This window comes from Phaseolus vulgaris, chromosome 4, assembly GCF_000499845.2.
Source record: "Phaseolus vulgaris cultivar G19833 chromosome 4, P. vulgaris v2.0, whole genome shotgun sequence".
Taxonomy (NCBI): domain Eukaryota; kingdom Viridiplantae; phylum Streptophyta; class Magnoliopsida; order Fabales; family Fabaceae; genus Phaseolus; species Phaseolus vulgaris.
This window is the reverse complement of record NC_023756.2, coordinates 38,937,360-38,997,250: the sequence shown is the minus strand read 5'-3', so window position 1 is coordinate 38,997,250 and position 59,891 is coordinate 38,937,360. Positions and strand designations below refer to the sequence as shown.

Sequence of the window (59,891 nt, the reverse complement as noted above, 5' to 3'; positions counted from 1 at the left end):
GGGATCTTGCACAACTTCTCAGCACCAAGAACTCCTCAACAGAATGGTGTAGTGGAAAGAAAGAACAGATCTCTTGAAGAGTTAGCAAGAACCATGCTAAGTGAATCCTCCCTACCCAAGTATTTTTGGGTTGATGCTGTTAGCACTTCTTGCTATGTGATGAATAAAGTACTAATAAGGCTAATCTTGAAGAAAACTCCCTATGAACTCTTCAATGGAAGGAAGCCAAACATTAGTCACCTAAAAGTGTTTGGATGCAGCTGTTTTGTTCTGAATAATGGGAAAGAAAATTTGGGAAAGTTTGATGAAAAAGTTGACCATGACATCTTTATTGGCTATTCCTTAAATAGTCACGCCTATAAGGTCTACAACAAGAGGCTCATGATTGTAGAAGAATCTGTTCATGTGGTGTTTGATGAAGTTGATCACAAAAATATTCAATCCTCAAAGAACAACCCAGAAGAGGATGAGCAGAACATCATTTTGCAGAAGCTGGACTGCTGTCCAGAAAAACAACCGATTGAAATTCTGTAGCAGAGTGAGTTGCTTAAAGAGTGGAGAATACCAAGAGATGTCTCAGTGGAGAATATCATTGGGCAGATAAAGGAGGGTGTTTCTACACGTAGCTCTATCTCAAACTTCTGCAGGCACACTGCTTTTGTCTCTCAAGTGGAACCAAAGTCTATTGAAGAAGCTCTTAAAGATGAAAAATGGGTGGAGGCTATGCATGAAGAGCTGAATCTGTTTGCTAGGAATGATGTGTGGTTTCTGGTTCCTAAGACAGATGAGATGAACATCATTGGATCTAAATGGGTTTTCAGAAACAAGCTAGATGAAGCTGGAGTAATTACTAGAAACAAGGCAAGGCTAGTTCCCAAAGGCTACAATGAAGAGGAAGGAATTGACTATGGTGAATCATTTGCTCCTGTTGCAAGATTGGAAGCTGTGAGGTTGTTATTGGCTTTTGCTTGTATGAGTGGATTCAAACTCTTTCAAATGGATGTGAAGAGTGCTTTTCTTAATGGCTTTATCAATGAAGAAGTGTATGTTGAGCAACCACCAGGTTTTGAGGATCATCAACATCCCAATCATGTTTTTATGTTGAAAAAGGCTTTGTATGGGCTTAAGCAAGCTCCAAGGCAGTGGTATGAGAGGCTTAGCAACTTCCTTTTATCTCATGGTTATGAAAGATGAATGATTGACAAAACTCTTTTCATCAAGAAGTCAAATTCTGAAATTATCTTGGTTCAAATTTATGTTGAGGACATCATTTTTGGTGCTACCAAAGATAGTTTGTGTGAAGAATTTGTGGCTGCTATGCAAGGTGAGTTTGAGATGTCTATGATGGGGGAGCTTTCTTTCTTTCTTGGATTGCAGGTCAAGCAAACAAAGGATGGAGTTTTTCTATGCCAATCAAAATATTGCAAAGAAATTCTCAAGAAATTTGAAATGGAAAGTTGCAAGGAAGCTAGCACACCTATGCCTTCAAGTTGTTATATGGATGTAGATGTTGCTGGAAAAAGGGTAGATCAAACAAAATACAGAGGTTTAATTGGTTCCATACTCAATCTCATAGCAAGTAGACCGGATATCATGTTTGCCGTATGTCTTTGTGCAAGATATTAAGCAAATCCAAAGGAATCTCACTTCAAAGCTGGAAAGAGAATTCTTAAATATCTCAAAGGAACAACCAATGTTGGTCAATGGTATCCTTCTCACTCTCCTATACACTTAATTGGTTATTCAGATTCTGATTTTGCAGGGTGTAAGCTGGACAGAAAAAGCACAAGTGGCACTTGTTATCTTCTTGGATCAAGTCTCATTTCTTGGCATAGTAAGAAGCAAGCTTGTGTAGCTCTTTCTACTGCAAAGGCTGAATACTTTGTTGCTGGGAGCTACTGTGCACAAATACTTTGGCTTAAACAGCAACTTGCAGATTTTGGATTGATGATCAGCAAGGTTCCTTTGCTTTGTGACAACATAAGTGCTATAAATCTCACCAAAAATCAGATTCAGCACTCAAGAACTAAGCACATTGAGATTCATCATCACTTCTTAAGAAATGAATTAGGCATTCTTGACTCTCAAAATCTCTCTTAAATTGTTTTTTATACTTAAAGTCTATTTGTGAAGACAAATAGGGGGAGAATTGGTTGGGTTTTGTGTTGCCTGCTCTTTATAAAATGTTTCAAACTGTTAAATCTCTCTAATTTCTGAAATTGGAACTGTTTTTCTGCTTCTGCTGACAAAAACAACCGATTAAATCAAGGAAACAACCGGTTGTTTGTCTAATATAGCGTTTAGTAAATATGTTATCCTAACCTGTTGTTATAGATGTCTTGTATTGCATAAGTTTTGTTTTGCAGGTACTGCTTCAGATTCAAACAAAGTCCAACACAAGCAACCAGGGATTTGTCTTCATCAAATAGGGGGAGATTGTTGATCAAGAGTGATCAAGTGCTTTGAAGTATCCAAATCCAAGTGTTTGATGCCAGGCTGGAGTTGCTGTTGTGTTTGGGGTAGGATCTGGGTAGCTTAAAATTGTAATCCACTCGTTGTTGAATCTAAAGCTAATGTGTTTTAAAACCTTTTTGAATCTAAAGCTCAAGTGAAAAACAACATGTTTTGTCGAAACAACCGATTGTTTTACTCTTAGGTGTTTTTGAAAAGGTTGAAAACTGTTTTGGTTGGTTGACTTACTGTCAAACCAAAACATTCAATTGTTTCGTGGTTTCAATCGATTGTTTCTTTGAAAATCCTAACAAAATTCTATTTTGGTGGTTGAATGTGCTTTAAATGATTTCCAACTGAATACGCTCCTTCATTAAATGCTTTGACCAATATTTGAAAAGTATAAAAAGTTTGTTTATGTTTTAAAACAAATAAGTGAAACAGATTTGAGTTTTTCAGTTGTGAGAAAGATTGCTTTCAAGTTTTGAACATTCACATCAAGCTTTGGGTTTTCTCAAGAAAGAGTGGAATAAGATTGCATCTGTATTGATTTCAGATTATTCTGTAAATAAGTGTAATTCTTTTTGAATCTTCTGTAATTTTGGTGTTATTGCCAAGGAGTGTTGTGTGTTCTTGAGGTGGTCAAGATCAACATTCTTGGTGTGTTTTGTGTCAAAGTGAGTGTGTTTCTTGAAGGGTTCAAGGTCACTACTTTGGTGGTTTGTGTGTAATCTGTTTTGATTGCTTTGTGGATTACCCAGTGGCTTCTGGGGACTGGATGTAGCTCTTGGTTTAATAGTGAACCAGTATAAACCGTTGGTGTATCTCTTTTTGCCCTTAAACTCATTTAAATGCAGTTGTTATTACTTTACTGGTATAAACACCGATTGTTTCCCAGAAACAACCGATTGTTTTTCTGGTGCTTTGCTGTTTTGTGCTTAAATTCTTGGCTAACTGAAATTCTGATAAGGATTCACACAGAGGATTTTGTTCAAGCTAAAAAAGTTTTCAAAAACCCCTCTTAAACAATTCACCCCCCTCTCGTTTAAGGCCATATATTCTAACAGTTTATAATAATCACACCAGCCTCATCTAACTTATTCCTGAAGACCCATTTAGATCCAATGATGTTCATCTCATCTGTCTTGGGAACAAGAAACCACACATCATTCCCAGCAAACTGATTCAACTCTCCATGCATTGCATCCACGCATTTTTCATCTTTAAGAGCTTCTTTAATTGACTTTGGTTCAACTTGAGAGACAAAAGCAGTGTGTCTGCAGAAGTTTGAGATAGAACTACGTGTAGAAACACCCTCCTTTATCTGCCCAATGATGTTCTCCACTAACATATCTCTTGAAATTCTCCATTCTTTAGGCAACTCATCCTGCTGCAAAATTTCAACCGGTTATTTTGATGAATCAATCGGTTGTTTTTCTGGACAACAATCCAGCTTATGCATAATGATGTTTTATTCATCCTCTTCAGTGCTTTTCTTTAAGGGTTTTAAGACTTTGTGATCAACTTCATCAAACATCGCATGAACAGATTCTTCTATAATCATGAACCTTTTGTTGTAGACTCTATAAGCATGACTATTAGAGGAATAGCCAATGAAAATGCCATTGTTCGCTTTTTCATCAAACTTTCCCAGAATTTCTTTCCCATTATTTAGAACAAAACAGCTGCATCCAAACACTTTTAGGTTACTAATGTTTGACTTCCTTCCATTGAAAAGTTCATAGGGTGTTTTCTTCAAAATTGACCTTATTAGCACTCTATTCATGACATAGCAAGAAGTGCTAACAGCATCAGCCCAAAAATACTTGGGTAGGGAGGATTCACTTAGCATGGTTCTTGCTAACTCCTCAAGAGATCTGTTATTTCTCTCCACTACTCCATTCCGTTGAGGAGTTCTTGGTGCAGAAAAATTGTGCTAGATCCCCGTCTTCTCACAGAATTTGCTGAATTTCTCATTTTGAAATTCCCCTCCATGATCACTTATTATTGAACCAATGCTGCTGTTTCTTGTGTTCTGTAAACTTCTAGTAAGCTTTTTGAAGGCAGAGAAAGCTTCACTCTTTGATTCCGATAAGAGTGTCCATGTGTACCTAGAAAAATCATCCACAATAACAAGAGCATAATAGTTGCCACCAAGACTCATGGTTCTTGAAGGGCCAAACAAATTCATGTGAAGCAGCTCAAGGGGAAGATGAAACAACCTTTTTAAGTTTGAAAGAATTTTTAACTTGTTTCCCTTTTTGGCATGCTTCACATATGTGGTCCTTCTCAAACTTAAGTTTGGGCAACCCTATCACAAGTTCTTTTGAAATCAATTTGTTTAAGTGATTCATGTGAATGTGAGCTATTCTTCTATGCCATAACCAAGATTCACCATGTTTAGAAAGAAGACAATCAATGGAACAAGGAGAAGAGATATCTAAGAGATAGACATTGTTTATTCTTTTACCAATCAACATTACCTCCTTTAAATTGGGAAGACAAATTTCACAAGAGTTTGGCTTGAAGATGACTTGATAACCTTTGTCACACAGTTGGCTAATGCTAAGCAGGTTGTGCTTTAGTCCTTCCACATACAAGACATCATGAATTAGCAAGATACTCTTGTCTCCTATAAAGCCTCTTCCAAGAATCCTTCCTTTGTTTTTGTCTCCATATGTCACATGCCCTTCTTGTTTGAAGATGATGTTCACAAATTTAGATTTATCTCCAGTTATGTGTTTTGAACAACCACTATCCAGGTACCACAGATGCTTGTTTTCCATCAATTTTCCCTACAAAAGGCAAGTTCAAGTGCAAAGATTTGGTCCCCTTACAAATGTGGGTCCTCTTCATTTACATTCATCACTGGGAACTTCAGAATTTTTGGGAATCCATCTCATAATGCCTTTAGGAACATAATATTTCCTAATTTTACAGAACCTAAGTGAGTGTCCTATTTTCATGCAGTAAAAACATGTAACAACCGATTGTTTCGATTTTTCAATCGGTTGTTTTTCTGGCACTTTTGAAAAGGAGTTTGAAAACTTGTTTCGTGGATTAAAACCCAATCCAAATTTTCCAAAAACACTATTTTGAAATGCCAAGACACTCTCAAAGTTTGATTTACCTTTTGAAAGCTTATCCACAATTTTTACAAGGTAGTGAACCTTTTTTCAAGAGATTCACAATTTTCACAAACAAGAGAGTCGCACTTGCAAGAAGAGTTTTTGTAAAGCATTTAAAGATTTTCAAAATCTGTTTTTGAATTTTCCAATTCTTCTTCCAATGCCTTGACTCTGTTTTCAAGCCAGTTGTTCATTCCTTTCAAATGGTTGTTCAAGATAGCCAATCGATTAGCATCTTCATGAGTTTCTCTCTTGAAGGAATTGACTATAATTTTCAGCATTTAAGGAGGCACAAGAACTTACACTGCTTGAATCATCTTCCTTTTTAGCCATCAAACAGAGATTGGCTTTTTCAACTTTACTTGAAGAGGTGCTTGAAGGGTTTAGGGTTTAGGGTCTCTTGAAGGAATTGACTATAATTTTCTTGATTTTCCTTTCTTCTCATGTTTCTTGAAGTTCTTCTTTTCTTTGTTTAGACATTTAGCTTTAGTATGTCCCTGCTCACCACATTCAAGGTATGCATAATTGTTAGTTTTAACCTTGGTAGAGTTTTTGTTATCATACCTTTTGGATGAGTCCCTTTTGCTGATTCTTTTCTTTAAGAACTTTCTGAGTTTCTTAAACAGCAGGCTAAACAATTTCTCTTCATTCTCATTTGTCCCTTCATGAATGACTTCTAAAGTGTCCCACATTTCTTTAGCTGATTCACATTGCGAAATCCTGAAAAAAATCATTAGAGTTCACAGCAGATGTTATGATATTCTTGGCAATGCAATCCCCCTTTTCACTTTGTTCATCAGTCCATTGGGACCAAGGTGTTTTAGTAAAAGATCCATCCTTTTCAATTTTAGGAATGAAAGGGCCATTTTCAATTGCATCCCAAATTCCTTGATCAATAGATTCAACAAAGATTTTCATTCTAGCTTTCCAATACTTATAATTCAAACCGCAAAACAAAGGTGGTTTGTTAATTGAAGCACCCTCCTCAAAAGGTAGTTTTTCAACCATAGAAAAAAGATTTTAGGATCAAACTTGAATATTTTTCAAGTACCAAACTCTTGATGCCAATTGTTAGAATATATGGCTTTAAACGAGAGGGGGGATGAATTGTTTAAGAGAGGTTTTTGAAAACTTTTTCAGGTTTAACAAAATTCTTTGTGTGAATCCAGAACAGGAATCAAGGTTGCCAAGAATTTAAGCAATAAAACAGAAAAGCAAACGAAAAACAATCGATTGTTTCTTCGAAACAATCGGTTGTTTATATCAGCAAAGCTTAAAACAAAATTTAAATGAGTTCAGAGTAAGAGAGAGATACACCAACAGTTTATATTGGTTCACTCTTAAGCCAAGAGCTACATCCAGTCCCCAGAATACCACTGGGTAATCCACTAAGCAATCAAACCAGATTACAAAACACAAACCACCAAAGTAGTGACCTTGAACCCTTCAAGAAACACACTACCTTTGGCAAAACACACCAAGAGTATTGATCTTGACCACCTCAAGAACACACAACACTCCTTGGCAACACAACACCAGAAATACAGTAGGTTTAGAAAAGATTGCACTTGTTCACAGTACAAACTGAAATCAATACAATTGCAATCCTATTCCACTCTCTTTGAAAACCCAAAGCTTGAGGTGGATGTTCAAATCTTAGAATCAATCTTTTCACAACTGAAAAACTCAAAATTGTTTCTCTTCTTTTTGTTTAAAAACATAAACAAACCATTTATATTTTTGTTTAAAAGCAATTAATGAAGGAGCGTATTTAGTTGAAAAACATTTAAACCAGATTCAACATTCAAAACTGAATTCTGTTAGGATTTTCAAAGAAACAATCGGTTGAAACCACGAAGCAACCGATTCTTTGGCTTGACAGTTAAGTCAACCAAACTAAAATAGTTTTCAACCTTTTCAAAACTCCTAAGAGTAAAACAACCGGTTGATTCGGCAAAACAACAGGTTGTTTTTCACTTAGTTGGAAAAACACTTGATTTCAAAAAGGTTTTAAATCACATCAATTTTAGATTCAACAAAGGAGTGGATCACATTCTGTTCTACTCACATTCCACCCAGAAACAATAGCAACACCAACATTTCATCAAACATATTGGATTTGGATTCTTCAAAGCATTTGATCACTCTTGATCAACAATACGAACTTGTCTACCTTGATAAGAACATCTTCTACCACACCATAAGGTTGTTTCCCAGTTCTGTCAGCCAATTATAATTGCATCATGGTGGGTTTAACTTCTAAGTCACCTATTTGTTTTAACATGGTTAGTGATATCAAATTTATACTTGACCTTAAATCCAATAAGGCATTATTAACACAAGAATATTAAAACTCCTTGGATCCTTGAACTTCTTGCACAAGTCTTTTAGCTTCAAAAAATTGCTTCTAGCTTCCGACTCTATCTCCTTTTCTTCAAAGCAACACATCATCCTTCTAATTCCTTCAAAGAATATTTTTTTCTCCAGTCATCCTGCCAAATAATTTTTTTGGAAGCAATTTATCAAAAAAAGATCCTTTCTTTTCTTCTTTTATGGGCATAAAAGAATGGGATAATTCTTTTGAAACTCCACTCTCTACAACTTCATATTAATCTCCCTCTTTTCTATTTTCTCCTTTTTCTTCCTCAACATTCACCATCTCACCATCTCCTTCTTTTAATTTTTTTATCACTTTCGGTAGTGATTTTATTACAATGCTCCTTAGGGTTGGTTGTGGTGTTGGCTGAGAATTGGCCAATTGGTCCCTCTACAATTTGTGCAATTTGTTTGGTCATTTGTCCCATCTAGATCTCAATACTCCTAATCGTGGTCGTGCTATTTTTCTGCGATCTCACAATCTTTGATAAAGCATCTTCAACTTTACTCATTTTGTCAGGGATGGATGGATAATTAGATTGATGTTGCTGTTTGAAAGGCCCTTGCTTGTTGGATGAACTATAATCTTGTTTCCATCCAAAATTTTGATTTTGATTATTTTTCCAATTTGGAGAATAATTTTTGGAAAAATCACCTTGCCTTCTCTGATTTCCCATATAATTTACTTCAGCTTCAGGTGAGTTGGACTTATAAGAACAGTGACCATTAGGATGATTACCTCCACAAAAATCACACCTGATAGGTATATTCCGACTTTGGGATGAGTGAACCGCATGCAACTTTTCGGGTAGTTTGCCATCTATGCAGTCAGTTTCTCAATTTATTGTGTCAGTATCTTATTTTGACCCAACAATGCATCTGCAGTATTCAATTCCAATAATCCTCTCTTTTGATGACCTTGTCTATCATGCTGAGCTTGATAATCAGTTGTGGCCAAAGCATCAATAATTCTCATTGCTTGTTCTACATCAACAACCATCATTGTGCCAGCTGCTGCTGCATCTAGGAGCATCTTCGTATCAGACCTAAGACCATTAATAAATTTGCTTAGTTGAACAATTTCTTCAAACCCATGATTTGGGCATTTTCTCAACATCATCTTGAATCTCTCCCATGTCTCCCATAAAGATTCCTCTACTTCTTGTTTGAACATATAAATTTCAGACTTAGCTTTAATGTAACGAGAAATTGGAAAAAATCTCTGTAGAAATTTTTCCTCCACATCCTTCCATCTGGTTAGGCTCTGATTATGATGTGATTTAAGCCACTACTTCACTTTCCCTGCCAAAGAAAAGGGAAATAGACGCATATACACACTCTCCAAATCACCTGACTGAAAACCCATAGTTCCCACCAATTCATAAAAGGTAGCCAAATGTGTATGGGGATCCTCATGGTCCATCGCTGTGAATTGATTGGTACTAATGAGGGTGAGGCTGTGATTATTAAAAGATGGATAATTAAAAGTGTCAAACTTTGAACCTAACATATATGAATTTGATAGCAAAAGTTTATGCTGTTTGCTATAAACGATTTTGTGATTAATTTGATTTATTTTGGGCATGATTGGTTATGATTCATGATTTCAATATTATTTTGAGAAGTTATTTCATTCAATTGCAGATTTATTTTATCAACTATGTTGTAAAACTTTCAAATTTACGATAAAGTTTTAGAGACAAGGGAAAGACACACCCTTACTTTCTTCTTTTTCAAAGGAAGAGAACAACAATACAAACTATAACGATGAGATTAGTACACTTTGAATTTTGTATAAAATACAACTTTTGTTAAATAGGAATCTACACTAGATAAAACTTTGTTAATTTTGTTATGAATGTTAAATTAAGTACTTTGACATAAATTTGGGTGAAAATATATATATATATATATATATATATAACATATGTTTTTATAAGTTAGGCTAAATCAAATTATAATAATATGTTTTCTTTTATCTCTTAGGCTAAACAAAGTATTTTGCGTGGTGTGACCTTTAAAAAATTATCTTTTACATATTGTTGAATTTTTATCAAATGAATATATATTATAATCTACTTTTCTTTAATCTTTAAAAATAAATACTGAATCAATTTTATGGTAACAAAAATGAGACAATTGTTGAGTGAAAAAAAATTATTAGATAAATTCGATTTCATATTTTCTAAAAATAATTGCCAAATAATAAGAAATAGTGGTGTTATAGGTAAGATCAAATTATAGTATATAAGTGGAAGTAAACCTCAAATTATAAATTTATTTTGTGATAATGAATTAAACTTAAACTCACTTTTTCATGCGACATCAAAACATATCTTAACGGGATTTATTGGACCTATTGTATCACGTACTATCAGACCATCCACAAAATGTTCATATCTAAACATCTAGACGTAAGACTATAGTAACTTTTTTTTCCACTTAAACATTTATCTTTTCCAATTAAAATTAGTTATTAAACTATAATACAAAGAAAGCTTTTTATCAAAAAGTTGAGTCCCATCTAAGTTGAGAAACTTAAGTTACACGAGATTTTCAATCTTTGCAACATAAGGCTATTATAAGGGTACTAAAGCTAGTAACTATATCAAGGTTTCTAAACTTTTCCAACAATGCATGAATCACATGATTGTGGATTCATTATGATCTTCCAACTCAGATCATCGTGTTAGAGTAATACTTTAGCTCATGGGCATTAATTTTTAAGCAATTTTATCCATCTAATTTTTTGTTTTTATTTCTCATTTATTGAACAAGTATTTCAAACTTTTGTATAATTTAAACATAACAAGTATTTTATATATGAATGTTATCCAAAAAATTGCATATAATTTATATACTAACCCATTCATTAGTCACATTTTCCCAATTCATTAATAACAATCACCTGCATATCAATGTTATTCAAACAATTGCATATAATTTATAGATAAACTCATAACCATGAGAAAATGACGAGGAATAATGACCAACAACTGTCAATGACCCTTACAAGTTATAATAATATTAATAATAAATAAGTTTCAAATTAATTAAGGTACTAAATACACTTCTTTGCCTGGATTTTGAAATGTTTCTATTAAGTATGTTTGCTCTTCACTCACTTTATTTCCTACACTCTGAATGGCAACTGGGTCAAGAAATCCATAAATATAAGCATTCTACTTCTCGATGTAGAGGTGATGTAAATACCTTAAACATTGAAAAAATAATGTTAGAGTAAAATATGAATATATTAAACTATTTTAAAGGTTAATGAAAGTATACTTACAACAACCAAAGTTGTAGAACCGATATAGATAGTTGATCAGTACTAGTAACAATCTCACAAATATCCTTATGACATATAAAAAAAAGGGACACTACTGGTCCTACCTACAATATCAGGAGGCATGTTTAATTGGACAATTCTCTTTCCAATTGTCACTACCACTGCACCAAGTAGTTGGAGAGAAGACATTTGTGGTTGTGGAGGGTTGACAACTTTTGAATTTTTAGACTCATCCTAAATTTAAATAAAATTAGTATATAAATATAATTTGTGTGAAGATATTAAAAAAGATAAAAACAACCCTTACTACAATCGGCTTTGCCAAACTAGTTGGCCAAATGATAAAATTTCTCGGGGCCTGTCCTACTAGTTGAACCTCCTCAATGGGCACATGAACTCAAGCAGAAGAATCTCGAACATTTATAACCACCACTCGTATCATATCATCCTTAATCGTTCGATGATGGATATTCGATCCTAACTTATAGATTTTACTTAAGACCACATAAATATATAGGAATAAACAAAATATAATTGGAATAAAATTTACCTAAGGCCTCCAAATGTTGGGGAGGATCATCACCGTACAATTCATTGTTAATAGGGATATCAACACCACCATTACTTCACTATTTTGCATAGTTCTTTTTTCATCTTCAGATTTTGTATAAAATGAATAATTGTTTATATCATAGTCACTCCAACATATGACATCAAAGTTTGGCTCACATGCTAACCATTTCAATGTATCCGAAGTTGTGTTGACACTTTGAACCACTTCAAAAAACTCTTGTTATGCTCATTGATCACCCACTTCTAAGAAATTTGTGGATGATTTTTCTTCACAATATCTTTATGAGCAGTTAAGTAGGGTATCACTATGTGAGTGTTATTCAGTTTATAAAAATGTGCTTGAATAACTTCATCTCGGGTCAATGTCATCACTTTTTCACATCGAGTACCTTTTCCAGAAATTATTCCATGGTGACGAGATTTAGGTAACCCTACAACTTCAATTTCTAACAAGTATTTTGTATAAAACTCGATAGCTTTCTTTGCAATATATCTTTGAACAATTGATGCTTCAAGACGATATTGTTTCTTCACATACCCTTTTAATATTTTCATGTATCGCTCTATTGGGTACATCCATCATAAGAACACTAGACCACAAAGTCTAATTTCTCTTACTAAATGTACAATCAAGTGGACCATGATATCAAAAAAGGATGGAGGAAAGTACATCTCCAATTGACACAAAATAACTACAACCTCATTCTCTAACTGATCCAACTTTTCAAGGTTTATAAATTTACTACATATAACATTAAAAAAGAAGCATAATCTAGCTAATGCATATCTTACATTCTTTGGCAATATTCCTCGAATAGCCACAAGTAGGAAATGTTGCATCAAAACATGACAATCATGAGATTTTAACCCAAGTAATTTTAGATCTTTCATGGATACAAGTCTTTTCACATTGGAAGAGTAACCCTGTGGAACCTTCACACCCCTTAAAAACTCACACAAACTTTTCTTCTCTTGCTTAGAAAATGTGTGACATGCTGGAGGCAAGTATGTCAGGTTACCATGAGATTGTGGAGCTAATTGTTCTCTTATACCCATTTCAACCATGTCCAAACGAGCATTGACTCCATCTTTAGTCTTATTGTGAATATTAAGGAGTGTTCTGATAATACTATCACACACATTTCTCTCTACATGCATGACATTTATACAATGTCTCACATCAAGGACCCTCCAATATGGGAGATCAAAGAAGATTGATCTTTTCTTCCATATATTTCTTGTTGTGACTTTTTTCTACGTCTTTCCAGTCACAACTTGAATGTCTTTTACACGTTCACATACTTGTGACCCACTTAAAGTCGTCGAAACTAATTCATTCTCTTGACAATCGTTAAATGCTTTGTTTAATTTACGAAAGGGATGTTTCGAACTAAGAAATCTTCGATGTCCAAGGTACATGATTTTCCTTCCATGTTTTATTTGAGAGTGACATATGTCTTCTTCACATATAGGGCATGCTTTGTGGCCCTTGGTGTTGTACCCACTCAAATTACCATATGCTGGAAAGTCATTGATTGTAAGAAATAACATGGCATGCAACTTAAAAGAGTTACCTGTGAACCCATCAAAGACATTAACGCCTTCTTCCCATAACATTTTCAAATCTTCAACTAGTGGGCTTAAATAAACATCAATGTCGTTTCCTGATTGTCTTAGACCTGAGATTATCAAAGATAACATCGTGTATTTACGTTTCATGCATAACCACGATGACAAGTTATAGATCACTAACAACACAGGCCATGAACTATGTTTACTACTCAAATTATCATATGGATTCATTCCATCTGTAGCAAGTCCAAGCCTAATATTTCTTGGATCATTGCCGAAATTTGGAAACATTAAATCAATTTCTTTTCCATTGCAAACTATCTGCCGACTGCCTTAACATACCATCTTTTTTACGTCCATCTGCATGCCATCTAATCAATTTTGCATTAGTGAATAATCATTTCAACCTTGGAATTATAGGAAAATACCATAACACCTTTGCAGGAACACCCTTTCTAACATCATATTCAGAATCACCATCTTTTTTCTTGTATCGTGATACCCCTATTGTGGACATTGACATAAATTTTCAAACTCTTTCTTGTACAACACACAATCATTTGGGCATGCATGAATCTTTTTATACTTCATACCCATTGAACACAATATTTTCTTTGAATCATAATTACATGTTGGCATCGTGTTACCTTCAGGAAAAATGTCACTTAGTAACTCAAGCAATTTTGTGAAACTTTTATCAGTCCACCCATTTTTTGCCTTCACATTGAACAATCTTAATATTACCGACAATCGTGTGAACTTAATGCATCCTGGATACAAAGACGTTTTTGCATCATTGCACAAATTTTCGTACACATGTGCATGTTTGAAGACATCATCACCAATATCATGAATCATTTTCTCTAGCCGATCTTCCATCTCCAAATCCCCTTCTTCTTCTACTTATGTTCGAGACACATGAGCACTTAGCATGTCTATTAATTCCCCATGCCATATCCACTTTGTGTAACTCTTTAGGAATCCATCACATAAAACGTGCTCTCGTATTACTTCAATTGGTAGTCTTCGCTCATTTAAACAATTAACACATGGACAATAGAATATTCCATTATTATCTTGAACATTCCTCGAGGCAAATTCAATAAATTGTTCTACACCGCTCTCATATTCATCAGTTGTGCAATTATAATTTATCCAACTCTGCATATTCTCGTTATGTGTTCAATGATCACAAATGAATCCCAAAAACTAAATTTATTATTATATTGGTAGACTTAGAAAAGGAATTTCCAAGGAAATTATTAAATAAAAAATTAATAAAAATGTAACTAAACATATCTAAATTAGAAATGTGAACATGCAATTGGAAGAATCAAAGTAGTCAAATTCAAGTACACAAAATATTATCGCAAAACAGATAATTCACAAAATAGTTTAAACAAAAATGTATACACTTACTCCATTCCCAACAACTTCAAAAAAAAAAATCCAAAATTAAATAAACACAATAAAAAAAAAAACAAATATTTGTCATGTGAACTCTCCTCTCAGCAAATGAACTCCACCAATTTAAACTACCTAGCAACAATCCAAGGATGCTACTAATAATTCACTTACAAAATTTAATTAACTTAAAAAATTCTAATTAACATTTTTTTTCGCTCTTTTTCTCCTAATAAATAAACATCACATTACATTTCTTTTCTTTTTTTTTCGGTTCCTAATTTAAAACCTAATTTAAAGTATTACACACTGTCATTCTTCACTTTATTTTTCTTAAGAATATGTAAGAAAAAAAAGGAAAAAAAAATGTAACAACAATAAATTTATGAAATGTAAGAAATATAATTTATATCAACAAAAACTGCACCCATATTAATACTTCTTCCATTCCATTTTTTATGCCTATTAGAAGGGGAAAAAACTATTAAATAAGTAACCACTTCCACAGGTAAGATTTTATTATTAAAGAGGGATAATAGTATGAACCTGTGATGAGGGGATGTTTAATGGAACGCAAGTGCGAGACAATATAGTCAAACAGAGAGGAAAGCAATCAAAGTCACTAACCTGGATTAGTAAAGGTGTATAATGTCATGCGTATGCTAAATAAAGCTTTAGGTTATACAAAAGAGGGAGCCCCGTGACCCACGCAAAACTATCTTTATTAGAGAGACAGAGGAGAGACTAGATTAAACCTGAATGAGTAATAAATCCTTCGGGGCAGAACAAAACAGGAGACAAAGAAAATAAATACTCCTTGGATAATTGAAAACTTGCAAGGAAGTATTTCTCGCAAGTTATTAAAAGACTAACATAATAAGAATAAATAGGAGCTCATCAGCATCATTTGGTATAAATGATGAACCAGTCGAGGAGACAGTGAAACTAGAATCAGAAGCTGAGAAACCTTCAAAGAAAACTGGTATAACTGAACCAGTCAAGGAGACAATGAAACTAGAATAAGTAAATGAATGTATTTGAATAGTTTGATAAATCACTTAAAGGGTAATGTTTGCTGAGTATTGGTTATTTTGATTTAGAGATATTGGAATATGGTATTATAGATTTATGAAATAGCTATATTAGAGTAATTATCCAACTCTAGTAGAGAATTTGTTACTTTGGTTTAGTATATTTGATAACATAACAATATGATTGAAATTTTTGGATGAAAATGTGAAATAGATCATATTGTACAAATTGTTTTTTGCATATATCGCCTAAGCAAGAAGATTATCACTCAAGCGAGAATAGAATGAAAATATGAGGTGCTCTCGGGTCCATTTTCGCTCAAGCGAAAATTGGGGTATTGTCTAGGGATTCATCTAGAAAAAGATATCTTGACTCTCCTAATATAATGAAAAATATAGATGAAATTATTCAGATGGTGAGAGTTGAAGAAGGTCATCTGAATTGGTAATTTGTTTGAAGGATAACTAACTTGACCTATTATATGAGTTAACCCTGTTATACTAGAAAAGATGATATTGAGATTATTTATGTGCATAGTTGTGTGGATTTAACAGTGAGATAGTATGACAGGTGTAGATCTTTTAGTCTAAGTCAATGCACGAGTCTTTTGAAAGTAGAGTCAAGTGTCTAAGTATGTTAGTCAATGGAAGTCTGACCTGAGTAATATGAAAGATGAATTATGATAGACACTTGACGGATTTTGAGAAAATGTATGAAAGTTGATGACTTTATGTTAATTGAAATTGAATTTATATAGCAAATTTTTTTCCAGCTAGCTTACCTTGTTTTTGTTATGTTTTGCTTTTTTTATCTGTGATAATCGTGTATTTTACACAGGAGCAAATCAGACTGCGGAGAGAAATATTCCCAATGAACAGATGAAATATATATATATATATATATAAAGAAAACTTGTTGATGTCTGTAAAAAAATTATATGAAGACAAATATAACTTGAACTACTATACATTGAAAATTCACGCATATTATAATATTAAATATGGAAAAAAAATATAGAGATGTTATAAGTGACGTTATCCATTGTGAGTATTTTGAATTATGATATTTTTAGCTTAAATATGGTAAACCACTTCTGAGCTTAGAAAAAAAGGGCAAATCTTATATAGGGTGAATGAAAGTTGTTTGAAAATGGTTTGACTCACAATTTTCTATTTAACTTATACAGACACAAAAGAGCCTTATACCAATTTAGTTGATCTAAAATCCTCAATAACCTTATTCAGCACTTAAACAAATATTCTAATGTGTATTTTATGTTTTAGCTCATAAAATGTAACTCACCTAAACCCTAAATTCACCTAATTAAGTTATGAAGTTTTTTAGAATTCATCATACAAAGATGAGTAGAAGAAGTCTTAAATTCTTTACCTTGCATAGTTAATCAAATAAAAGGTATTTAGAAAAAAAAGTCTTTCACACAGTCTGAAGTATCTATTTTATGTTATAAAATCAAAATGTGTAAAATAAAATATTGAAATCATTTAATAACAATAATGGAATTTAAAATATTATATTCGAAAAGTAATATATTATAAGTTGAGAATGTTAAACTTAACAATAGTAATAATGATAAATAATGTATTGTTACAAAATGATTTAATGTAGTGTTACCAAATGATATAGAATTCCTATATAAATTTAATTTATTTAGTAAAAATCATAAAAACCTAGACGCACCAACAAACAAAATTAACACCTTCAAGCTAGGATTTTTTTTTAAGTGTTCCAACACTTATTATTTATGTAGCATATTATAAATTAATTCTGATATATGTTCTCTGTAACAACACTTTTTAAAAAAGAGAAACAGAAGCCAGCATGCAATTTTTTTTTTCTTCCTTATCTCCATTCCTCTCTCTCTCCATATTCTCTTCTCTCCCTCTCTTTTAATTTCTCTCCCAATCTTCATCTATTTTAGAATCTGATCATACCAAGCTGTAGTAGAGGAGTTAAGAAACATTTCTACTCGATCAGATTTTTAAACAGACTAAGTTCATTTTTACTCTAAATATCCTTTGTTCTCTTTTTTTCCTTAGGATTTAGTCATCAATCTTGGTGGGGTCATTTGAGAAGTTTAATCCTCTCAACTTATTCTATTACATACTGAATTTTTGTTCTGTTTGGATAATTTGCATTAGGCCCGTAAATCTTGAAGCTTATCCAAACGGTGGGGAATAAAATTCTAAAAGTTGCTTGGAAAGCAAGCAATTGAGGTAAGGGCAGCTAAATTTAATTTTTAATAGCACCCTAGGATAGAAGATCTGAATGCGGAAGAGACGTGGTCCCAATATTCAATTTCTCTTGGAGGGATGTTGTGTGTTTATATATATTGGGTTGTTTGTTTATATATTATTTAAATTTGTGGAAATATTCGGTTTTGATGATTTAGTATTAAAGTGTTATTTTTTATGTCAAATAGACTTTTTAATATTGTGGATCATTTTTTAATGATATTGTATGACGGAATGGTATGGAATTGAATTCATACATTTGGGATAATGTATGGACTGATGTTTGTTGTGTATTAGGTATTGATGCCTATGTGGTAACAAAGATCTTCGAGCTTCACTGATGATCTAAGTCACATAGACTAAGATATCAGGTGGTGAGAAGTTGATGGGGGAATTCATGCACACCGTGACATATGAGATGCATGACTTGGGTTGTATTGAACTTACCCTGATCCTTTCTGTTGGATTCGTTGGTAATCTTTGGATCAGGTGTTAGTCTCTGATAGGACTTACTTAATACGGGTCTTCTGGAAGACGTTGTTTGTTGAATATTCTGGATATGTAGATCCATGTGAGATCTATGTGATTGTTTATTGTTGAGATTTGAAGAAAATTGAATAATTTGAGAAATTGGCCATGTAATTTGATTTTCTATTTTAATTTAATTTTGTATATTATAAAATTTTATTTTCACTAGCTTACCCTTGCTTTTTGTGTTGTGTTTAAACTGCGATAACTGTACTATGTACACGAGCAGATGATCATATAGGTGCAGGAAAGCCTTATAGGTTTCAGAGTTTTATTTTGAGTTATGGATATGTAAATATTTGTATTTCTATAAATCCTAATCATGTATTAGGAATGTTTTGAAAAACTCCAAGTTTGTATAGAAATACGTAGAACTTGTATTGTAATAGTTAGATGTTATTTTCTGGGGTGTTACATTTAATGGTATCAGAGCGGTTCATCCTTAGGATAACCTGAGGGTAGTGGGTTTATTCTGTTTCTCCTGCGTGTAGATTTTTGTTTAAGTCTAACCTCAAGATTTAGTTAAAAGTTTCTAATTTGATGTTTAACAAAGTTGTTTTCTTGAAATTTTGTTTGTGCTTGAGTCAAATTAGTTGTTATGAATAAAGATGAAAGTATTAAGAATGAAAAGAATCTTGATAGAGTGGTGAGGGTGCACACTCATGACTAGATCAAGATTATTTTCTATCTTAATTCTAAGTAGCTAGAGCACATTTTAGAAATAAGTTTTGATTGGTTTATACCTGTTTCGTATGATTATTTCTTTTAAGTTAATTTGTCTTAAAGATGTAGTTGGAAATTTTTAGTAATTTCTAACCCAATTCTTTACGTGCTTAGTAGATGGCACGTAGACCACCTACTGCTCCTCCACCAGTAGATATGCCCAACTTAGCTCGGGCAATAGAGATGATGGCAACAACTTTGCAACAACAAAGTGCTATTATGGCACAACAGCATCAGGCTGTCATTCATCAATTAGAAACAACTAGATTAGCAGTTGAAGCGTCTCAGCTTCATCAACAACCCCATACCTTTAGTCTGGAGGATTTTCTGAGACACAATCCACCCAAGTTTAATGGGAAGGTAAATCCAGATGGAGCAGACCAGTGGGTGAGAGACATAGAAAGAATCTTTGAAGCTACTCAATGCTCTGAAGAGAGAAAGTTATCTTATGCCATCTATATGCTTATTGAAGAAGCTGAGTTCTGGTGGATAGGCATGAAGCAAATGATGGGAGACAAAGGAGAAGATGCCACTTGGGAGAACTTTAAAGTAAGATTCCTGGAGGAGTACTTTCCTGATAGTGTCAGGTATGCAAAAGAAATTGAATTCATGTAGCTAGAACAAGGAAATCTTTAAGTCACTGAATATGCTACTAGGTTCAAACACCTAGCTAGATTCTACACCCAGACCATGACTGAGGCTTGGAGATGTAGAAAATTTGAGTTTGGGTTGAAGCAAGAGCTTAAAGAAATGGTGATTCCTATGTCCATTAGAGATTTCCCTACTCTAGTGGAGAAAGCAAAAGTAGTGGAGAGTTTGAAAAATAGTAGCAGACTTGCTAAGTCTCAAGTGGGAGGACCTTCTAAAAGCATGCGTAAATATGAAGATAGAAAGAAACCTTATTTCATACCTCAATCTTATAGCAGTGGAAGATCCAGTTCTCAATCACCACCTAGTTTCAGATGTTTTAGATGCGGTGGGCCACATGTTGTTAGATTTTGCCCTCATCCAGTGTCAAATGTGACATGTGATAGATGTCACAAGTATGGTCATGCAACAAAAGACTGTCGTGTCCATTTGGGAGCTCCAAGTTCTGGCGAAGTGCAACAAGTACAACAAAATAGTAATCAAAAACCCAAAGCTGTTGGTAGAGTTTTTGCTATTAGTGGAGCTGAAGCTTCACAATCTGATAGCCTTGTTAGAGGTATTTGTTTTATCCTTGGAACACAGTTATCTATATTGTTTGATTATGGGGCAACCCATTCTTTTATATCTTTTGATTGTGCTAAGAAACTTAAGTTGCCAGTCCAAGAATTAGAATTTGAGTTGGTGGTATCTACACCAACAGAAGGGATTATAGTAACTTCTTCCATGTGTGCTGAGTGTCCAGTAATTATAGATGGGCAAAGATACAAGATCAACATGATTTGTATACCTCTAAAAGATTTGGAGATTATATTGGTAATGGATTGGTTGTCTGCTAATCATATCCTTATAGATTGTGGTCAGAAGAAGTTAATTTTCCCTAAGTTAGAAGGAATGCAGGTTATCTCAGCTCATTAGTTTGAGAGAGAGATACAAGAAGGTGCATAATGTTTTATGCTCTTGGCTTGTTCTATAGTTACTGATAAAGTACAAAAAGATATGTTTGTAGTTCAGGAGTTTATGGATGTATTTCCTGATGAGATTCCTGGACTTCCACCTAAAAGAGAGATAGAGTTTGCAATAGACTTGATTCCTGGAGCAGGCCCAATGTCAATTTCTCCATACCAAATGGCACCAGCAGAGTTAGCTGAATTGAAGAAACAACTAGAAGACTTATTGGAGAAGCAATTCATTCGACCTAGTGTTTCTCCATGGGGAGCTCCAGTGTTATTAGTGAAGAAGAAAGATGGTTCGTCACGCCTATGCATAGATTATAGACAATTAAACAAGTTAACAATCAAGAATAAATATCCTCTTCCTAGAATTGATGACCTGATGGATCAGTTGTATGGGGCAGTTATCTTTTCTAAGATAGACCTGCGCTCAGGCTATCACCAAATTTTAGTGAAAGCGAAAGATGTTCATAAGACTGCTTTTAGATCAAGGTATGGTCACTATGAATTTCTGGTCATGCCATTTGGTGTGACCAATGCTCCAGCTATTTTCATGGATTATATGAATCGGATATTCAGACCTTTTCTTGATAAGTTTGTGGTAGTGTTCATAGATGACATCTTGATTTATTCTCGTACAAGGGAAGAACATGCAAAACATCTTAGAACTGTCCTGAACATTTTGAGAGAAAAACAGTTATATGCTAAACTTTCAAAATGTGACTTCTGGATGTCAGAAATACAATTTTTAGGACATGTCATCTCTGCACAGGGAATCTCAGTAGATCCTTCTAAAGTGGAGGTTGTACTTCAGTGGGAACGTCCTAAAACAGTTACAGAAATTAGAAGCTTTGTTGTGTTAGTAGAATATTACAGGAGATTTATAGAAGGTTTTTCTAAAATAGTGGCTCCTTTGACCCAATTGACTAGAAAGGATCATCCTTTTGCATGGACTGAACAATGTGAAAGAAACTTTGAAGAGTTGAAAAGAAGGTTGACTAATGCTCCTATATTGACAATCCTCGATACCAATCAGTCTTTTGAAGTTTTTTGTGATGCTTCCTATCAGTGATTGGGTTGTGTTCTAATGCAGAATAAGAAAGTTGTTGCCTACGCTTCTCGTCAGTTAAAGGTGCATGAAAGAAATTATCCAACTCATGATCTAGAATTGGCAGCAGTTGTCTTTGCTTTAAAAATATGGAGACATTTTCTTTACAGAGTTAGTTTTAATATGTTCAGTGATCATAAAAGCTTGAAGTATTTGTTTGATCATAAGGACATTAATATGAGGCAGAGAAGATGGATTGAATTTTAAAAGACTATGATTTCCAGCTAATATATCATCCTGGGAAGGCAAATGTTGTTGCAGATGCGTTGAGTCGTAAAAAGATACAATTGTCGTCGCTTATGATTAGAGAGCTAGCATTGATTGAAGATTTTAGGAGTATGAATTTGGAGGTTTCAATGTCTTCAAATTGCATTAGTTGTAATACACTTGTTATAACTAATGAATTTCTAGAGAAGGTGAAGGAGAAGCAGTTGGAAGATTCAAAATTGAAGAACTTCATGGGTTTATTAAATACTGACAAAGCTAAAGACTTTTCTTTAGGAGTGGATGGTATTTTGAGATTCAAAAATAGAATATGCATACCAGAGGATAATGAACTAAAGCAAACAATATTATCTGAAGGTCATAAAAGCAAACTCAGTTTACATCCTAGAATGACCAAGATGTATCAAGATTTGAAGAAGTCTTATTGGTGGCATGGCATGAAGAATGATGTAGCCAAGTTTGTAGTTGCTTGCTTGACTTGTCAGAAATCAAAGATTGAACATCAATTACCTGGAGGCATGTTAACTCAGTTAAACATTCCAGTGTGGAAGTGAGATAGTATCTCAATGGATTTTGTTACCCACTTACCACGTACTTTGCAGAAGCATGACTCTGTTTGGGTTATAGTGGACAGGTTGACAAAGACGGCACACTTCCTACCTATAGACTTGAGAATCTCTATGCGGAAGTTGGCCCAGATTTACATAGATGAAATAGTCAGATTGCATGGTGTACCCTCCAGCATAGTTTCAGATAGAGATCCCAGATTCACCTCCAGATTCTGGAAAACACTTCAAGAAGCTTTGGTTACTAAACTCAGACTTAGTTCAGCATACCATCCTTAGACTGATGGACAATCAGAGAGAACTATCCAGTCCTTAGAGGATTTGCTTAGGACTTGTGTGTTAGATCATTTGGGCAGTTAGGATGAAATTCTACCTTTGGTAGAGTTCACTTATAATAACAGTTACCAAGCTAGCATAGGAATGGCTCCTTTCGAGGCATTGTATGGAAGAAAGTGCAGGACACCTTTGTGTTGGTTTCAGGATGGTGAAAGTGTGTTAATTGGACCAGAATCAATACAACAAACCAATGAGAAAGTCAAAATGATTCAGGAAAGATTGAAAACATCTCTCGGCAGGCAAAAATCTTATGCAAATCAAAGAAGAAGACCTTTAGAATTCTCTGCAGGTGAGCATGTCTTTTTTAGAGTTACACCGTTCACCGGTGTAGGAAGAGCACTCAAATCCAAGAAATTGACTCCTAAGTTCTTAGGACCTTACCAAATTCTCCAGAGAATAAGCCCTATGGCTTATGAAATTGCTTTGCCTCCTTCTTTAGCTAACATTCACAATATTTTCCATGTATCCCCGCTAAGAAAGTATGTATCTGATCCTAGCCACATTATAAAGTCTGATTCCATCCAGGTGAAAGAAAATTTGTCATATAAAGTGAAGCCAATAAGAATTTCATATTCACAATTGAAACAACTTCGTGGAAGAAGTATTCCCATGATGAAAGTATTGTGGGATCACATCTCTGGAGATTCCACTTGGGAAATTGAAGAGGAAATACGAGCATCATACCCTAACCTCTTTCTTGGTAAGTTCATTTTCGAGGAAGAAAATTTTTGTAGTTGGAGATAATGTAACAGCACTTTTTAAAAACAGAAACAGAAGCCCAGCATGCATTTTTTTTCCTTCCTTATCTCCATTTCTCTCTCTCTCCATATTCTCTTCTCTCCCTCTCTCTTAATTTCTCTCCCAATCTTTATCTATTTTAGAATCTGATCATACCATGCTGTAAAAGAGGAGTTAAGGAACATTTCTACCCGAACAGATTTTTAAACAGAGTAAGTTCATTTTTACTCTAAATATCCTTTGTTCTCTTTTTTTCCTTAGGATTTAGTCATCAATCTTGGTGGGGTCTGTTGAGAAGTTTAATCCTCTCAACTTATTCTATTATATACTGAATTTTTGTTCTGTTTGGATAATTTGCATTAGGCCCGTAAATCTTGAAGCTTATCCAAACGGTGGGGAATAAAATTCTAAAAGTTGCTTGGAAAGCAAGCAATTGAGGTAAGGGAAGCCAAATTTAATTTTTAATAGCACCCTAGGATAGAAGATCTGAATGCAGAAGGGACGTGGTCCCAATATTCAATTTCTCTTGGAGGGATGTTCTGTGTTTATATATATTGGGTTGTTTGTTTATATATTATTTAAATTTGTGGAAATATTCAGTTTTGATGATTTAGTATTAAAGTGTTATTTTTTTATGTCAAATAGACTTTTGAATATTGTGGATCATTTTTTAATGATATTGTATGACGGAATGGTATGGAATTGAATTCATACATTTGGGATAATGTATGGACTGATGTTTGTTGTGTATTAAGTATTGATGCCTATGTGGTAACAAAGATCTCCGAGCTTCACTGATGATCTAAGTCACATAGACTAAGATATCAGGTGGTGAGAAGCTGATGGGGGAGTTCATGCACACCGTGACATATGAGATACACGACTTGGGTTGTATTGAACTTACCCTGATCCTTTCTGTTGGATTCGCTGGTAATCTTTGGATCAGGTGTTAGTCTCTGGTATGACTTACTTAATACGGGTCTTCCGGAAGACATTGTTTGTTGAATATTCTGGATATGTAGATCCATGTGAGATCTATGTGATTGTTTATTGTTGAGATTTGAAGAAAATTGAATAATTTGAGAAATTGGCCATGTAATTTGATTTTCTATTTTAATTTAATTTTGTATATTATAAAATTTTATTTTCACTAGCTTACCCTTGCTTTTTGTGTTGTGTTTAAACTGCGATGACTGTACTATGTACACGAGCAGATGATCATATAGGTGCAGGAAAGCCTTAGAGGTTTCAGAGTTTTATTTTGAGTTATGGATATGTAAATATTTGTATTTCTATAAATCCTAATCATGTATTAGGAATGTTTTGAAAAACTCCAAGTTTGTATAGAAATACGTAGAACTTGTATTGTAATAGTTAGATGTTATTTTCTGGGGTGTTATATTCTCCAAACATAAATATCAGCAACAAATGTCATCCCTCATATATGCATTTTAAACTGAGGGAGATAAAGAATTCATGATTATACCTAAACGTAAATAAATAAATAAAACAAGAGTTTTATATTATTATTACTATATAAAAATTAAAACTAGGTTATAACATATCTATTGATTAACTTTATTTACTTGACTATTTACTAATTTTAAATAATACTACACTATTTACTCTATCATTAAGAAAATTATTAAAAAAACTAATTTTAAAAATTAAAAATAATTAATTATTATATAAAAAATAATTAATATTTAAAATAATTTGTATTATTATTACAAAGTGGACTTTAAGCCTAACTCAATCCACAAAACCAACTCATAGGATGAGGTTTGCACTCACTTATATTCAATGAAATATTCGCATCTCTAGTCGACGTGGGATTTTCAACAATTATTATTAAATAATTTTTAAATTTGTATTTAATTACTTATTAATAGTTTAAAAATTATTTATTAATAATAGAAATTATTTTAAATATCAATAATTTTTTAATATTTAAAATTATATTTAATTTAATTAATATAGTAACTAATTATATTTAATCTTTAGAATTAATTTTTATTTAATGATTTTATTATAATATATTTCAAATTTAAATATGGAAGTTATAATACCATTTTGTAAATTAATATTATATATATATATATATATATATGTATATATATGAAAAACAATATGAGGAAAAAAAAAACTAAAACTTATAATTAAGGTTAAAAAAAAATTCAAATTGTGAAATCCAATTCATAATTATCCAATATCATATTACTTTTAATCAATTTAAATGGATTTATCTTAAATCCAAATCCATATTTTTGGATTTTAATTTCAATCCATTTAATTGGATATGGATTAGATACATATTGCATACATTTTTTGATTATCCAAAATGGATTTTGGGTTGGATTTTGACTTGGCTTAGGCTTAGGTTGAGCTGAGTCAATCCAGACCCAGGTCGAGCAAAGTTGAACAGAGTCCATGTCGATCCGAGTCGGCCAACGCCCAAGTCGAGCTGAGTCAGTATGGGTCAAAGTCGAGCCGAGTCGGTTCGGGCCCAAGTCGAGTCTAGTCGATCCAGGCTAAAATTGAGTCGAGTTGGCCCAAGACAAAGTCGACCCGAGTCAACCCGGGCCCAAGTCGAGGTGAGTGGACTAGAGCCCAAGTCGAGTCGAGGCGGCCCGTGCTGATGTCGAGTCGAGTCAGTCCGGGTCGAAGTCGAGTTGGTTTGGGATAATGTCAAGCAAAGTCGATCCGGACCCATATAGAGACGAGTCGGCCCAAGCCCGTGTCGATCCGAGTTGACTCAGACCCATGTTGATTCGAGTTGACTCGGGCCCATGTCGATATGAGTCAGCCGGGGACAATATTGAGCCATGTTGGTCTGGGCCCTTATCGATCCGAGTCGACTCAAACCTATGTTGATCCGACTCGGCCTGGCTCAAGACCAGGTCAAGTCGAGTCGGCTAGAGCTGAAGTCGAGTCGGTCCGGGTCCATGTTGAGCCGAGGCAGCCCGTGCCCATATCAAGTTGAGTCAGCTCGAACCCATGTCTTGATGAGTCCCTTCGGATGAAGTTTGAGTCGAGACCGGGCCCATATTAAGCGAAGTCGACTCAGGTCCAGATTGAGTCGAGTCAGTCTGGACCCTTATCGAACCGAGTCGACTAGGTTCTCGGATCTGTTTCAAACTGAATCGATCAAGACTCAAATCGATATGGATTTAATCTAATTAATAAAATAAATTTAATTTAATTAATAAAGTAAATTTAATATAGATTTAATTTATTTTAATTGAGTTTGAAAAAATTCAAATAAATTTAATCTAATTAAAATAATATAAATTTTGGAATCCAAATCATTTTATTAGATCTAGATTCCATCTAGAGTTGACCACCCCTTCTTATAATGTAAATAATGTTAATAAAATATTCACAATGGAGGGGTATCTAGCTGTAACATTTATGATTTGTGTAGATGTTCCTGCACACACATATATTTATATATATATCAGCAACTGCTTGCTTCTGCATTCCTGCAATCAATATACAGAAGATACAACATAGCGAGTTTGACGCAGGAAAGAAAAATGTGGGGATTGAGTAGAAAAGGAGTTTCTGGGTTTTCATCATCTTCCACTGCACTCCAAGTTACTCAAGGGATCCATGCTACCGCTCTCACTGCAATTGTCACAGGTCGCTCTTTTTCTCTTTCTCACTGCTTTTTCATTTTCTATTCAACACTCATCATATTTTTCATATCATTACATGTTAATTAAAGAAAAAGGTAAAGAAACAATTATTATCTTATGAAATATAAAAAAATAAAATTAGATTTTAATAAACAAATATTTGAAATACTTTTTTATCAGATTGTCTCTCCAATTTAGTCATTGAAAATTAAATTTCTGTTAGAATTTCACTGAATCATTTTTCCTTGAGTAAAGAGTTAATGCATTGATCTTTTTACCTCAGAGACTAAATTTAATTATGTCTTTTTTTTCAATGAAAGTCGATAGTAAGCTTCTGTCATGGTATTCTCAAACCATCGCCCTTGATTTTTACGCGAAAGGGGAGACATGCTACCATTTCACGAGTAAATGTATTAAGATAATGAAAAAATAATAATGCATATAAAAAATAAATTTCAAATATTTAAAAATAGAGCATTAATACCTTCACAACTTATTATTTTAATATTTTAATGATATATTTTCTTTTTAAATTAAAATATTGATTATCCACATCAAGTTGTTAATTAGATGTGTTAACTAATTTTTTTATCAAATAATTAATTTTAAAATAAAAATAATTAATAATTATATTGATTAAATTTAATATTATTTTATAAACTAAAAATTATTAATATTTAAAGTAATTTTTGTTATTAATAAAATTTATAAGCAAATTTTTAAATTAAAAGTTTACATTAATTAATATTTTATTTACTAACTATACATTTTAAATCCATCTTTAATTAAATTAGTAACTAATTTAAATTTTAAAATGATTTATAATTAAAATTTTATTAGCTAAAATTAGATGTTAATTTAAAAATATTTTTCATTATTTTGTTTAAGATTGTGTTAGTGAATGTTAGTTTGGGGACACATTGTAAAAAAATAACTTTAATTAGTAATTGAAATAATTTAGAACAACTTTAACTAATATTGTAAAAAAACCTAATCTATATTAATTTAGGTTTTTTTCTAAGTCAACTTAAAAAAGCTTGTAGACCTTGATTAAATAACTCTCTAACTAATATTTTAATTTATTAAAATATTTAATAGGAAAATAAATTTTTATATTTGATACCATAAATTTAATAAATTTAAATGTCTTTATTCAAATACAAAATTTTAAAAATAAAATTATTTAAAACAAAAAATAACTAAAATTGATTTTATTTTAATTTCGTAAAAATGGGAGAATTTTTTTATCTAATTAAATTAGGCTTATTTTTTTTATAAATAGGTATCACTATGCAACTTGACATCTCAGTTATGATGGCACCTCAAGTAACAACAATCATCTGATATCACACGAAAAAATATTATTACAAAAAGGAAAAAGAAAAAAAAAATATAATAAAACTATGGGGGACTAGACCAAAACCCATATGTTAATAAAAATGATACATAGGTAAATTATACCTATTCATAAAGAATTCCATGAACAAACTAGATGAAAGCCTATTATACCAATGATATTATTCTCTATGAATAAATCCTAAGTTAGCCAACGCATTCCCTTCACGAAAAATATGAGTAACCCTAAACCTGATTTTCCCATAATAATTAAGACAAGTATTCAATCGATTATGAAGCATCCAAAAAACAGTAGTCCTAGCAGTAAACGTAACACAAAACAAGACAAATCACATTCAAGCCATACATTAGTAAACCCATCTTTTGAACTTCCTTCAGAGCATATATAATTCCATAAAACTCAACAATCAAAGTAGTCTAAATATTAAGAAATGCAGAGAAACCCCCAATAAACTCCCCCATAGGCTTAGTTAAGTTTCAATTCCCTTATAATTTTGAGTATTTTTAATTGAGTTTCTATTATTTTTGTTTTTTTTTACTGAGTAGTCACAATTTCTATATTTTCTAATTTAATCCTTGCTATTTAATTTTTCCTTTAATTAAGTGACATGACTGTTATTTTACTCCATCATATTGTTTACTGGTCTTCACGTGTTAAGAAATGTGATGTGATATTTTGTGATTAATATAAAATGATATCACGGTTAATGTAAAATGACAAGTGACTATTACTGCATTGAAAATGTGTTAGATATTGAGATCGTTATGCTCCCCGATGACGTTCACATCATCATCTATAGAGACCAAAAGATCATTGTTGTCACCTACAATGACCAAAAGGCCAATATCGTAACCTATAGGTGATGACGACGGTTCTTTGGTCATGATGATGTGGAAGCCATAAGGGAGTATGACAACATTCTTATCAACACATTTTCAATGAAATCAATACAAGTCACTTTTTTGTTTTACATTAATAATAATATCATTTTATATTAACTGCAAAACCTCACATTTATTAACACATGAATACAAGTAAGCAAGATGACAGAGTAAGATAATACTTGTGTTACCTAACGAATAGAAAAATTAAATGACACAAATTCAAATGAAAAATATAAATTTTTTAAGTACTTGATGACTTTTATGGCAAGTGCACCACATTGTCAGAAGTAATAATTTGTCCCTAAGGACGAATATCGATCCCATGAGGAACAGTTGAATTATCAAGTAGAATATTCGCTAAATATAAAACAAAACAATAAAAAGTGTGTTGAAAGTGGTTATGTTGGCGATGATCAATAAGAAAATAGAAAAAAATTGGTTGCTTCAATTTGGAAAAATAGGGATTATGTTTCATCTTTTCTCACTCTAATGTATTTTGATTAGCATGTTAACATTATGTTCTTTGGTTGAAATTGATGCCCGTAGAAAAGTCATTTACACTGATTCCCCGCATATAAAATTATTAAGAATGTTTCCTAAATATCGATTTCTCGCATATTTACAAAAACAACTTATAATCACGTTTAGACGTTAATAACAATTAACATTTCAAGTCTATTCCTAACACTCAAATATGTTAATTATTGTTGTTTAGGTGAGAACCCTAAAAATACTTTCCAGTCAAATTTAAGATTCTCAAACATGTCACAACTATTTAGAAGCAAAACAACAATACCAATAATCAATCAAGAATAGAATATTGTATCATATTTAAATATCATCTCAATACATAAGAGTTCGAACAGATTACTCACAATCCCAAATGGTAGAACTAGCTACGCATATTTCTAGCACCTTCCATTCTCCCAATTGGTTACAAATCACTCAATGATGTTTTCTTCTCGATCTGGCACACTAGGGTTGAGCCTCTAGCCCCCTATTTAATCTAATTTACTAGAGTTAGGTGACTTCCTACGTCACGCTGATGGGTTGGTTCATAAAACATAAAATTAGCCCAATTAATCTGACACATTCTCGCTTGAGCGAGAAAGGCGTCGATTTTCGAAAACGCCCTTGGAGCATTCCTGCTCAAGCGAGATCTCCTGTTGCAAAGTTGGCTTTTTTGGCACTTTTATACATCCTGAGACCTTCCAACTTTCTCTTTTTAGCTTATATCATTCCTCTTTAGAACAAATCTCCATTCTACCCTAGAAAACTGAAATTAACACCAAATTTGGGAATAAAATGCTCTTATTCATAAATTAGGAATTATTTTATATATAAATTAACAATTAATACTCATAAGTGCCTATATTTTAATATAAAATATTACTGAAATTAGCCACTTCTCAGTACTCATTAAAACAATTTTTTTAATAAAAACTTAATAAAAAAATACTTAAATGACTTAAAACTTAAATTAAACCCTTAAATTATAAAAGCTTTTAGACAGAAAAACACTTAATTAGAAAAACAATATGCATCCAATGCAAGTGGAAATCATTGAACAAGGTAGGGAGTAACTGTTTCAAATTGGGTCTAAGACATAATTTTCCAAACAAACTACCTCAACCTTACAATTGAGGGTTAGCCAAAATTGCTTAGATGTTAACTGAGTTCAGCACTATGCAACTTAGGTACAAGACTATCTTTTAAGAAAATGTCATATTTTCTTGAATTTAAATTTTGATAATGTATATATATTAAATAAAATTAAAAAAAAAAACTATTCTTTTTTGTTTGTTTGTTGCATACACACACTTTTTAATTGTAGTTGTTGTTGTTTGAAAGCACAATAGGTGCATCAAGTGGTATTGGTGCTGAAACTGCTCGTGTTCTTGCATTGCGTGGTGTGCATGTGATTATGGGAGTGATTGATATGATTGATGCAAATAATTTGAAGAAATCAATACTTAAGGAAATTCCAACAGCTAAAGTTGATGTGATGAAGTTAGATTTAAGCTCAATGGTGTCTGTTCAAAATTTTGCAACTGAGTTTAATTCAACTCGTCTTCCATTGAATATTTTGATGTAAGCACCATTATTAAACTTTTTCTTTCATATACTATTTCATATATCCTTCAAAATAATTAATCGTGATCACTCATTGAAATAATTTAGTAATAATTATAATAATTTATTTGTTTTTTGTAATTCTAAGAAACAATGCAGGGATTTGTGCAGTCCCTTTCATGCTATCCACGGATAACGTTGAACTTCAATTTGCTATAAATTATTTAGGTATGTTTGAATTTATATAAGTTTCATTACATTAATTTTTATGATATTGGGGTGTGTTTGGGGTTATAAGTAATTATCATATGAAATATATGCATATTCATTTTACACTTTGTCATAAAATGTCTAATAACTTTGTTATTTCTATAAAGTTGAGAAATTTTCCAAATAGTATCAATCTATTAATTTTGTTCAACATAATTTTACAGGTCATTTTCATCTAACAAATCTGTTGTTGGATAATATGAAGAAAACAACAGGAGAAAGTAAGGTAAAAGGGAGAATTGTTAACGTCTCTTCAACAGGTCATCGATTTACGTATCATGGAGGAATCCATTTTGAAAAAATTAATGATCCATTAAGGTAAAAGGTAGTTCAAATCTATGAAGTAGATTTAATCTAGGTAGTTCAATCATCACCATATGCTAGTTGTGTAAAAGATATTTTTTTATTAAGTATCAATTAGGTTAATGCTTTTATGAGAAAGGGTGCTAAAATTGAAATCTAACACTCCCTAGTTAAAATTCTCCCAAACTTTCCTTCTTTTCTCAAACAAAAAAAATGATATTTTAAGAGAGATCTTTAAAGTTGAAATTGTTAGGTTATCAACAATAACAAATAAGAAGAACAAATAAAACACTTTTATTAACACAAAAAGGTTTTATACACATAGTCTAATAAGTTTAGAGTGTACAGTCCATACTCATAACGATATTTATATATAGAACCTAAAATAAAGGAATAATAAAAAATTATTAAGACAATATTAAGCCTAATAAATACTTATACTAGACGGTCTGTTACAACCATTCCTAGACGGTCTCTAGTAGATGGTCTTCTGCTCTCTTCCATCAGATGGTCTAATCGTCTGAATGATCTCTACAGAAGATTGTTTGTTGCACATCATCACAATTCTCCACCTTGACTCCAAATTATGGAAGGGCTTCCAATATCAAGTTCCTTTTTCTTAATCAACTCCAAACATTGTCTGAACCTCGATCTTGGGAAGGACTTTGTAAACATATGTAGGATTTTCCTCCAAGTCCGTCTTTTCTATTCTAACCTCCATAGACTCAACAATGTCACTCACGAAGTACAGTCTAACGTCTATTTTTTTCATCCTCTCATGGTAGATTCAATGATCAACTAGATGTATGATACTTTAACTATCATAATAAATAGTCACACAGACTTGCACAATACCCAACTTTCCAATCATCCCCTTCAACCATTGTGGCTTGTCCACCTCTTCTATGAGCACGATATACTCTGTTTGGGTAGTAGATAAAACCACCACTGATTGCAAACTGTATTTTCAACAAATTGCAGTACCAAACAATGGAAAAGGATACCCATAAGTGACTTTCTGTTATCAACATTCCCTGTATAATCAACGTTTACAAATTGCTATATAGCATGTTTGTTATGCATAAATCGTCTAGAATAGATGATATTGTTCCATTATTCAAATATCTCAATTCCCACTTTAAAGCCTCCCAATGAGAAGTTCAGGACCTACCATGAACGTTATAACAACATTAATAGCATGTTCCAAAATGGTCTGCCATAGATCATCTCATACAATGTAGTAGTCTTCATCTCTCTCATTTCTATCATAATAATAGAAACTTAGGTAATTGAGAACCTTGTGTGATGTCCCAAAGGTGTTCACATAAGTTGAAATTCATGCATCCTAAACCTCTCAACCACCTTCTGCAAGTTTCCTTACTGAGATAGATGCTATATTCCAACCGTTTGATCCCTTTGTATGTCCATTCTTAGTATTCGCCTTGTGTGACCAAGATCCTTTATTTCAAACTCTAAGCTTAATTTTTATTTGAACTCCTTCAATTCATTTTCATATTAGTTGGCTATAATACTATCGCCTAAATATAAGACCAAAAATAAATATAGACTTTTCTTCTTAAGGATGTAGACGCATCTATCATAAATGCTCCTCTAGAACATCGTTTGCCTTAGGAAGTCCGCAAATCTCTTGTACCACTACCTTGGACTCTGTTTCAAGCCATAAAATGATTTCTTCAAGAGACATACATTCCTTTTCTTCTTCAACAAACCCCTCCAGATTACTGTATGTAGACGGTCTCCTCCAAGATTCCATGCAAAAAAAGTTGTCTTCAGATCTAACTGTCCCAACACCAGATTATATAGGTTAATAATAGACATCAAAATCCTTATTGAACAAAGTTTTACCAAAGGTGAGAATATCTTATTATAAACTACCCCTTTAACTCATTTAAACCATTTCGCCACTAGTCTAGTCTTGAACCTCTATCTACTCTAAAAAGAGTTGATTAATCACTTTTAACATGTCCATTATCCTAAATATTGTTTTTTCTTCAGCAAAACTTGAATAAAAACATTGTTAAAAAATTGAGTTGAATATCAATATCAATAACATATTAATTACTGAGACTTTTTTTTATAGGAGTATCTTAGTAAACAATAATAAAACAAATATATAAAGTACAAAATAAATTGATTTTTCTATAAGATAAAATTATTTTATGCATAAATTAAAAGTAAAATTTGGAAAATTTATATGAAAAATTTCTATAAATTAACTTATGTATAAATGAATTTAAATTTATGAAGAAGACATTTTCAATATGTTATTCTTACTTTTCTCTTATAAAAATTCTTATACAAAATTTTATAAAATAGGTTCATGACTTTTCCGCTATAACGGCCAAAAAAGAAATAACATCAAACTATTCTTAATGACAACTAAAGTTGTTAGAATTTCAGGGCTAAAACAAGTGGGGGGTTGAATTGTTTATGCAAGATTTTTGCAAACTTTAAAGGTTTAATAAAAGTCATAATCAGAATCAAAGATACAGAGCAAGTTCAGGAAAAATCAAATCTATTTTTAACTTGATTCCAGAAAATCAATCGGTTGTTTCTTCGATTCAACCGATTGTTTTTGTCAGCAGTGTATAAAAACAAAGAGTAAACAAATTTAAATGAGATAAAGGGAAGAGAAATCAACACAGTAGGTTTATACTTGTTCACTCTTAACAAAGAGTTACATCTAGTCCCCAGAAACACCTGGGAATTTCACTAACAAATTAAACTCTTTTGATTTACAACACACACAACAAAAAGATGTTCTTGAACCCTTCAAGAACACAACCTTCTCTTTGCAAACACAACACATATCAAAAAACCTTCTTGATCTGTATCACACAACCTTATAGAAGTACAAAAATTAAAATAAGAGGAAAGAGTAAACATGGATCAATTCACATAATTCAAAAATTAACTTTACACACAACAGTCTTATTCCTCTTGAAGAAAAGTCCAAAGCCTAGGCAATCTTGGAAAACATGATTTAAAAAATGCAATCTAAATCTCTTAAAAAAGTATATTAAGCTAGGAGTATAAAATCCTTTTTATAGCCTCCAAAAAGCCGTTAATCCATTGAGAAACTCTGTTAAGAAACAAAACTGATTGGATTGGTTTGACAACAAAGTCAACCAAAGTCAAATTGTTTCAACATAAAACCAACACATAAAACCATATATATCTCCTCCTATTTTGTCTTCACAAATAGAGTAAGACAAAAAAAAATTAAAATATTGTTCAGCATATTAAACATAATTTGGAAATAAAGCATTGAAGACTTCAATCATCTCTTCCATATTGAAGCTCAACAAGTTGATTTTGAACAGCTTAAATCTTTTCATCAATTCTCTAAAAACGTGCCACACAAAACTCATGGTGGCTCCTTTGTTCATCAGCAAGGTCATTCATTCTTCTTAACACCAATCTTTCAAATGGTGTTATAGAGGTGATGCGATCTCCCATGATTCCAACACTTGGACCAACATCCTCTTCTCTGGCCTGGAATCCAGCACCACCACCATCGACAACAACATCAGTTTGCTCTTCATCACCATCTTCTGCATGAGCTCCACTAGAGGATCCAACTTGATCTCCATCCTTGTTGACCCATTTTCCCCCAATTTTTGTGAAACCCATTTTGCTTAGAGAGCCATTGTTAATTTCATGTGATCCCTTGACCACCTTAGTTAGCTCTTCTTGAAGATTAACTTCAAAGAAATTCAAAAATTTAGAAATAAGGATAGCATAGGGGTAGTGATAACACTTAACCTCATAGACTTTTGCATATGTTCTTTGATGATGTGAATCCAGTTGATCTTGACCTTGTTCATTAGGCAGTAGATGAGGACAAGATCTTCCTAAGTCAACATGGAGTGGTTGCTCCCCCTTAGTGTTAGCATCCATGAGACAATAAAGGCAATAAGCCTTTCATTAAGTCTTAAGCCACCCACCGAAAAGTTCCCCACTTTGGTTTGAGGATTCTTCAAGCAACTTCTATAAAACTGCATTTTGTTGAAGTCTTCAACAACTCCAGTGTTCCCTTTGTTTATTCTTAATCCATCAAACTTCAGTCCAGCAATCGCAGTCTAGACTTCAAGGGTTATTTCCATATCAACTCCTTTTACATGTGAGCTGATAGTATCACTAACAATTTGTAGATTGGTATAGAAAACTCTTACCAAGTCTGGATAAATGTTTCCAGACATTTCAAGAAACCTCTTCAGCTGTTGTTCCTTTAGCATGCTCCTTACTTCAGTAAGTTTCTGCTCTTTTAACTAGTTGAAGGTGATAAGCTTTGGATTATTGATTGCTTTTCTGTTGGTTTCATGAAGATATTTTTTGATTTTTTGATTTTCACCAACAAACCAACTTTCTAAACGACCGCTCCTTTTTACTCCTTTGGATTTCATCCTTTTAGAGGGAAGAGGTGTTGATTCCATGGAGAAGGGAGGAAATATCATAAGCAAAAGGAGGGAGACAAAAGATTTGATATGAAGGCAGAGGAATAATCCATAGGTTGATTCTGTGAGAAAAACAACTGAACAAATGTGGTTATATAGCAGTAAAAGCAGTTACAAAGTTTGGCTTTTAGTAGGTTGATTTCTTCAAGAAAAATAATTTGTTCAAAGAAATAATTGTCCCACGTCAGCCTTTGACCAGAATTCACATGACCAACACTTAGAGAATTGACTAATCATAAAAACTCTTAAATTTCCAAGAAGATATGGAATATATTCCATTTATGACCAACATAACTTCCTTTCAGAGCAAAATCAAAGCCATGATAAATGCAATTTTGACCATTACAGTTTGGATTTAAGAGAAACAATTGTACCAAAGGACAAAGTTTCAAAACATCTTTCAAACCAAACTGATAGAGAGAAAATAATCAGTTGTTTCGTGAAAATAATCGGTTGTTTTCTGCATCAGAAAAAAACTTTACAAATAAAATAAAAAAAGACTTTGGCAGTGTTGAACAAACATTTTAATGATTTCATAAACCATTATGTAGATATATTTTCACAATAGATGTCCACAAGAAAAAAAAAACTTCAATTAATCAAATTACAGTGAATCATGTACACATAGTGAGAGATAAGAGTTTTAATATTTTGAGTATTTTAACACTTATGACAGTAGTATTATACAACACAAAATATATTTGTTCATAGGATTAGCCATCAAAGCATAAACACTAGATTTCTTTTCAATTGAGGCATCATCCTTTTCGTTAAAGAACCTAAACATTCATGAATCCCTGCAAGATACAAATCTTAGTAGGAAAGATTTGGTCCCTTTTTGAATTTGGGTTCATGAGTAGCAACTGGATTAACTGGAACTTTAGAATCCTTAGAAACCTTAGGAACCCCTCTTAAAATACCTTTAGGAACTGAAAAATTTCAAATTTTGCAGTACCTAACAGAGTGGCCTCTTTTCATACAGTAAAAGCATGTAACAACCGGTTGTTTCGACTTTTCAATCGGTTGTTTTTCAAAAAATGTAGAAAAAGGTTTTGAAACTGTTTTTTGCTTGTTGTGAGGATTAAATCCCAATCCAGCTTTACCAAAGACACACGTTTGACATAAAAGAACAATTTCAAAGTTAGATTTTCCTTTGGAAAGCTTATCCACATTTTTAACAAGATAGTGAACCTTCTTTTCAAGAGATTCACAATTTTCACAAAACCTTGACTCACATTCACAAAAAGAGTTCTTGTAGATCAGTTCCAGATTTTAAAATCCTTTTTAGAATTAACAAGCTCTTCTTCTAATGTGTTGACCCTGTTTTCTAACCAATTATTTAAGTCTTTCAAACGGTTGTTTAAGAGAGCCAATTTGTTAACTTCTTCATGAGTTTCTTTAAAAGCCTCAAGAAGTTAGCTATAATTTTCAAAATTGATGGAAGTGCTTGAACTTACACTACTAGAAACGAATTTTCCTTTAGCCATAAGACATAGATTTGCCTTTTCATCTTCACTTGATGAAGACCTTGAAGGAGAAGCATCATTATCATCCCAAGCAATGTAGGCTTTCTTTGATTTTCCTTTCTTTTCAAACCTCCTGCTTGATTCCCTATTTTTGTTGTCTTTGTTGGGAAATTAGCCTTTATATGCCCCTGTTCACCACACCCAAAGCAAGTATACTTGTTAATGTTAAAATCATTAAATTTCTTGCTATAATGTTATAATGTTCTTGGCAATCCAATCAAATTTAGCCTTTTTACTTTCAGACTCGGTCCATTAGGACCAAGGTTTTTCAACAGAAACATTATCTTTTTCAATAGTTAGAATGAAAGCACCATTTTCAATAGCATCCCAAATCCCTTTATCTAAAGACTCCACAAAGATTTTCATTTTAACCTTCCAAAATAAATAATTCAAACCACAAAACAAAGGTGGTTTATTAATATATGCACCCTCCCCAAAGGGTAGTTTTCAGCCATGAAAACAGATTTTAGGATCGAAAAACTTGAGTAAATTTCAAGATCTTAGCTCTTTATGCATATTGTTAGGGCTAAAACAAGAGAGGGGGGGAGGGGGGGTGAATTGTTTATGTAAGATTTTCGCAAACTTTGAAGGTTTTATGAAAGTCACTAGCAAAATCAAAGATACAGAGCAAGTTCAACCAAAATCAAATTTGTTTTTAACTTGATTCCATAAAATCAATCGGTTGTTTCTTCGATTCAACTAATTGTTTTTATCAGCAATGTATAAAAACAAAGATTAAACAGATTTAAATGAGATAAGGGGAAGGCAAATTAACACAACAGGTTTATACTGGTTCACTCTTATCAAAGAGTTACATCCAGTCCCCAGAAACACCTGGAAATTTCACTAACAAATCAAATTCTTTTGATTTACAACACAGACAACAGAGATGTTCTTGAACCCTTCAAGAACATAACCTTCTCTTTGCAAACACGACACATATCAGAAAACCCTATTGATCTGTATCACACTACCTTATAGAAGTACAAAGATTAAAAGAAGAGGAAAGAGTACACCTGAATCAATTCACAAAATTGAAAAATTGACTTTACACACAACAGTCCTATTCCTCTTGAAGAAAAGTACAAAGCCTTAGTCAATCTTGAAAAACCTGATTTCAAAAAGGCAATCTAAGTCTATTGAAAAAGTATATTCAGCTAGGAGTATAAAACCCTTTTTATAACCTCCAAATAGTCGTTAAAATCGTTAAAAACAGAAGCCAAAGTAGTTTGAAAACCAGCCAAAACAAATTTAACAGACTTAACAAAACTCTATTAAGAAATTTCAAAAATCAATCGGTTGATTTATCGAAAAAGCGATTGAATTGGTTTGACAGCAAAGTCAACCAAAGTCAAATTGTTTCAAACTCTTTAAAAAACTTCTAAGTGTAAAAACACTTGATTGAAACGATAAATCAACTGGTTGATTTTCCACTTAACTTTGAAAACTTATCTTTTTTAAAAGGTTTCAAGATCAAATGCCCTTGGATCTATTCTTTGAAGTGGATTACAAATTCAAACACTACACAATACCCAACAAAACAAGCAGCAGCAGAACTTCACATAATTCTTCAAGATTTGGAGTCATCAAAGCCTTTGTTCAACAAAAGTGTCACATAACAAACATCAATATAGTGATGTTTTTTGGTTGATGAACTAAATTGATTTTATTCAGTTTGATCTAACGTCCACAACTAAAATAACCATTAGTATTAATTTTCCTTATTGGTGGTAATTTTCTTACTAATTGTTGAATATATTTCTTATTGATGGAGATTCAACATCGATTAGAGATAAAGACATTTAATAATATATAAGTGGGTGCAAACTTCACCTTATAAGTTGAGTTAGACTTAAAATTCACTTCTTAATATGGTATCAGAGTCATTTAGAGTCTATCCTAGCAAGAGTTTGTTGGACTAATCAGGCCACCCGCTATCGGGTCACTATCGGACCACCCATAAATATATAGTCCCACGCATGAGTTGGAAAAAGTCGATTTTATGAGGTTAAGTTGGGCTTAAAATTAACTTAATACTTATTGATGACTTACTTACACAAAACTCATTTCCTTATCATTTATAATATATTTCTATAATTTTTAAGATAAAAAGATTTCAACTTGTAAACATTCTTTTATGAGAAAAAAATGAATAAATAAGTAATGATTCTTACATGTCATCATGCAAAAATACAATAATTAAAATGGAAAAATATTTGTGTTTTTCATAATTCATTTACTTTCTTATGTGCAGTTACAACAATTGGCGTGCATATGGACAATCGAAGCTTGCTAACATTTTACATGCCAAAGAACTTGCAAGACGTTTCAAGGTTTTACCATAGTAAAATTTCATTATTTCAATTGATTAATTAATATATTTTTTTAACTATGATGAAACAATGTTGTTGTTTATTTTTTTTTTATCAACAATAGACATCGTAATTAATACCAAACCATTTTATAAAAATCAGAAGAGAAAAAACTTAATTTCTATCTGTACATACTAAAAATCTCTAAGAAAGAGTGGTTATGTTTTATTTACTTTTAAAAGTAAATAAATACCAACTAACATGTTTTTCTACCCTCTATACTTAGAATCTGAGATTCTGGACCGTAGGGTTTTTCCTCTAAATTGTAGTAACCATTTGCATTAATTTCTTAGAAACACTTCGTTAAAAGTTCTTAGATCCTGCACCTGATACCACCACTCCTTTTGTACAATAGACTTTCTCCCAACTACTCAATGAATCTTTCTTTTTTTTTCCCACAAAAATCTTCTTTGAATTATTTGAAGTTTTTCCAAACTATTGTTTTGGAATTTAAAAGAAGACGCAAGAAAGATATAGGACAAAACTATGCAAACACATAATTCCACCAAAGGAAACCTATTAACTTGGTATCAAATTTATAAATGATAGGTGTTGTGGATTTTCACTAAATTCACCAAACAGGAACATCACAACCAACCAATACCACAATGAATTGAAGAATGGTAATAAAAAATAAGAAAAAGAAAATAAAAACATACAATAAATTAAAGTGGTTTCAACTATAATATTAACAAACTTTAGTATAAATTCATATCAATTCACTAGGAACAAGAAAATCCTCACATCTCATTGTGGTACTAAGTTTGATTTTAGGAACCTAATAACCCACAAAATCCATTTCTTATAAAAATTCAATATTCTCAACATTTACATAAGAAGATTCCACTCCACTAAGTCATTATTTCTCAAAGTGAATCTTAAAAGCAGTACAACTTTCTCAAAACTACTGCACAAAAGTCTATTAGAGAATCCTAATAAGAGCTCTTGCAGTAGCAAAAAGAAAAATTGTAGGAGAAAAAACAACAAGGACCTTCCATCATTAATACTAAACACAATTAGCAAAAATAATTAAACCCAGGCGAATATTCCCATCCAACCTTGTAGACTGTAAGCAACCATTGAACTGATCAATTAGAAAAATATTACAAACATAAGCATCTACGAGATATGCTTTCTCTGGCTAAAGTCTAACACTTTACTCCTTCTTTATCAGTATCCAACATTGTTATTTCTACCACTATGTTGATATAGGGATCGTGAACCAAGCCAACAAACAAAGAAAAAACCAAGTTCATTTTTATTGTGTGATAGGGTGGTACGTTGCAACTAAGACAACCTTTATGACCATATTTCTTCCTCGCTATTTGGAAACAACTATTGAACCAGTTAGTCTTCCATTATAAAACATATAATTCTACATACCGCACCATAGTAGGTCCTAAGAATAATTGCACCGTTGCACCAAGCACTATCATTACACAACAAATTTCTTCTTCGACCATCATTATATTCTTCATCATTTGCTTTGTATGATCACAATATGTATTCACTTGCTAGAGTTTTTCCTACTAGTTCCTTTTATTTCATATTCCTCAACTCTAAGCCTTTGTATTTCCTCCATTTTTATCTATCTCATTAATTTATCTTGTAACATTTGTGTATCGTTCATTAATGCTTCCAATATGATACATTGTTTCGTGTATCTTTGTCTTCAGAAGGAGAACCTATAGGTATCTTCATATTGTGAAAACATATAGTAGGAATGTGTAATTGGTTTCCCTTTTGGACCAATTTTAAAGGTTGAAACACAACTGTTTTGTTATTATTGGGCTATTGTTTTGTTATTTGTTGGACTACAGGATTGGTTGTAGCCTAATAACGTGTCCTTTTTGTATAAGGGTTGGAACACCACTTAAGTATGTCACATTAATTTATTTTATTCTTTGTCGATCATAAACAAATTAATGCTTCCAAACGGCTATTGAATCCACTATTTAGTTTACCTTCAAAGCCTTTAGTTTCACTTTTAAGACAAAACCTAGAGAACCTTGTTGGTAGAGAGTTTCCCATTTTAGAATTGTTTACTTTTAACCAACCATCTAATATCCTAAAAGACTTAGGTCTATAACCTTGTTTTTTATCCACCAAAACATTAAAAAAATAATCTGAAATAGAAAAATATTACTTTGACAACTGCATAGTTAAAGATATCAATTTACAATTGTGACGTGACATAATGTAATTTAAAAAAAATCAATCTCTTCATGAGGGGTCCATATTTAAGAAAAAGAATAATTTTCTTTTTAGTTGTAGTATAGTGAAGATTGAAATATTTCTGTCTCGGAAAGAGGGTGCACTTGCGATGCATCTAACCATTCTCTAGTAATTAGTATTATGTCAATTCTAGTCCTAACATTTCTTTTAGGTTTATATAAAGTGAAGGATCTCGCTACCAAGTAAAGTAGCTAGTGATTTACATAAAAGTGTATTTATTAGTGTTTTAAAATTGGGTGTCATTTCTATTCGTAAACAGCCTTTGTATAATTATAGTACAAGTTCACTACTAGAGGATTGGATAAGTGAAATCTCATGTTGAAAAACTAAATTAAATTTGATGTTGCTTATGTTGAAATTGCATATCCTTTTAGGTAATTATTAACAAGTATTTGGCAAAATCATATATGGTTAATATTAGTATTTTGGTCTTTTAGAGGGAAAGGCCATTTTATTTGACAAAGAAATATTTATTTTAATTTTTCGCAATAAAAGTATAACCTAATAAAACTTTATTTTCTATTTTTGAAAAAATGTATTGTTAGGACAATAAATGAAAACATATAACAATAAATGATTGTTCTTCCTGTTTCTTATATAATTTTTTAAATTAAGAAGTAAATGATGTATTAACACTTGTTCAATATTGCAACTGTCCAGGAAGATGGAATAGATATTACTGCCAATTCTCTTCATCCAGGAGTTGTTCGCACAAATATATATCTTCATAATCGATCCTTGAAAGGTAATTATAATATATTTATAAAGTTAATAGTCTACATGAAAATTATCATAACCTTGTTTAAATTGTTAAATAATTAAATTATATCTGTATGTTCTACTTTTAACTATCTTCCAAAAGTTTAATTCATGTACTTTTGATGTTTTAATCTTATATTTTGTACATAATCAATTAATATTGCTTGAAAAAAGAAACTAATTGTGTTCAATTCGTTGTTCTACTTGATGAATTCAAACTTAGTAAATACAATAGCCTACATCTTTCCAAACACAATTCACATGTAATTATTTTATAATTATATCACTTTTTTATCATTAAAAGAAAATTATATAAATAAAATACTTCCGATGTTTCAATCCATACACTACTAGAAAATCATTAAATACAAATCAACTTTAGAAAAAAAAAATAATTAGTTATTATATTGACTAACTTAGATACTACTTTAGAAACTAAAAAAAGTTATTGATATCTAAATTAATTTTCATAAATAGTTTCTAAATTAGTACCTAATTAGCTACAAATTATTTAGATTCTACAACTGGTTTCTATTTAATAGTTTTCTTGTAATGCTATTTAATGGTTTATAAAATTCATTATGTTTATTTGTTTCCAAATACATTATGTCACAACTAGACACATTTTTCTCCAAATGTTGTTTCCTTTCTTACTTACCCTGATATCGTAAACATAAGGAAGTGATCCCTAGACATTTTTTTGGAAACCATAACTGTTCGCAACCAATTCCAGCACCGGATCCATATCCTATCTGTTGTCTCTTCTTCAACACCGCACATAACAGACATATTAGTTTTCACATGTAATCCCCATATGTTCTAAATTATCTTAGTCGATAACCTAACTTGAAACTGTCTCCATGCAAAGCATATTCTTGAAGGTATAACTTTACTTTTCCACAATGTTATATACATATTAGCTTATTTGACCATATATATGTCTTGCTTCACTTCATATGCAAATTTGACAATATATTCATCACCCATCCATATGAAACCATCATCTCCTGCTACTACTAGTTTAGTACTTTCTATTTCCTACATCAACTAATTGACCTAAGTTAATTTCCATTGGTACCATCTTCTTCTCCACTGAAAACCCCATGTTCAACTCTCCTTCACCCAGCTACCTAAATTTATATTTGCAACATCTTTGAGAGTTACATTGTAAAACAATTAGAATATTTCATGTAGAACGGAGTTTCCCTAACCATCTATTTCTCCAAAAGTTGATTGTGCTTCCTAAATTCACTTTCCAAATAACATTTGCATCAAACAAATTTTGTTGTTCCTCAGTTTTGCATACCTTTCCCAAATCCTTCCTCCACAATGAATCATATTTACTGTTATTGTCCTTCTTTATGTTCCTCCAATTCCCACATTTGGATTTCAAAATCTCCCTCCACATCCAGGTTTTTAGTCATCTGCCTCCATTTCCATTTCGACAACAAGACTTAATTTACTATTTTAATGTACTTTATTCACCTTGTAGCCTTATTTTTATATCTTTTTTCTCCTTAAATATATAATTTTTTATTTTTTTTCTATTTTCTCCTTAAATATATCTTATTCCATTTTTAATCCACCTCTAATTTATAGTTTCATGGAAATACCTTGTGTTTGAATTATTTTAGTAACTCATTTTCTCGCTTTTTGTTTGATCAACATTCATACCTACAACTAATTTTTCTTCATTCTACCATTAGCTCCCTTCTTTCCTTCGACCCATTTTGTTCTATATTATCTTCCTCATCAAACTTATCCAAATAACTTTTTTTCTTTAAACTGTTCTCTATTGTATCTCTATTATGTTCCAAAACTTGTCTCTATTTCACACTTCAAGGTTCTTCTTCAATTATTTCATTTTCTCCTTCATAATATATCACTACAAGAAAATCATTAAATAACAACCAAATTTAGAAACAAAAAATAATTGGTCACTATATTGACTAAATTAAATATTATTTTAGAGACTAAAATATTATTGGTATCTAAAGTAATTTCTAATATTAATAAAAAATTATAAAATGGTTTCTAAATTAGTGTTTAAATTAGCTACCAAGATTTTAACTACTAATATTTTAGATTCTAAATTAGTCTTTAAAAAACTAATAGAGACTTTTAGAATATAAAGTAGTTAGTAGTTCAAACCTTGGTACCTAACGGTTAGATACCAATTTAGAAACTATTTTTAAATTTTTATTACTAATAAAAACTACTTTATATACCAATCACATTTTATATATCCTCTCTCCTTCTGCCACAAATCCATAACCTTAAATGTTTGGATCCCCAATCAATAATTGTGTACTTGAATAGTAAGGAATGATGTAACACAGTTCTATCAAGTGCATAAATCTTATTACAGTCATCCAACCATTTATGCAACACAAATATCCAATCAATTATACTCTTAGCAGTTCTGTTATTCTTTTTTTTTTATCAACAAAGAATAAATTAATTAGAGGGTGTTAGAAAAGATGGTTTTAAACTAGAGGGGGGTGAATGGTTTAAAGGGGTTTTCGCAAACTTTTCAAAGCTAGAATGAACTTATTTCAGAAACCAATTGATTCAGCAATTCAGTTAGCCAAAACAGCAAGCAAAACTGTAATACCAGGAAAAACAATCGGTTGTTTCTTCGAAACAATCGGTTGTTTATACTAGCAAACAACAAACAAACTGAATTTAAAGAGATAGGGATAGAGAGATTGTACATAGTTGTTTATACTGGTTCACTCAAAACTAGAGCTACATCCAGTCTTCTCAGAAACCCTGAGGATATCCACTAAGCAATCACACCTTGATCACTTACATCACAACCTTGAACACCTCAAGAAACACACTCTCCTTGGCCAACACTAAGATTGCTGGTCTTGAACACCTCAAGAACACACAGCCAATCTCAGCAACACACACAAACGAATTGTTCAGCAGTTTACAAAGATTACACTTGTTACAGATGGAAATCTGAAATCAATACAAGCAGAATCCTATTCAGCACCTTGATCAATCTCTCAACTCTTTAGCAATCTCAGAACTCTTTGAAAAACTCTTAGATGAAAAAATTTGTTTCAAGATTCTTAATATATCAAAACTGTTTTTCAGAATATATCTAAGAATATAGTTTGTTATCAAATCTTAACAAACTCTTAATTGCATTTAAAGTTGATTGGTTAAAGCATTTAATGACTGGAGCGTATTCTGTTAAAGCATTTAAAGCTCAGTCAAAGAAAACAGTTTTTCTGTTATGGTTTTAAAACAAACAATCGATTGTTTCCTCGAATCAATCGGTTGTTTTGTTACTTAACAAAAACATCATTCAAAAACAGTTTTCAACCTTTCTCAAAACACCTAAGTGTAAACAATCGGTTGTTTCGACAAAACAATCGGTTGCTTCAACTTAGTTTGAAAAACATTTTGCTTTGATAAAAAAAGAGATGCTAATTGCTTTGAGATTTAATCTAAGGGTTGATTACAACAAAGAACTACCCCAGAACAAAGCTAAAACCAGCACAGCAGCATCAAGCAAAGCAGAGGCTTCATCATCCTTCAAAGGATTTGGATTCTTCAAAACATTGAACATCACTTGGTTCAACAGAGGGGACACTTCAGGAGTGTCCCAACCCTATTACAAGTAACAAGATCAAAACCTACCAGCTAGCTTAAACTAACAGTTATAACATAACAGATAATAAGCTTAGGCTTCCCCAAAAAACATGTTCTACAAAAGAAGTTAACTAGGTCCCTTATACAAAGAAATTCATAGCTGCCCCCACACAACAAACTAAACTGCCCTCAAACTGTGAAAAATCTTGATAGCACCTATGTTGTCAAGCCTTACCTAAGAGCTCATTCTTCTTCATCTTCCTTCCTCCAATGCATTCTCCCTGTTGATTTATTGCAGCTGTTGTATAATTTTGTAGCTCCTTAAAACTTCACTTGCACATAACTGCAAAATGCCTTAGACGTAGGGTACAAATGTAGAAAACATTGTGAAAAAAACCAACACAGGAACCCTGAAGTTGGAAACTTAAAAACCTTGCATCACAGTGGCAACTGCTCTACTAATTTGCATCATAGATAGCGCACAACTGCAGAAAAACCAACAGGGATTGGTGGCACTATGCTACAGAGTTACGTGGAATGATATAGCAGAACCAAGAGAGCAGAGGCAACACCCTGTAGGTGATAACTTGATCCCTACGTCAGACACCTCTCCTACCATAATCTGCTCCTTTTCTTTCACTTATACACCGCACCATTCCATAACAAAACAAAGATTTCAAAAACACACAACCTAACCAAATGCAACACACCTATTACACCCAACAGAGACTCCAACTTATTACTTCATACCTATTAAAACTGCTAGAAAATTCACAGCAGAGCTAGGTAGACATTAGTCAAAGCTGTAATGGTTCAGGTTCACTCCACCTAGCTAAACCAATTGCCAAATCCTCAATCTGCATTGTGTTGCTGCAAGGAAACAGATGTGGTACACCATATATACATACATCAACACCCTACATACTATTTATTCATACTTAAACCCTACCCCCTGCTTGAATGCTCCTAGACTCCTCAACGCCCTTCATAAAAGAACTTCCTTTGTGTACTATAGGTTCCCCTAAAGTCAACCTCTTCCCTCTAGATTTGCTTCATGTAACCCTTCACGCTTACTTATAGCTTTTAATGCATGGAAGGGGATTCAAGACCCAGTCCGTAAAGGAGTAATTGAATGAATGAATCCTAGATTTTATCCACAACCAATATTTAAGTTGTGCCATGTGAAGAATCTCTTCCGCATCAACTACCCCTTCCTTGAATATAACATAGTTCCTCTGTTCCCAGATACACCTCACTATGGTTGCCCAAAAACCTTTCCACACCAAGTTTCGTTGGCTACTCACCTGAGCCAGATGAAAATTCTCATATGGCACTTCAAATCATTGTGTTACACAAATAAAATGCCAATCCACCTGAAACACATAGACCAAATCCTTTGTGCATATACGCACTCTAAGAACAAATGTTGACTTGAATCCTTCTTAGCCTGACACATAGGACATGTGGGAGTATTCACTGACACTCCTCTCCTACTCAAAGCCATTCTTAATGGAATTCTATCCAGCAAGACCCTCCAAGCCGCAATCAACACATTGGGTAGCGCTTTTACCTTCCATAAGCACTTGAAGTGATCATACACTGAGCTCACAGAGAACAACCTTGATTCTTCACTCCTCCACACCTGGAGGTCCTTCACCTCCTTATTCAAACTGGCTAGAGAAATGTACCTTAGAAGGTCTTCCTCCATGAGAGATTCTCACTCAAACATGGCACATCTCCACCTCAAGCTCCACCGCCATTTTGATTCTTCCTGCACGCCAACCTCACCCACCTTTTCTCCTTGGTTTAGTGATAAAGAATACAACCTCGGGAATATTGTTTTGAGATTTAGGTTGCCAACCCACACATCCTCCCAAAATCTAACCTTATCACTTGCTCCTATTTTCCAGCCTATTGCTTCCTGAAACCATCCTCCTCCTCCCCCACGACAGACGTTAGACAGGTCTCTCCATCACCAGGAATGGAACTTCACTGGCGTACTATTTCTATCTACAATCGAGCCATACTTTGAAACTAGTAGGCACTCCATTTCCTTTTCTCTTCAGTTAGGAACCACCATCTTCACTTAGCCAAGAGGGCTTGATTAAACTTTCTGATATGCTTAAAAAATCAACCCACCTTCCTCTTTAGGTTTACACAAATCCTCCCATGTTACCCATGATATTGATCTTTCCTCCTTCCCCCACCCCCACAAGAACCTCATTTGGATGTTGGTGATGCTTTTACAAACTGATTCTGGCGCTTTAAAGAATGATAGATGTTAGGATTGATGGCTAGAACAAGAGGGGGGTGAATTGTTTATAAAAGATTTTCGCAAGTATTGAAGGTAGAGTGAAAGGCTATGATGAATTAATCAATGGAAAACTGTCCAGCCAAATATAACATTGTTTTAAGCTTGATGCAGAAATTCAACCTGTTGTTTTACGAAATAACCAGTTGTTTTTATCAGCATTTTTATCAAAACAAATTTAAAGCAATTTAAAGAGTGTAAGGATAGAGAGATTCACGCAGAATGTTTATACTGGTTCACTCAACACCTGAGCTACATCCAGTCCCAGAAACCACTAAGAATTCACTAGGTAATCAATCACAGATTACAACCTTACACAACCACAAAGAGGTGACTTTGAATCCCACAAAGCCCACTCACCCTCTTTGCAACCACACACCACTCCAAGAATGTTGATCTTGATCCCCCTCAAGAACACACAACACTTCTTGGCAACGCCAGTACAGAAATACAATTATTAAGAAGGAAGGGAATAGAAAACACCTGGGTAAATCACAAGATCAAAGATCATAATACAAGACCCAATCCTATTCCACACTTGATATTATCCAAAGCTCTTTCAAAACTACAAAACTGTTTTTGATTGATCTCATTTTCTTCATTCAAACATAGGAGCGTAAAAATCACCTTTTTATCTTTCAATCAAATGGTTAAAACAGTTTACAACAAAAGCCCAAAAGCAGTTGGAATCATTCAAAATAGAAAAACCACCTAACAGCATTTTGTTAAGGATTTCAGCAAAACAGTCGGTTGATTTTTCGAAATAACCGATTGAATGTTATTTAACAGCATTCAAAATCACTAAGTGTCAAGTAACCTGTTGTTTCGAAATTTTAACCTGTTAAAATTTTTTTGACAACAAAGGCAAAGACAAAGCTTGTCCAAATCAGTTTGAAATCTACTAAATGTCAAACAACCTATTAAAACGAAATTTCAACCTGTTGAAATTTCACTTCCTTTTAGAAAATCCATCTTTTCAAAATGTTAAAGATTCAATTGAGCTTGGATCAACTTAAGGAGTGAATTAACAAGTTTCAAACAACTAGGTACGCACATACACAACAACAGCAAGGTCTTCAAGCTTTCCACTATGATTTGGAGACATCAAAGCATCTTGTTCAACAATAGATAGAAGAGGGATAAGGTTGTGAGAATAGATTTAATTAAACAAATTCTACCTGCCATCGACATCTATGTACAATTTAAGGTCTTTGCATAGTATTTCATAGCATTCCTTTCAACATTTATGTCTGCCACCTTCGATTTATGGAAATTAATCTTCATACCTGATACAAGTTCATATCCCTTCAGAATAGCCTTCAAGATTACGAAAGGAGTCTTCACATAGAGAAAGTGTATCGTCAGCAAATTGGAGCATGCACAACTCTACCGCATTCCTACCAACCTTCACACCTGATAGCATTTTGGCCTTTACAGCCTTTCTAACTAACCCAACAAGGCCTTCAGCTACTATTATAAAAAGGAAATGCGTTAAGGGATCACCCTGCCTCAACCCTCTCATCGATTTAAATTCATCAGTTGGGTTGTCATTTACCAAAACAGAAACCGAAGCGGATTCCATGCACCCTCTGATCCATAAAATCCATTTAGTATGGAATTCCAACCTCTACAGCATATCATATAGGAAATCCCACCTGACAGAGTCGTACGCATTTGTAATAACTAAATTCTCTCACAACATTCTTTTAACAACTAAATTACATAGTACATACATTTGTAATCGCCATAGGAATATTCTTCTCACCCCACAAATCCCACTATCTACACATACCCTTTTCATGTAAACAGTACTAAAAAAACATCAAATAAAAATTAATTTTAGAAATAAAAAAATAATCAGTTGTTATGTTCACTAAATTAGATATTATTTTAGAGACTAAAAAAATCATTGGTTTCTAAATTAGTTTCTATTGATTAATAGTTTTTTAAATTTGTAGATAGTTAACTACGAATTATTTAGATTTTAAAGTTGGTACCTAAAACATTGATAGGTGATTAAATATCAATTTAAAACTATTTATTAATAATATAAACTAATTTAGATACAAATTATATTTTAGTCTCTAGTATCTAATTTAGTCAAAATAGTATCTAATTTGATCAATATAACAACTAATTATAATTTATTTCTAAAATTAATTTGTATTTAATGCTTTTTTTTGTCGTAATAATTAATCTTTTACACCCAAAACTTGAATTTCTCCCCCTACCGCGTGTTCAGTAACAACGATCATGTTATACTTTTTTTATAGGCATATTTTATATATACTATTTTTGCAATAGTGATAAATATTGAGTTTTATATCTGTATTTGTATGGTTTACGCAGGTTTAAAGGATATGCTAAGTCCATTTGTAAATAATTTACAGGGATTTCTGTTCAAAAATGTGCAACAAGTAAGTTAAATCACGATAATAATCCAAGAATATTGATAGACTGAAAAAGCATTTACTTGAAAACTCTTATCTTTACATATAAAACAAGTTTTCTATTTCTGCATTTTTTTTAAATTATATAATTTTAGGTTCTTAACTATTAAATATAAGTTTTTTCTTACTATCTTTGTGTTTTACATGATGATAGGGAGCATCAACAACATGCTATTTAGCATTGCACCCACAAGTGAGTGGAATCAATGGCAAATATTTTGCAGATAATAATGTTTCAGAAGCTTCATTGCAAGGAAGGGACATGGATTTGGCTAAGAGGCTATGGGATTTTAGCATAAATTTGACTGAGCAAAATAAATAAAAGTGTCAATGGTCAGTTCAAGGAATACCATTTTAGTAAATAAAAATACCAATGATGTAGTTATGTTAATCTGCATATGTTGTTGTTATTTCTTATGAGAGTCGTGTGTGTTATTCAAGCTTAAAGTTTGATGGCTTTAGTATAAGGGGTGGATTTTACACAAATAATATGTATTTAAATTTAAATGTTATTGCAAAGCCCACGTTGACATTGAAAATGTTGTAAGATATATTTATATAATTGCGAAAAGTTTGTGAGTTGTCAGCTCATGTTTTATACTATAGAAATAATTTATATTTGAATAATTTCTATAATTATAGAAGAATTGGTATTCCTTCACATCTTTAATTTTGTATTCCTTCACATTTTAATATAATATATATATTAAAGGTAAAATTTTATATATTTAAATAACATTTAAACATTCTTATTCAACTCATCCGATTTTATTATACTAAATTTTTTATCAACAGTAAAAAAAATTATATAAAATAGAAGAAACTATGTGATTGAACTCATATGAAAGAAAAGTTTTTATAAAAGATATAAACCAATAGAAATTAATAACAAAGCATATGGACAATGTTTCTAGAAGGAAGCTAATATTAATTTTATCTTTTCAAATTTTTAGTTGTTTCTCTTTGTATATATGTCTAACCTCTATTTTGTCTTTTCTTATTTTAGCCTTTATTGGTTCTTTGTTTTACATTTTGTCTCTTTAGCTAGACCTAGGATGAGTGTAGTGCTTGTATATATTTAGAATTTTTGCTTTGATTTAAGTAAGGAAAATAAAATAGAATAAATATTCATTTTCATACCTTTTGCCTTCCTTTTACAACAATCCAAATTTAGTGACAATGTTTCTAATTAAGTCTCTGTTATTCCTTCCAACATGACAACACAAACTAGTAATAAATTTATTTTTTCCTTCAGTTCTTGAATTCTTGATAGTGGGTGCTACTGAACACATTTGTTAATTCTTAAGTCTTTTGTAACAGTATAAAAAAAAATTAAAGAAGTAGAGTCGTTGCCTCCCCCTGCACGTACCATTCTTTTCTTTCCTTTCTTTCTCCCTCTATCTCTCCCTTTTATCTTCTCTCCTAATTTTCTCTCCCAATCTTCATCTATTTTAGAATTTGATCATACCACGCTGTAGCTGAGCAGTTAAGGAACATTTCTACCCGATCAGATTTTCAAACAGAGTAAGTTCATTTTTGCTCTAAGTTCCTTTGTTCTCTATTTTTCCTTAGGATTTAGTCATCAATCTGGGTGGAGTTAGTTGAGAAGTTTAATCCTCTCAACTTATTCTACTATATACTGAATTTTTTGTTCTGTTTGGATAACTTGCTTTAGGCCCGTAAATCTTGAAGTTTATCCAGACTGCAGGGAATAAAATTCTAGAAGTTGCTTGGAAAGCAAGCAATTGAGGTAAGGGAAGCTAAATTTAATTTTTAATAGCACCCTAGGATAGAAGATCTGAATGGGGAAGGGACGTGGTCCCAATATTGAATTTCTCTTGCAGGGGTGTTATTTGTTTATATATTGTGTGTTTGTTTATATATTATTTAAACTTTATAAATATTCTATTTTGATAGTTTGAGAGTTAAATATTGTTTTTAACGTTGGAAAAGTTCTGGAATGATATGAATTTTTAAATGTTATGTGATTGAATGATATGTATTATATACGAATGATGTAAATAGTATGAAATTGATGACATACATTTGGGATAATGTATGAGTTGTTGTTTGGTGGTACGTTAAGTATGAAAAGACTATGTTTAACAGAGATCCTCTGGCTTCACTAACGATCTAAGTCATGTAGACTAAGATATTAGGTGGTGAGGAGTTGAGAGGGAGTTCATACACATCGGGTCCCACTGTAGACACTCGGTATTGGATGTTTGAACTTACCCTGATCCTTTCTATTGGATTCGCTGGTAATCTTTGGATCAGGTGTTAGTCTCTGGTAGGGGCATACTTAATGAGTCTTCCGGAAGATGAAGTGGGATTGAAATGAAATCCAATGATTGTGATTGAAAATAGATCCAAGTGTGGTCTATATGAATGATGAAATTGATATTTAAATTTTACATGACAACATTTAAAGAAATGTTTATAAATGATTTGTTTGGTTGGTTCTTTTTGCAAGAATTAGATATGATATGCAATTTCTTTTCACTAGCTTACCCTTGCTTTTCTTGTTGTGTTTGAACTGCGATGACTGTACTACGTACACGAGCAAATGATATTACAGGTGTCGGAGGGTCTGAAGAGCTTTAGGATGTTGACTTTGAAACTTATGTTGTAAATATTTGTATTTCTATATGTCCTAATCATGTATTAGGAATGTTTTGAAAAACTCTACTTTTGTATAGAAATACGTAGAACGTTTTAAATAGTTAGATGTATTTTCGGGGTGTTACATTTAATGGTATCAGAGCGGTTCATCCTTAGGATAATCTGAGGGTGGTGGGTTTATTCTGTTTCTCCTGCGTGTAGATTTTTGTTTACATCTAGCCTCAAGACTTAGTTAAAAGTTTCTAATAAGATGTTTGACAAAGTTGTTTTTCTTGAAATCTTGTTTGTGTTCGAGTCAAGTTAATTGTTAGGAATAAAGATGAAAGTATTAAGAATGAAAAAAATCTTGATAGAGTAGTGAGGGTGCACACTCATGACTAGATCAAGATTATTTTCTATCTTAATTCTAAGTAGCTAGAATACATTTTAGAGATAAGTCTTGATTGGTTTTGTATCTATGTTGTGTGATTATTTCCTTTAAGTTAATTTGTCTTAAAGATGTAGCTGGAAATTTTTAGTAATTTCTAACCCAATTCTTTACGTGCTTAGTAGATGGCACGTAGACCACCTACTCCTCCTCCACCAGTAGATATGCCCAACTTAGCTCAGGCAATAGTGATGATGGCAACAACCTTGCAACAACAGAGTGCTACTATGGCACAACAACATTAGGCTGCCCTTCATCAATTAGAAACTACTAGATTAGTAGCTGAAGCATCTCAACTTCATCAACAACCCCATACCTTTAGTCTGGAGGATTTTTTGAGACACAATCCCCCCAAGTTTAATGGGAAGGTAAATCCAGATGAAGCAGACCAGTGGGTGAGAGACATAGAAAGAATCTTTGAAGCTACTCAATGCCCTAAAGAGACAAAGTTATCTTATGCCATCTATATGCTTATTGAAGAAGCTGAGTTTTGGTGGATAGGCATGAAGCAAATGATGGAAGACAAAAGAGAAGATGCCACTTGGGAGAACTTCAAAGTAAAATTCCTGGAGGAGTATTTTCCTAATAGTGTCAGGTATGCAAAAGAAATTGAATTCATTCAACTGGAACAAGGAAATCTTTCAGTCACTGAATATGCTACTAGGTTCAAACACCTAGCTAGATTCTACACCCAAACCATGACTGAGGCTTGGAGATGTAGAAAATTTGAGTTTGGATTGAAGCAAGAACTTAAAGAAGTGGTGATTTCTATGTCCATTAGAAATTTCCCTGCTCTAGTGGAGAAATCAAAAGTAGTGGAGAGTTTGAAAATTAGTAGCAGACTTGTTAAGCCTCAAGTGGGAGGACCTTCTAAAAGCATGCCTAAATATGAAGATAGAAAGAAACCTTATTTCAGACCTCAATCTTATAGCAGCGGAAGACCCAATTCTCAATCACCACCTAGTTTCAGATGTTTTAGATGCGGTGGGCCACATGTTAGATTTTGCCCTCATCCAGTGTCAAATGTGACATGTGATAGATGTCACAGGTATGGTCATGCAACAAAAGACTGTCGTGTCCAATTGGGATCTCCAAATTCTGGCGTAGTGCAGCAAGTACAACAAAATAGTAATCAAAAACCCAGAGCTGCTGGAAGAGTTTTTGCCATTAGTGGAGTTGAAGCTTCATAGTCCGATAGCCTTGTTAGAGGTATTTGTTCTATCCTTGGAACACAAATATCTATATTGTTTGATTCTGGGGCAACCCATTCTTTTATATCTTTTGATTGTGCTAAGAAACTTAAGTTGCCAGTCCGAGAATTAGAATTTGAGTTGATGGTATCTACACCAACAGAAGGTATTATAGTAACTTCTTCCATGTGTGTTGAGTGTCCAGTAATTATAGATGGGCAGAGATACAAGATCAACATGATTTGTATACCTCTAAAAGATTTGGAGGTTATATTGGGAATGGATTGGTTGTCTGCTAATCTTATCGTTATAGATTGTGGTCAGAAGAAGTTAATTTTCCTTAAATTAGAAGGAATGCAGGTTATCTCAGCTCATCAGTTTGAGAGAGAGATACAAGAAGGTGCAGAATGTTTTATGCTTTTGGCTTGTTCTATAGTTACTGATAAAGTACAAAAAGATATATTTGTAGTTCAAGAGTTTATGGACATATTTCCTGATGAGATTCCTGGACTTCCACCTAAAAGAGAGATAGAGTTTGCAATAGACTTTATTCCTGGAACAGGCCCAATGTCAATTTCTCCATACCGAATGGCACCCGCAGAGTTAGCTTAATTGAAGAAACAACTAGAAGACTTATTGGAGAAGCAATTCATTCGACCTAGTGTTTCTCCATGGGGAGCTCCAGTGCTATTAGTGAAGAAGAAGAATGGTTTGTCACGTCTATGCATAGATTATAGACAATTAAACAGGTTAACAATAAAGAATAAATATCAATTTCCTAGAATTGATGATCTGATGGATTAGTTTCATGGGGCAGTTGTCTTTCCTAAGATAGATCTGCGCTCAGGTTATCACCAAATTTTAGGGAAAGCGAAAGATGTTCAGAAGACTGCTTTTAGATCAAGGTATGGTCACTATGAATTTCTGGTTATGACATTTGGTGTGACTAATGCTCCTGTATTGACAATCCCTGATACCAATCAGTCTTTTGAAGTTTTCTGTGATGCTTCCTATCAGGGATTGGGTTGTGTTCTGATGCAGAATAAGAAATTTGTTGCCTATGCTTCTCGTCAGTTAAAGGTGCATGAAAGAAATTATCCAACTCATGATCTAGAATTGGCAGCAGTTGTCTTTGCTTTAAAAATATGGAGACATTTTCTTTACGGAGTTAGTTTTAATGTGTTTAGTGATCATCAAAGCTTGAAGTATTTGTTTGATCAGAAGGAGCTAAATATGAGGCAGAGGAGATGGATTGAATTTTTAAAAGACTATGATTTCCAGCTAATATATCATCCTGGGAAGGCAAATGTTGTTGCAGATGCGTTGAGTCATAAAAAAATACAAATATCGTCGCTTATGATTAGAGAGCTAGCATTGATTGAAGATTTCAAGAGTATGAATTTGGAGTTTTCCATGTCTTCAAATTGTATTAGTTGTAATACACTTGTTATAACTAATGAATTTCTGGAGAAGGTGAAGGAGAAGCAGTTGGAAGATTCAAAATTGAAGAACTTCGTGGGCTTATTAAATACTGACAAAGCTAAAGACTTCTCTTTAGGAGTAGATGGTATTTTGAGATTCAGAAATGGAATATGCATGCCAGAGGATAATGAACTAAAGCAAACAGTGTTATCTGAAGGTCATAAAAGCAAACTCAGTTTACATCCAGGAATGACCAAGATATATCAAGATCTCAAGAAGTCTTATTGGTGGCATGGCATGAAGAATGATGTAGCTAAGTTTGTAGCTGCTTGCTTGACTTGTCAGAAATCAAAGATTGAACATCAACGACCTGCAGGCATCTTAACTCAATTAGACATTCCAGTGTGGAAGTGGGACAGTATCTCAATGGATTTTGTTACCCACTTACCACATACTTTGAGGAAGCATGACTTTGTTTGGGTCATAGTGGACAGACTGACAAAGACGACACACTTCCTACCTATAGACTTTACGTAGATGAAATAGTCAGATTGCATGGTGTACCCTCCAACATAGTTTCAAATAGAGATCCTAGATTCTCCTCCAGATTCTGGCAAACACTTCAAGAAGCTTTGGCGACTAAACTCAGACTTAGTTCAATATACCATCCTCAGATGATGGACAATCAAAGATAACTATCCAGTCCTTAGAGGATTTGCTTAGGACTTGTGTGTTAGATCATTTGGGCAGTTGGGATGAAATTCTACTATTGGTAGAGTTCACTTACAATAACAGTTACCAAGCTAGAATAGGAATGGCTCCTTTCGAGGCATTGTATGGAAGAAAGTGTAAGACACCTCTGTGTTGGTTTTAGGATTGGTGAGAGTGTGTTAATTGAACCGGAATTAATACAATAAAGCAATGAGAAAGTCAAAATGATTCAGGAAAGATTGAAAACATCTCTCAGCAGGCAAAAATCTTATGCATATCAAAGAAGAAGACCTTTAGAATTCTCTGCGGTGAGCATGTCTTTTTGAGAGTTACACCGTTCACTGGTGTAGGAAGAGCACTCAAATCCAAGAAATTGACTCCTAAGTTCATAGGACCTTATCAAATTCTCAGGAGAATAGGCCCTATGGCTTACAAAATTGCTTTGCCTCCTCCTTTAGCTAACATTCACAATATTTTCCATGTATCCCAGCTAAGAAAGTATGTACTCGATCCCAACCACATTCTAGAGTCTGATTTAATCCAGGTGGAAGAAAATCTGTCATTTGAAATGTAGACAATCATAATTTTAGATTCACAAGTGAAACAACTTCGTGGAAGAAGTATTCCCATGGTGAAAGTATTGTGGGATCTCATCTCTAGAGACTCCACTTGGGAAATTGAAGAGGAGATACGAGCATCATACACTAATCTCTTTATTGGTAAGTTCATTTTCGAGGACAAAAGTTTTTGTAGTTCGAGATAATGTAACAGTATAAAAAAAATTAAAGAAGCAGAGTCGTTGCCTCCCCCTGCGCGTACCATTCTTTTCTTCCCTTTCTTTCTCCCTCCATCTCTCCCTTCTATCTTCTCTCCTAATTTACTCTCCCAATCTTCATCTATTTTAGAATTTGATCATACCACGCTGTAGTTGAGGAGTTAAGGAACATTTCTACCCGATCAGATTTTCAAACAGAGTAAGTTCATTTTTGCTCTAAAGTTCCTTTGTTCTCTATTTTTCCTTAGGATTTAGTCATCAATCTTGGTGGAGTCAGATGAGAAGTTTAATCCTCTCAACTTATTCTACTATATACTGAATTTTTGTTCTGTTTGGATAACTTGCTTTAGGCCCGTAAATCTTGAAGTTTATCCAGACTGCAGGGAATAAAATTCTAGAAGTTGCTTGGAAAACAAGCAATTGAGGTAAGGGAAGCTAAATTTAATTTTTAATAACACCCTAGGATAGAATATCTGAATGCGGAAGGGACGTGGTCCCAATATTGAATTTCTCTTGCAGGGGTGTTATTTGTTTATATATTGTGTGTTTGTTTATATATTATTTAAACCTTATAAATATT

The 59,891-nt window shown here is 32.8% G+C and overlaps 3 protein-coding genes and 1 pseudogene across 3 annotated transcripts; all 4 read left to right on the top strand.

The window, feature by feature from the left end:
* Positions 1–9,043: 9,043 nt before the first annotated feature.
* Positions 9,044–9,149, top strand: LOC137838941 (small nucleolar RNA R71; annotated as a pseudogene).
* Positions 9,150–27,382: 18,233 nt separating this feature from the next.
* LOC137837608 (short-chain dehydrogenase TIC 32, chloroplastic-like) lies at positions 27,383–52,750 on the top strand. Its single transcript, XM_068646653.1, has 8 exons — positions 27,383–27,544; positions 31,641–31,872; positions 32,003–32,082; positions 32,289–32,442; positions 40,686–40,764; positions 43,699–43,783; positions 52,064–52,131; positions 52,319–52,750. Exons 1-8 carry the CDS (start codon positions 27,439–27,441, stop codon positions 52,484–52,486), a joined length of 972 nt encoding a protein of 323 aa, XP_068502754.1. The 5' UTR covers positions 27,383–27,438; the 3' UTR covers positions 52,487–52,750.
* Positions 52,751–55,911: 3,161 nt separating this feature from the next.
* LOC137838795 (uncharacterized) lies at positions 55,912–56,403 on the top strand. Its single transcript, XM_068648020.1, has one exon. It carries the CDS (start codon positions 55,912–55,914, stop codon positions 56,401–56,403), a length of 492 nt encoding a protein of 163 aa, XP_068504121.1.
* A 186-nt stretch (positions 56,404–56,589) lies between these two features.
* On the top strand, positions 56,590–57,015 carry LOC137838794 (uncharacterized). Its single transcript, XM_068648018.1, has one exon. It carries the CDS (start codon positions 56,590–56,592, stop codon positions 57,013–57,015), a length of 426 nt encoding a protein of 141 aa, XP_068504119.1.
* The last annotated feature ends 2,876 nt before the right edge of the window (positions 57,016–59,891 follow it).

Coding starts and splice junctions, on each gene's coding strand:
- LOC137838794 (XM_068648018.1), top strand. CDS start 56,590: ATGTGTGTTGAGTGTCCAGTAATTATAGATGGGCAGAGATACAAGATC.
- LOC137838795 (XM_068648020.1), top strand. CDS start 55,912: ATGACTGAGGCTTGGAGATGTAGAAAATTTGAGTTTGGATTGAAGCAA.
- LOC137837608 (XM_068646653.1), top strand. CDS start 27,439: ATGTGGGGATTGAGTAGAAAAGGAGTTTCTGGGTTTTCATCATCTTCC. Junction 40,765..43,698: donor AACTTGCAAGACGTTTCAAG/GTTTTACCATAG, acceptor GCAACTGTCCAG/GAAGATGGAATAGATATTAC. Junction 52,132..52,318: donor TGTTCAAAAATGTGCAACAA/GTAAGTTAAATC, acceptor ACATGATGATAG/GGAGCATCAACAACATGCTA.